General features: G+C 38.2%; 1 protein-coding gene across 1 annotated transcript; it reads right to left on the bottom strand.

The window, feature by feature from the left end:
• Positions 1-36786: 36786 nt before the first annotated feature.
• LOC110699622 (glucomannan 4-beta-mannosyltransferase 2-like) lies at positions 36787-45416 on the bottom strand. The gene is made up of 9 exons (XM_021877130.1): positions 44591-45416; positions 44043-44141; positions 43003-43255; positions 40227-40337; positions 39065-39201; positions 38642-38755; positions 38237-38436; positions 37928-38146; positions 36787-37540 (listed from the first exon to the last, which is right to left on the bottom strand). Exons 1-9 carry the CDS (start codon positions 44915-44917, stop codon positions 37387-37389), a joined length of 1614 nt encoding a protein of 537 aa, XP_021732822.1. The 5' UTR covers positions 44918-45416; the 3' UTR covers positions 36787-37386.
• Positions 45417-72089: the final 26673 nt, after the last annotated feature.

Below are 72089 nucleotides of genomic sequence, written 5' to 3' on the forward strand. Positions count from 1 at the left end.
TCGTTTGGGTTTTGAAAAGGGACTATAATGATTCCAAGTTTTAGGTTGACTATGTTTGACTTTGGTTTGACTTTACCCTCATTTGGTTGTCTTTTAAGTGTTGGTTTTATATTAAAATGGGTTTTAAAACAAGTCTTCCGTTGTGTGCCTTTAATAATTGTCTTAGTCGTTTTCACGGTGGCGGTAATGTCTTAGAATTTCCTATTTCGTATTTTAAAAAGGGAAAAACAGGTATTTTAAAGGAAAGAAATTTCTAGGGTGTTACAAAGTGGTATTTGGAAGCTTTGGTTAAGATTTTTATTACTTCTAAAGTCAAAAACATGTTTTAAAGTATTTTGTTTTAAACTTGGCCAAGTGATTATTTAAATGAGTAATTTTAAAAAGTTAGTTGTTTTATTTTACTTTACTTTATTTTTTGTAGAGAACCGAATTTTTTTTTTAAGTGAAAAGGTCGGAATTTTTTTTTTTTCATTTGTGAAATTTGAAATTTTTTATATGTGGGGTGTCTGAATTTTTTCTGTTTGGCAGAAAATATTTTGCCTTATTTAGGCTAATTTTTGAAAATATTCAAAATATTTTAGTTGTTCGTTTTGCAGGGAAGTGAAAGATTAAGGTATAAATTATGTGTTAAAAGTTTTTAATAGCATGATTGTGAGCTTGAGTAGGAAAGAATTTGGGGGACATAAGTTAGAATTATTCATATTCTTGTATGCATTAATATTTAGGTTTTGATATTTGATCATGTGAATTGATTGATGTGGAAGCATGTGATTAGAAATAAGTAAGATTGTTTGATTGAACATTTAACCTAAATTCATGCAAGAACTGTGTTACTTTGGGAAGGGAATTCTTTTCTAAACCTTTTGCTTTACAGGATGCCGACTTTCCTAACAAAAACTCTCAAATTGGAACACTAATTAAGAAAGACTATGAACATCCCTTTGACTATGTCAAGAAAATCCGCTTTTATTGTTCACAGTTGAGTGATGTCCTAGGAGACAAGTAGTATGATCTTCCTGATCATGTTTTAGCCATGATAACTCACTGTCTTCCTGATGAACCCCGATACCTTGTTGTCAAAACAAAGTTTTCTCATTTCTACTTGCCTGGGGACATTCCCAATTACTCCTAATATAAAGACTATTATAGACAGTGGTACCCTGACTACAAATACTTGATTTCTTACCTCATTCGAGTTGAGAAATATCACTGCGAACGCTTACATATTCCATATCCAAATTATATTATGATAACCTAGCAGAGAATAATTCCCCTTCCATAGCAACCAATCAGGAAACACTTCCCCATCACAAGGCTATCAAGCAGGAGCAAATGGAGGGCAAGAGGGAGGAGAACTAATTGAGGAGAGTAACCATACTCTTGATAGTTCCAATATGGAAATCTCGAATCCAAATCCACCCCCAACCCCAATCATCATTGACATTTCATCTCACGATGAGGAAGACGAAGAGTTTATTCTAATAGAACAAAATCCAAAGTCACCTGAACTAATGGAGGAGGAGGATGACTCTGAATTCGATCCTGGAAGCTACAAACAATCAAAGGACACGAAGGATGATGTTCGAAAGGACTAGATTTTTGTATTTCCACTTCTTTATAGAATTTCTAGTTTCATTTCCGCAATTATAGCTATTTTAATTCCAACAAAGTAATTAGTGGCATGGCTACAGTGAGTCAATTAACCTGTTGATTTGCATAGGTTATTCGAACTCATTTCATATTTATTTTCCAGTCATTTCCTTATTTAGCAATAAAATTTATATTCATTTCCTTGTCAAATGATTCATTTTACTACCAAATAACTCATTTCGCAAACAAATCATTCATTTCATATCACTACTCCAATGACCCATTCTTACTCAAATATTCCAATAATCCATTTCCAAACTTCGGGAAACCATGGGAATATTTTTGTATTTATTATTGTGATGCTTTATTAAATGAATGGTTGGTTAGCAATCAATAATGTGTTGATCAAGCTGCAAAAATTTGGTAGCTTGAAATAAATGTGTATGTACCTTTGGTTCAAGTTAGTAGGATGGGTGTCTAAGTTGAGAGCTGACCATGACCATAATTAATAAATACCTCTCGTTTAATTAAGGAGAAGGAAGTGGGAACAATAATGATGGAGGAGGTGAGCTCAGTGAAGTTGTAAGGCAGTTGTCAGTGGTCGCCCAACATTTAGTAAGGAACTCGACCAACAATGGGGATGCTCAGGGAGAGTTGTTCAAAAAGGTGGCATAAAGCAAGCCACCAACCTATCAAGGCGAGCCAGACCCAACTGTGTTAGAAAACTGGTTAAGGGAGTTTGAGAAGTTGTTTAGGGCAGTAGGATGCCCAGAAAATTCAAAAGTGGGCCATGCTACCTATTGCCTCAGGGGAGAAGCTGACCTTTGGTGGCAACACAATGAGGCTACCATTAAGGCACTATCTGGTTTCAACTAGACTATGTTTCAGGAAAAGTTTAGGGATAAGTTTTACCCCAGTTTCCTACAGAAATAGAAAGCTGAAGAATTTTCCAATCTAGCAATGGTAGATATGTCCGTAACTGAGTATTATACCAAGTTTATTGAGCTGCCAAGGTTTGCCAAGGAATCTGTTGCTAAAGAAAAGGCGAAGGCTAGGAAGTTTGAGAGTGTATCACTACTAGAAATAGGCCGTTTTCCGACAGAATCGTTCTGACGGACTTAAATTCCGTTGGAAAATTCGAATGTTCCTATGGAATTTCGTTCTGTCAGAAAAGTCCGTCGGAAAAGATAAGTTCTGACGGATTTTTTTTCCCTCGGAATTTATTGATTCCGACAGAATATTCCATCGAAAAATTTCTTCCTACGGGAATTTCCATCGGAAGCTATATATTCCGAGGGAAAAAAATCCGTCGGAACATAGTAATTTCCTACGAATTTTAAATCCGTAGGAAAATTCCGAGGGATTTTAATTCCGTCGGAATTTTTCCGACGGAATTTAAAGCCCTTCCGACGGATTTAAGACTTTAAAAAAAAAAAAGTTCTTCTTTTGTTTCAAATCAATCTAACTTTGATTAATTATTGTTTTTGGGTGTGTGTGATGATTTTATGATGTTTTAATAATGATTAATGTGTATATAATTTTCAGATTTAGTTTTTGAATTAAAGAGCCCAAAATTGGTAAACCCTATGTTTCTAAATTGATTTTTATCGATGGAATCTAATGGTGGCTGATTAAAACTATTGAAATTAATATTTTTAAACTAAATTACTGCAAGTTTAAGAGTTTTGATGATGCTGGAATTTTTATGTAGAGGCAAGAATTAAGTTTTCTTGAAAGTATTTTAGTTACCCATTAATTGGGAATAAATATAGATTGTTTAATTAATTTTTAGCATGTTTTAGAAGATTTAAAAGTGTTTTAAAGAGCGTATATATTGCTGGAAATTTATTATGAATAGGTATTAATGTCTCTTTGTAATTTTGGGTTATAGGAGACTTCCAAGTGAGTGATTTCGTGTAGTCTGGCGATTTTGAGATCATATTCGAGGTATGTTCGCGTACTCGGTAATTATTTAAGTGTGTAGAAGCATGCTAGGACTTATTTCATTAATTCCAAGTCAGTACTATGATAGGAATTGGTTTGAATTATTGGTTGGATTGATTTTGGTGATTGATTGGCAAAGCATGAATTATTTGAGGTGAATTATTGATAGGAATTAATTATGATAGCATGTTGAATATGGACCACACTTTTATTGTGGCATGATAAAGAGTATGTTTGATTAAACTAAATGTTTAATTTGGTTTTGGATTATGAAAAGGGAATTTTATTATGGTTCATATATTTTTATTGATGCTATAAGCATAGGAAAGAAGCTATTTAGTGTCTATGTACACGAGGATTAAATTATATTTTGGTTCCTAAGTGCACCTAAGGTGTTCTAAACATCGAGGGATAGGATTTGTGGTGCATTATGCGCTTAAGGTGTTATTTAACACCGAGTTAGTTTAAAAAGGGTTCAACATTAAATTAAATGTGGTCACTAATTATTCAAGAATTAAATTGGTATGTTTGGTTGCTTGAATGATTTATGATGATTGATTGTGTTGTGGATTGAGAGTCACCACCAAGTTTAATATATGTAAACAACATAAAGTAAAAGAGATTACGCTCCAAAACTCTTGGAACGTAGATACTTCGAGTATGAATGAATGCAGGGAGTTTTGGGGTTTTATATTAAACCATAGCTTCTACTGGGAGTACAGGACGTTGTACTTTCCTTTTTATTATTATGCGCAGGATTTCTGCCACTTACGAGTGGTTCTTTTATACTGGCACGGTTAGCTACCGTGTCAGTACCCCTTTATTGGGGCAGGTTAGGGGGAAACCCGTTCGATACGTAATCAAATTAAATAAGCAATGGAAATGTCTATTGAATGAAATGTGTGTTGTATGCTTGTAAACAGGTGTAACAAGGGAAGTCGTGTGATGCTAGGATGTATGCATGTTAGTGTGAATCGTTTAAGATTACGTACTCAACATTGCTGATTATGTGTATTGTATGTTTGTTGGCCTTATCTTTATACGATGACCCATTTCTAATGGCAAGTAGTGGGGACAAAGTAAAGAGTAGTATTTTAGGTGATGGGGCAATTTCATGATGGGCATGAGTGAAGAGCGAATCTTGTTTAGTTTCCATAAGAATATTATGTGTTTAATTTGCTTTAATTATTTTATATTTGCTTGTGAGACTAACGCAATGATTTTACTATTTGTTTGGGTTTTGAAAAGGGTCTACAATGGTTCCAAGTTGTAGATTGACTACGTTTGACTTTGGTTTGACTTTACTTTCGTTTGGTTGACTTTTAAGTGTTGGTTTTCACGGTGTGTGTCTTTGATTTTCCTTAGACGTTTTCACGGTGGCGGTAATGTCTTAGAATTGCCTATTTCATAATTTAAAAAGGACAAATCAGCTATTTTAAAGGAAAGGAATTTCTAGGGTGTTACAGGGAGAGATAAGAACCAGCAACAACAAGTTCCTATTGAGCAGCCACAAAATGCGGCTCCCCAAGGATTTTAGTGGACTACCACACCGAATTGGGCCCCAGATCAGCCATAGCAATGGGCTGCTGCACCTTTTTCTTACCCCCAGCAAGCCCAATTCTAACCTAGGCCTCTAAATCAGTCTCAGCGAGCTTCATACGTTGTGCAATATCCTCAACAATTTCGGGTCCAATATTCGGCTTATTAAGCCCCTATTTACGGGCCCCTCTGACTCCAACTATGTTGGGGAACTCTTTTACAATGATGTCTCTTCTGCAAGACAACTCATGGTATGTTGACTCCGGAGCGACGTCTCACATGACCAACAATCTAGGTACTCTCATGCCTTTGTTTAATTTGAGCACAAATAATCACATTTTAGTTGGTAATGGTCATCGGATTCCGATTACGGGTTACGATTACACCATCTTACCCTACCCTAAACCCCCATTAGCTCTTCATGGTGTTCTATTAGCTCCACAAATGTTTAAAAATCTTATCTATGTTCGTAAATTCACTTCTGATTATTCTGTGTCAATATAGTTTGACCCTTTTGGCTTTTCTGTGAAGGATCTACATACGGGGAGAGTAATAATGAGATGCAATAGTTTGAGGGATCTCTATCCTATCACCACCACTTCCACTCCATCCACTTGTCTTGCTACTACTCTCACTGCTTCTTTATCGCACCCTTGGCATGAACGTCTAGGTCACCCAAAATATCCAAATTTAAATGTTCTTAGGTCCAGGAACTTAATTTCTTGTAATAAGGAGCATAACTCCATCTTTTGTGTTTCTTATTAATTAGGAAAACATGTTCATTTGCCGTTTCGTTCTTCTAATAGTACTACTTCTACTGCTTTTGAGATTATTCTGTTGATTTGTGGGCATCTCCCATTCGTAGTAAATATGGTCTCAAATATTATTTTGTTCCTTATTTGGATGATTTTACCCATTTTGTGTGGACTATTCCTTTAAAATTCAAGTCTCAAGCTTTTCAGTCTTTCCTAAACTTTAGAGTATACGTATTGACACAATTTGAATGCCCTATTAAATCTTGTCAAAGTGACCACAGTCGCGAATTTGACAATGACCCTTTCAAACTTTTTTGGGCCACAAATGGCTTGGTTTTTCGATTTTCATGCCCACACACATCATCACAAAATGGGAAGGTCGAACGCATGATTCGAACACTGAACAATATTTCTCGTACTCTTCTAATTCATGCTTCAATCCCTCCTTCCTATTGGGTAGACTCCTTAGAAACGGCAACATACCTACTTAACATCATGCCTACCAAAACTCTTGTCAATGACATACCTGCTTTTGCTTTATTTCGCAAAGCACCTTCTTATGATCATTTACGAGTATTTGATTGCTTATGTTTTCCTAATCTATTGGCTACGACTCTTCACAAACTAGCTCCTAGGTCCACTCCTTGTGTCTTTTTGAATTTCCCAACCAATCATCGATAATATAAGTGCCTAGACCTCTCTACAAATAAGATCATTCTTTACCGGCACATTTCGAACACCTAGCATGTGTCGAGTCTCTGCTTACTCTTCTTAGAGGACACACCCCCTAGTCCTCGTCTTTCTCCTTTATGGAAGCAGCACACCACTCACTTACCTCATAACAATACGGCCCAACCAACTTGTGAGCAGTAAAGCACTAGCCCAGGCTGAACGACCCGCTCGCCCCCTACCAGCCCAGGCCTAACGACCCCACCTGCATCTTGCCATCTAAGGCCCAGTGCCCCACTCACCTGCTTCCCCTTGCCCACACCGCAGCTTGGCTGCGACACACCTTCACTACCCGCGGCCTAGCTGCGGACCCTTCTGTTCAGCCCTTCAAACAACACCCACGGACTATACACCCCACTTCACTTGTGAGGCTCAACCCCAACCAAACCAACTCTCCTACCCCTTCCTTTACCTTGAGTCACTCGCGGTAAACATGGCATTTTTAAACCAAACCCAAAACACCATCAAGCTAATATGACCATTAATTCTCACAAATCACCGCTCTCTAAGACATATAAAAGTTCTCTTAATGACCCTGATTGGAATTCGGCGATGCAAGATGAACATGATGCTCTTATTAAAATAGGGACTAGGGATATTATACCTAGGCCTACGGGGGTGAAAATTGTTAATTGCATGTGGTTGTTTAAATACAAATATAAGTCTAATGGTGACCTTGAAAGGCACAAAGCTCATCTTGTTTGTAATGGCAGGTCGCAAGAAGTTGGTGTGGATTGTGATGAGGCTTTCAGTTTGGTAGTTAAACCGACCACTATTCGTACTGTTCTCAGTTTAGATTTGGCTAAAAAATGGTCGATTTATCAAATAGATATCAATAATGCCTTTCTTCATGGTGATTTACAGGAAACTGTATATATGCATCAACCTCCAAGTTTTGTTGATCGGAGAGAACCCTCCTATGTATGTCAACTTCGTAAGGCTCTATATGGGTTGAGGCAAGCTCCTCAATCTTGGTACCAGCGCTTTGCGAAATTTTTTGTCAAATTGAGTTTTGTCATTGCTAAAAGTGACAACTCTCTTTTTACTTTTCAACAAGGTGATGATATGGCATATTTTCTTCTTTATGTTGATAACATTATATTAGCTACCTCTTCTGACAGGTTGCGTAAGGGAATCGTATCTCAGTTGAAAACTAAGTTTAATTTCCAATGTCTGATTTTGGCCCTCAGAGTTATTTTTTAGGGATTACGGTGAACCATACACTTTCTTATTTGCTACTTTCTCAGCAAAAGTATGCACAAGAGATTTTAGAGCGTGTAGGTATGGGCTCTTGTAAACCTACAGCTACTCCAGTTGACACTAAGTCCAAACTTCATGCAGATTCAGGACCACCTTTTCGGGATCCCAATTTGTACCGTAGTTTAGCAGGAGATCTTCAGTACCTTAATTTAACTAGGCATGATATTGCTTATGCGATGCAACAGGTGTGTCTTTTTATGCACGATCCCTAGGAATCTCACTATGATGTCTTGAAGCGCATTTTACGCTATGTTCAGAGTACCATTAATCATGGTTTACATTTATATTCGTCTACTCGATTGATTACTTATACTAACACTGATTGAGGGGGTTGTCCCGATACCCGTTGTAATACTCCGTATTTTTATAATATTTTTATTTATATAAATTATTTATTTTATAAGTTAAAATGATTCATTTCATTTTTAAAAGAAATTAATTATTTAAATATTATGTAAGCGTGCATAAAATGATATGGGTCATTAATTGAGGCAATGAAAGTGTTTTGAATTGGGTCATCTTTGTTTTAATAGTTGGATCAACTTGTTGGGGAATTGAGGACACTTAAAAGCCAACAAGTTGGCCCCAAAGGAAGAAGTCAAGGGGGAATAGGATTTAGTAATGGTAGTTTTGTAATTATGAGTTTTTGTTTTAAAAGGCGAGTATAAATACTTCAAAGCCTCAAGATTTTTTACTCTAAAATCATAATTGTGAGATTTCACAAAAAATTCCAAGGTTTTCTCTTTATTTTCTCTCTCCTCTTTCCCCTTATTTTTCCTCTCTTTTTCTTCTTCTTTTTCCTCTCCTTCCCCACGCCTTTCTCCCTCTTCTTCTTCCCTCACGCCGGCAGCCACCGGCGCCACCACCACCACTGGCGGCAACAGCAGCAGCCGGCAGCCCCGCCGGTCGCCCCTCCTTCTCTCTCCTCTTTTTCGATCTTGGTATTATTAAAAAAAAAAAAAAACTCTTTTCTCTTCCTAATTTTATTCTATTGTTTTTAATAATTTAAAGCATGATTTTGATTATGTTTTGGTATTGATTTTGGGTATTTGATGTTGTTAAATTATTTATATAATTTTCAAATTTTTATTCAATCAAAAACCCTAATTTACAAACCCTAGAATTTGGAAATTTAATGTTTATGGTTAGGGTTTAATCATAGGTTGTTGTTATTGTTGTTTGATTAATGATTTAAACATGTTTTTAATGTGTTTAAAGCCTCAAATGAATGCTGAAATTTATCTAAGCACACTACTTTTTAATTATTGAATTAAGGCTTGATTACCCATAAAAGGGGAAAAGGTTTTAATGATTTAAATATGATTTCTTAGTCTATTATTGATGTTTTATATTAAATAAGTATGTTGGAATTTTTTTAAGTCATAAAAATTAAGTCTTTTTAAAAGGATTTGAAGTAACCACTTAAAGAAAAGGTTTTATGGCTTTTATGTCATTAAATTGGGTTAATTAGTAAGGTTTAAAGAGTATTATAGTTGCTGGAAATTTGTGAGAATAGGGGATTAGTTATAGTTATGTATTCTTATTTGTCGGAAGCTTCGAGCTATGTAATTTCTAGCGTTTGTGGCCGAGTTTAGGCATTTTTCAAGGTACATATGTGCACAAGAATATTTGTGTATGCGTAGTATCATGCTAGGATTTGTAAAGTATGATTTAAGTGATGAATTAGTAGCATATTTGGTTGATTATATGCTTGGAATTGATGTTGGTTGAGCATGAATCTTTATGCAAGCATGTGAATATGTTATTTGAGGCATGATACAAGTTGAGTATGTATGAATCATGGTAGTATGTTTTATTTTCAAATATTGAGAAAGCATGTATTTAATAAGTAAGACTTATATATGAAATTAAGAGCTAAGTTAGAAATAATGAGCATGATTCATGAATTTAATTATTTCTCACCCACTTATAATTGGTGTTGAGTCAAGAAGTTAGTTTATTTATTTACTCACTCAAGCAAGTTAAGTTTGAGTCAAGGAACTTTAGTACTGCGTTTTATGCACCAAGGTAGTAATCGTGCAATTTTGTGCACAAAATTAGGCAAGGAATCTTAATTAAAATAAATAGTATGTGCTCACTTATTAATTCAAGAATGAATTGGAAGTTTGTATTGATATTGTGTTTGTTCTTGAATGATTGGTTTAAGTCATCACGAGTTAAATTGGTAAATCACGTAAAGTGTAAGAGGATACGCACCAAAACTCTTGGAATGTATATACCTTGAGTATGAACATGTCGGGGGAGTTATGGGGTTTTATATTTAACCATAGCTTCTACAGGGGTACAGGACGTTGTACTATTTATTAATGCGCTGGAATTCCGTCACCAAGTGTGACATAGTAGGTGCCAATTGGGGTAGCTCCCTGATTGGAAGCTCAATATTTTAATGGGCTAATTTCAAGGAAGGAAACCCGTTCGATGCGTAATCCAAAATTATTATTAATAATTAATATTACTAGTCGTGAGTCAAAAGTAAGTTGACTTGTGAATTGTGTAGCGAGCATGTTTTAATTATTTTATTTTGATGCTAGGATATTCATGTTAGTGTGATGCATATGTACTCGGTTTTGCTAATTTGTACTTTTGTGTTTGTGTTTGGCTTTCCTTTGGATTGTCCCTACTATGAGTCATTTATATGGTGAGTAGAGGGTTGAATAAAGAGGAAGTAACAGGTACTTAAAGCATAAAGAGCATGATGGGATAGAGTGCAAAGAGTTACTTGTTATGTTTCTTAGTTTTGATGGTTTTTAATTACTGGTTATTGTTTATGAACTAACAATATTATGTTTGTTTTTAATTGGTTTTATGAAAGGTGATGCTTGAATTGGTTCCAACTCTTGAATGTTTTATTTTACTTTTGGTTTTGAGGTTGTGAACTCAAGTTTTAAGTTCTGTTTTATTTTTTTTAAAGTTGGTTTTTGTTTTTAGACTTCCGCTGTGAGACTTTGAAAACTAGCCTTAGCCGTTATCACGTTGGTGGTAATATTTTGATTATTTCCTAAGAAGGGTTTTATTTAGAGTAAAAGGAGTATTTTAAAGGAAGGAAATTTCCAGTGTATTACACCCATCGCTCTACCTCAGGTTACTATTGCTTTCTTGGGGACAACTTCGTTTCCTGGACATCTAAGCGTCAACCTACTGTATCCTGTTCGAGTGTAGAAGCAGAATATCGAGGCGTCGCAAACGTTGTCTTTGAGGCTTGTTGGCTTCATAATCTCTTACATGAGCTACATTGTCCTCTTGTTCAGGCTACTATTGTTTATCGTAATAATGTCAGTGCTATCTACCTTTCTAGCAACCGGTTCAACACCAACGCATCAAACATGTGGAGATGGATATTCATTTTGTTCGAGAAAAGGTTGCATTGGGTCACGTTCGGGTTCTACATGTTCCTACTAGATATAAGTTTGCGGACATTTTCATAAAATGTCTTCCATGAGACTTATTTTTAGACTTTAGATCCAGTCTTAGCTTACGATCTTCTCCTGCTATAACTGCGGGGGTGTAATAGATATTATATTTATGATAATATTTGTCACAGATTAGGATAGATTTTGTGTATATTTTGTATCCTTATTGTACTAGATTTCCTAACGTGATTAGAACTAGCTTAGTATTGTAAACTCTAAATATATTGATCAATGGTACACACTCCAATTTGAGGATTTTTTCCGAAATCTAACATGAACTAACGAGAACCAAATCGATTAAAAACTGATTATTTGAAATTAAAAAAAATGAGCTAAACACTTTTTAGTTAACCAGAAACTAAACCAATCCATATAATGTTAAACCAGATAAGAAACCGAAACCCAATGACGAAACGAGCCGTTCGAATGTGATACAAAACCAAATCAAACCAAATATGGTTTAAACCATTTTTGACGCGAACCGTTTTTTACCTGAAATCGTATGAACCTAGTAAAAACTATTTAAATAAAACTGCATCAAATCATAACCTGTTTGAACCACCGCAAATTATTTAAACCGAACCGTTTACAAAACTGAAACTGTTTAAGCCAACCGTTGACAAATTACAAACCATATAAACCAAACCACTTACCAACATGTTACCAGCTTCCAAGTAATTAGACTCACTCAATATAATTGAAGTTAAGTTAAATGTTTATTATTCCTAAAAGACAAAAAAGTTTAAATGTTTATTATATTATAAATATTTATTATACAAATTAATTAAGGCCTAGAGGTCCCAAAGATAGGTAGAGCTTGATATCAAGTCTAATCTATGAGCAAAGCACACATTTGGGATTGGGGACTAAGGTTTTATGTTTTTTTTTAAACTTTGTGTTTGGGGTCTAAGTGGAATTTTCTGGCAAAAATCCCTTCACTAAGGTCCCGTTAACCCAAGGAAAAAACTACTCAGACCATTGATGAAAAACTTAGACCCTTTACTTCATTAAATTCATAAATTATACTGATATTTGCATGTTATTTCAGAATAAAAGTAGTCCGTGTTTATTACAACAGCTATTTGAATAGCTTTAAGTTAAACATTGTTTGATTTGCCAACAAATTTACAAAACAAGATTAGCACAAACACAGCCATGAACCAACATTTCGCGAACAAGACGCTGGAATGGGGGTTTACGAATCAAAAGCTCAGTGCTCTCTTGGTACTTGCAAATTTCACTGCATTAATAAAATTAGTGATGTTTTTTTTTTTTTTTTTGTAAGTAGTCAAATTAAAAATTAAAAAATCATCAACATTCAATCATTCATGCATTATTATTAAAATTAACAAAAAAAAATCAAAATTAAAAATTATAAAAAAACTATCTTAACACTAGAAGGAAGTGGTAGGAACTGATTTTCTTTTGCAGTCTTTGAAAAAACACAAAATATCGTATACGAGAATAAATCGATTAAAAATATTAGATAGATAAAATAAAAAAATAAAAAATAAAAAAGGAAAAATTGTAAATAATCACCCCTCAAATCATCATCTAAAATTGATTTTGTTTCGGGGTTTTCTGATGTCCTGCGAGAGAGTTACAATTCCGAGACTGGAACCGGATGCCTGTACCTGCAAAACAACGGAGACTCCTGGTGGTGGGAGCTCCGCCTCCAACGGTCAAGTTAGTACTTGATTAAGGAGTAAGTAATGCGAAAATTAAAGTGATTGGGTCTCTCTAGGTGAGAGTGTTTAATGTGAGTTTTTAGCGTAATCAGCCTGTAACTCTGTAATCAATGTGTCATCAATGTAATTAATGTGTAAGCCCCCTTAATGAGGATTAAGGGAGGTATTTATAACCTTGGGAAACGTGTCAATCCTAGGTTTAGGTTAACCTAGGGCTGATTGTCTTCCCTCGGAAGTTGGGCCTGGGTGGCCGGTTTCTCCATTAGGCATGGAGTATGTCACGTGTCATGACATAATAGGTCCAAGGTGGACGAATAAGCGTGTGCCACGTGGCAAGCCCTGACAGTTCCAACTGGGGGACACTTGGCAGGACCTGATTGGCCCACGTGGCGCATTCCGATTGGTGGGAGCAAAATCCCCTAATCATTTGCCCCTCACAGGTGGCACATGACTGGTCACGTGTTACCTGTGACAGGTGTCGCACTGTAACAGGCGACGACCTGCTACAGGTGTCAGTCGGCGAAAGGCCGAGAGATTTTCCCGCCCAAATTTTGAATTCTGAAAGTGACCCTTCGCCTTCTCACTTCGCCTATATAAGGGAGTGTTGACTTCAGTCATTTTCACACTTGAGAACTTTTTGAGAACATTCGGACCCCTGAACTTGCTCTGACATTTTGGACCCTTTCTGCCTACCGCCTGTTCTGACAAGCCGACTGCAAAGGATTTTCAGAACTTCATCAACCGTCACTCGTTCAGGTAACTGTCGGTTCTCTTATTCTTAATTTTCTTTTTATTCTTTTTTTTTGAAATGGCACCACGGAAGCACACGACACGACCTAGGTTAGTGATCAGCCGGTCACCGGGAACGGCTGAATCTAGGACTAGGAGTGCCGCCTGCCCTTTTCCGGACCCATCTTTGCCCTTTATACAAAGTCCGACTGTATCTGTGTCTATGCAGAGCAGGATGGCCAGAACAAAAAAGACTGCTAGGATCTCAAATTCAGACGGCTCCTCCCACAGGGTGCCGATTAGTGAAACATCTGACCAGGCGCCAGATGTGGAAGTGAAACAAGGCGGCCTGAAAGCCGGAAATTCTGAGGGAGGAGTCATAGTGACCCCTTCCCATTTTACAGTTAACAATTCTGCTCCTTTTCAAGGAGAGGAGGCGGGCCCCTCCGGGAGAGGGGAGGAGTCGTCCTCTTCGGACTCGTCAGAGGGCGATTCCGAGTCTAACTCTTCTGGCCATGCTTCTCTGGACACAGAAGAGAAAAACAGTCGCCTGCAAGAGGCGAGGCTTTCTCACGCAGTTGAGAAGGGGGACAATTGGGCGGAGCCATCCGCCTCTTACCGAGAGCAAAATACCCCCTACTACTGCACGGTACCTCGGGGCCGGATCACAGCCATGCAAGAGAAAGTGGAGAGCTTTATCGCAAACCATACAATGGGCCCCGGCTTTTTAGTGTTTGTGCCGGATCCAGAAGACACAGTCGTCTGGCCGGCTGGTACCAGTTATGATAGCGCCTGCTTTGGCTGCTACGAGGCGGCCATCAAGGCTGGGCTGCGCTTCCCATTACATCCGGCTGTTCAGCGGATCTTGGATGGGTATGAGTTGGGGTTATGGCAGTTAGCCCCGAACTCCTGGGTCAACGTACTCGGCTATGTGGCCGGGTGCGAACTGCACGGGGTGGAGCCGAGCTTCGAGGCTTTCGCCCACATGAACTACCTCAGCCGGACCCCTAAGGCAGGCGGTACCGGTTGGTATCAATTGACGAGCCACAGGGGCTACCTCATGGCGAGAGGTAAAGCAAACAAATGGAAGGACTGGCGGTGCACCTTCTTCATCATTGAGAGTTCAGACACAGAGCTGAACAAGCGCCTCAACAGGTGGAACAGGAATCCGCCCCTTCTTGCAGGCGGCCGCAGCATGCCGCCTGTTCCCCCCAAGGCTAAGAAAGAGATCCTTGATAAAGGACTCTTTAAAGTAGATTCGAAGGTGAACTCTACTTCAGGGGTACGAGAGCAAGTACCCCTGCACTGCGTCCCGAGCTTCAAATGGCTCTACGACGAGTACTTTTTGGCCGCCTGTGGCCTCAGCAGTCGGTGCTCAAGAGGTAGCCGGCCTGTCGAATACTTTGTTGTTCCATATATTTCTTGTTATGACTTTTATTAACTTTGCTATTTGTTTTTGCAGCGGACGCCATGAACAAAATTACCGCCTCCAAGACTGCGGCGGCCATGTTGCGGGCCTCCATCATGCAACAAGCTTCAACCGACTCCCCCAAGAAGGGGGCACCCTTGGTGGGCTTGGAACCTTTCACCCTTTTTTTGGAGTTGTGTTTATGCATATACTGACTTTTTTCTTCTTTTTTAGACGGGCGCTCCAAGAGCTTCTTCTTCACAACAGTCGGACCCCAAGGCCCGGAGGACGACTGTTGCGAGCTCTCCTGGTTCTGCCAGGAAACATGCGGCGGCTGAGAAACAGCCGGCCACTTCTTCTAAAACTCCAGCTGGGCCGCCTAGAAGTATGAAATTGTCCTTGTAAATTTTAGACTTGCTCTCTTTTTTACTAGGTCTAATCCGTTTGTTTATGCTTGATGCAGCCGGCCCTCAAGAGCCTGACTTGGTAGAGGTGGCCAAGTCTATGATCAGGGTCGTTCCTCCAGCTGAAAGGGAGGCGGTCAGGGGTGTCGGCACCCTTGACCTAGACGGGATTGCAGGGGTCCTTGCTGAGGTATACTTAGCATATTTTTGAGTATTTGAATTCCAGGTCGCCTGTTTTCTTTTTGTTTGGAAACTGACGCCTGTTCCTTTTTACTTAGGCCCTGCTCCGAGTGAACGGCCTTCGCAAGCCGCTTGACCGGAAGAACAAAGAGGTAAAGGCTGCAAAAGCTATGGCCGCCTCTGACTGTGATAAGGCAATGTTTCAAATTGCCCAAAATGAAGTTCTGACCATTGATATTCTTTATTATCAGGCGCAGGCTACCGCCGCTATTCGGGCTCAGTTAGAGGCGGCCTAGAAGAGGAATGGCGAGCTGGAGGCGACCATCACCAATCTCAAGGCCGAGCTGAAACCTCTTCGCCTAAAGATGTACTCATACGAAGCCTTGGAGAAATCCTTGGCCAACGTAAAGGAACGCCTGGTGACCCAGGAGAAAAGTCTTACTCAGGATCTCTCGGAAAAGGCCGAGCAAGAAAAGAAAGAGCTGGTCCGAGAGATGATGGAAGACTGCTCAAATCCAGCGCATGACTTGGGGCCGCCTCTTCCCCAATGCCGACTTTGCCTCATGGGAAAAAACGTACCGCCAGTGTTCTGATACATATAATCAAGAGATCCTGGCGGCTGCTGAGGAAGAGGCGTTGGAGAAAGCGTTGGAGGAGGAGGAGCCGGTAGTGGCGCTTGTGCCGCTTGGGGGTAATGCATAAAAGAAGAATGCAGCTGAAGCCGAGTCCAGCAAGAAGAGTGCTGACCAGGCGGCAGCTGCTAATATTGAAGATCTGCCCCCTTCTTTAGCTTTATGTATTCTTTCCACGGCCTGCGTGCCGTTTGTTTTGTATTTACCTGGCCAGGGGGGTGGGGCTCTGAATATTTTTCCGGTCTTTTATGACCGGCTTCTTTTTAATGAATTTTTGTTTTGCTTCAAATTTGTCTAAGTATTGAATATTCTGATCCAATTGTACACTATACCGACTGTTTTACATGGCTGATAGTTGCAGACAGGTACGGATAGTTAGTCACGCCGCCTATGCCCCTGGACGACTGGTTGTCTGTTTCCAGGATAGACGATCAGTCGGCCATTTATCCAATCGGTATTCGAACCATTTTAAAGACTGGATCCCCTTTAGGCAGGCGGTCCTGTCATTTGTAAAATTAACCAAGTAGGAAAGTGGTTTGACCAAGTAAACATGATTGTTACCTAGTCGCCAAGGAACTGAGTAGTAGAGGTATCAAGCGGCGGGTACCGGTTGTTTCCCTTTATTCGCCAATGTTTGTTGGCTTTTAACTCATAATTTGTTAACCTAGCAGGAATAGTGGTTGAGAGCCCCTGTTTGCTAAAAACAGGCGGACGACTCATACCTTTTAGGCTCCATACTAAGTTTGAGGGAGTGACCATAAGTTAACATAGGAGTTACTTAGTCTCCGTCACACTCTAGATTGAGTAGTAGAGGTACCAGGCGGCGGAGGCCGGCTGATCCCCTTGATTCGCCAATGTTTGTTGGCTATTAACTCAAGAGGTTACCTAGTAGGAATAGGGGTTTGAGTGCCCCTGTTTGCCAAAAAATAGGCGGTCCACTCAAACCTTTTAGGTTCCATACCAAGTTTGAGGGAGTGACTATGAGTTAACGTTGGAGTTACTCAGTCGCCGTCACTCTTGCTTGAGAAGTAGAGGTACCAGGCGGCGGAGGCCGGCTAGACCCCTTGATTCGCCAATGTTTGTTGGCTATTAACTCAAGAGGTACCCCCTGCATTTATCCCAAGTAATACAGGCGGTCATCTGACTCAGATGTCAACTGCTACCACTGGTTTGGTTAGTGATAGAGTTATCCTTGTCTCAAAAACGGCTACGTGGTTGCCCTTGGGGACAGTCGTATAGGTGCCGTGTAATTAGTTTATAGAGAAATGTTCCACCCAAAAGGGAGTTGCTCTCTGCGACGAATTTCATCCGGAGGGATGCCGCCGGACGCCTGCTATGATGTTGGGACAGGTCGTATTAGTTTTGAAGATTGGATCAGTTGGCTTGGCGCCTAGTCTGATCATTCAGCCTGTGGCCTTGGTTAGTTCTTGGTGAACGTAAGTACTAAGTAAGAGGAGGGTAGCCGCCTGTTTAGGCACAGGGTCGGCCAGGCCCTAATCTGTTTTAGCTAAGTATAAGGGGGTGGCTGTGTGTTTGGAACCAGTCGGCCCTCTTCTATGGAGAGTAGCCGACTATATGTCCAGACGGCATGCCCCTATGGTGAAATAATACAATGTAGAGTAGCCGACTGTAAAGGTACAGGCGGCATGCCCCTCTGAAGATAGAGTGAAATACTCAATGGAGAGTAGCCGACTGTAAAGGTACAGACGGCATGCCCCTCGGAAAAGAGTAGAATACTCAATGGAGAGTAGCCGACTGTAAAGGTACAGACGGTATGCCCCTCTTAAATAAGAATAAAAATTTAAACTTTGAGAGTAGCCGACTGTTTGTCAGTAGGCGTGCCCCTCTTAGTACCAAATTGAATAGTAAGTATGCAAACTTTTATTAAGTAGCTCTTGACTATTTACATCATTCAAAAGAAATATTTCTTAAGATTATCTACATTCCAAGTTCGAGGCAACGGTTGTCCGTCTGGTGTTTCCAGACGGTAGGTACCGTCCCTGACTTCCTCACAGATTCGGTAGGGTCCTTCCCAGTTGGGAGTTAGTTTGCCAAACTCATTAGCCCTACCAACTGTTTCCATTTTTCTAAGTACAAAGTCCCCTACTTTGAGTGGACGCCTGTGTACTTTTTGTTGTATGATCTAGTCATTCTCAGGCGGTAGATTTCATGGCGCAAGACAGCATTGCCCCTCCTTTCAGGAAGTGAGTCTAATGCCAGGCGCATGGCTTCCCAGTTTGCCTCTTCGTCATATAGCATTACTCGAAGAGTCGGCTCGTAGTGTTCTATTGGAAGAACAGCTTCCGCACCATAAGTTAGGAGGAATGGAGTTTCTCCAGTCGCCCCTTTTTCAGTCGTCCTAATGGCCCAGAGAACATGTGGTAATTCATTCGCCCATAGGCCGCCTGCTCGTTCAATCTTTTTCTTGAGACCGTCTGAGATGAGTTTATTAAAGGCTTCTACCTGGCCGTTTGCTTGTGGACGGCCGACAGATGCAAAGTAGTTTGCAATTCCTTGGTCACCCAACCAGCTTATGAGAACAGGCGTCTCAAATTGGGGACCATTATCAAAAACCATAGACATGGGAACCCCGAACCGAGTGATGACATTTTTCCAAATGAATGAAATTACATCCTTCGTCTTGATTCCCTTTACAGCTTCCGCCTCTACCCATTTAGTGAAGTAGTCGACGGCAACAAGTACGTACCTCCTTCCGCCTGTAGCAGGCGTATATGGACCCAGAATGTCCATGCCCCACTTAGCAAACGGTAGTGGGCTATGAATGGTAGTGAGGTCAGTAGCCGGACGGTGAATTAGTTTGCCAAACCTTTGGCACTTGTCACATTTTTTCACCATCTCCATTGCATTTGCTTCTAAAGTAGGCCAAAAGTAGCCCTGCCGCCTTGCCCGTTGAGCAAGCGTCCTACCGCCTATATGAGAAGCACAGTAACCAGAGTGAAGATCGTCTAGTATCTCTCGTCCCTTTTCTGGAGTAACACACTTTAATAAGGGTTGAAGGTACCCCTTTTTGTGAAGTTCTCCCTTTATTATTTCAAAACTGGTGGCTCGTTTTTTCAGTGCTGCCGCCTGTTGATTATCATCCGGCAGTGTACCGTTTGTCAGATATGCCCTGATTGGATCCATCCAGGTTGAGCTTCTGTCTAGGATTCCAATAGGGTCTTCCTCGATGCTTCTCTTCTCCATTACTTCCCAAAAAACAGTTCGAGGAGTATCAGAGGAGGCGGATGATGCTAATTTTGACAGTGCATCCGCCTGGTTGTTTTCTGATCTCGACACTTGGATCAGATGGAAATCCTCAAGGGAGCCGACTGCTTGTCGGACCGCCTGTAAATACTTGATCATGGCCGGATGGGTTGCTTCGTATTCGCCATTGTACTGACTCACTATCAATTGTGAATCGGAACAGGCGTCTATCTTTCTTGCCCCTTCCGCCTTGCACATGCGGATTCCGGCTAGTAAAGCTTCATATTCTGCTTCATTGTTTGAGACCTGAAAACTGAAGCGTAAAGCATACTCGTACCTGTCGCCCTCTGGCGACTGACATATGACGCCTGCTCCACAACCATTTGAAGTAGAGCTTCCGTCCACATATACCTTCCAGACTTGGTCTGGAACTTAAGAGTCAGGAGGACGAGTCATCTCAACAATAAAGTCAGCAAAGGCTTGCCCCTTCACTGCTTTTCTAGGCTCGAAAGTAACTTCGAGGCTCTGTATTTCTATGGCCCATTTGATCATTCGGCCTGACGACTCCATGATGGTCAGTGGCCGCTTGATAGGTTGGTCTGTATACACGACGACTGCATGTGCCAAAAAGTAGGGCTTCAATTTTTTAAACAGCCATGAAGAGTGCAAGACCAAATTTCTCCACTAGGGGATACCTCAACTCGGCATTTTTCAGTACGTGACTGACAAAGTAGACCGGGAGCTGACAGTCGTCTCTTTCAGCAAGGAGAACAGCGCTTAACGCATGATCAGAGACGGCCAGGTACATGTAGAGTACTTCTTTGGGCAAAGGGCTGACCAGCCTCGGCAAGGAATGCAAGTGAACTTTCAATTTCTGGAAGGCGGCCTCAGCATCCGGCCCCCATTCAAACCTTTCCTTTTTCTTAATTGCCTGGAAAAAGTATAGGCATTTGTCGCCTGATCGGCTTAGAAATCTTCCCAAGGCCGCCAGACAACCAGTTAACTTCTGAACCTCTCGGATGGTACGAGGCGACTGCATGTCGATGACCGCCTGCACCTTCTCAGGGTTCGCCTCTATTCCTCTCTAATTGATAAGGAATCCGAGAAATTTCCCAGACTCAACTCCAAAGACACATTTCTTGGGATTGAGCATGACATGGTGCCGCCTGAGTGTGGCGAAAGTTTCTCGGAGGTCCGATAGATGATCTTTCTGAAGCTTAGTCTTGACAATCATATCATCAATGTATTCCTCGACGTTTCTCCCAATCTAATCAAAGAACACAGTGTTTATCATTCGCTGGAAGGTAGCCGGGGCATTCTTAAGACCAAACGGCATGACCGTGTAACAGTATAATCCCTGATCAGTGACGAAGGCCGTCTTCTCCTGATCTTTCTTCCATAAAGGAATTTGATGGAAACCAGAGTAGGCGTCCATAAAGCTCATCAAAGCATGGCCGGCTGTTGAGTCGACCAGGTTATCAATTTTAGGCAGAGGGTAACTGTCTTTGGGGCACGCCTTGTTTAAGTCTGTGTAGTCTACACACATTCGCCAGGTGCCATTCGGCTTTTTAACAAGCACCACATTTGCAACCCAGTCTGGGAAGTAACATTGCCGAATGAACCCTGCATCAAGTAATTTTTTTACTTCGGCGGCTGCCGCCTGACTTCTTTCTTCGCCATGGTTCCGTTTCTTCTGCCGTACCGGCTTCTTTTCTGGATCCACGACCAGTTTATGTACCGCCAGATCAGGACTAATTCCTGGAATTTCATGGACTTCGAATGCAAAGATGTCCTTGTATTCTTTCAATAGTTTGTGAAAGTCGTCACCAAGGTCTCTCAGAGCAGTCGTCCCAACTTTGACTGTTCGCTCAGGACGTGAGTCGTCTAAGATCAAGTCCGTATGCTCACCAGCCGGCTGAGGGAGGAATTCATCCGACCGCTCCTCTGCCAATGATTGCTATTTTTTGTCTTTTCTTGCGGCACCTGTCTGGGATGCCTTTCTCTTCTTGCCGCCTGCTTCTTGAACAGGCGCACTCTCCTTGACTTTGTCAAGGTCTGTTTTCCCACCAGTCGACCCAGTGGCCATAACAGTGGGCTTGACATCCGAGAGATAGCACTCTCGGGCCATCCTCTAATCTCCCCTTAGGGAGCCGACTGTTCCATTATCCCTCTCAAACTTGAGCAACATAAGAGATGAGATTATAACAACCTTGGAATTATTCAGGGTTGGTCGTCCCAGAATCATGTTGTAGGCCGAGAGTTCTTCTACTACCAGGAACCGGACTACCATGTGTCGTCCTTCCCCTTTTTCGCCCAGGCGGATGGGTAAATCCACTCGTCCCAGTGGGTGGACGACTCCTCCTCCAAACCCTACTAAAGGGTGGGAGGCGGATGTATGCAATCATTCTGATATTTTAGTTTCGACAGACATTTGCTACTGATGAGATCTGAGGAGCTTCCGGTATCTATGAGGATTCGGCCAACACTCTGGTTGGCCACTTTACATTCAATAACGATAGGGTCGTCATGCGGCCCTCTTACCCCTCCTAGATCTTCTTCAGTGATGACAATCTCAGAGAATGAATATTTGGACGGTCGTTCTTGGTGAACGGAATTTACATCTAAACGCCTGATATTGGCTTTGTTGCCCCTAATAGTGGGGCCGCCTCCTGAGAAGCCGCCTGCAACGGTGTAGACGACTGCATCATCTGTATCAGAGCTGTCGGCCTGTTGATTCTTTTTGGCCGACTGCTTTTTTGAGGAAGTGTTCCCCGTAGATTTCTTGACATAAATATCAAGATCACCTTGCTCAGCCAGGCGGTCCAGATACCGCAGGAGACTGATGCAATCATTGGTGTGATGACCAAAATCTTCATGATAAGCACAAAATTTATCTTGGTTCCGGTTGTTTGCAGAACCCTTCATGGGGACCGGCTTCTCAATTGAGATCCGTCCCTTGATTTCTTTTAGGACAAACTGGTTATCCTTGTTAAACGCATACTTTGGGGAGTATGGTTTGAATTCTTTTTTCTTTTTCTGGGCCGGCTGTTTAGAGGAATCAGCCGCCCAGACCTCTTTTCTTTTCTCGTCTTTGTTGGACGACTGCTTCTGTCGGCTTTCTTTTTTGTCGGACCTTTTACCGTCCGACTGTCTTCCCGTACCACAAAGATCAGTCGCCTGTATATAGGCTTCCGCTTCAATCAAGGCCTCTTGAAGAGTCGCCACCCTCTTTCGGACCAAGTCAAATTTGAAGGTCGACCCGTCCTTGAGACCTCTGAAAAAAAGTCAGTATAGGCTACCTCATCCGGTAACCCTTGAATCTGTATTCTCATCAGGTTAAAACGCCTGATGTAAGAACGAAGCCCCTCCTTCTCGCCCTGCTGAATTGTTCCTAAATCAAGGGTCGTCTTCTTTGCAGGGATGTTCATGGCGAAGTTGGAAGTGAATAAGTAAGCAAGCGTCCTGAAGCTATTTACACAACCAGTCGGCAGGTTGCCGAACCATTGTTGTGTGATTCCTTTGAGAGTCGCTGGGAAACACTTGCACCAAGTGGGATCATCCAACCCTTGAAGGTACATCAGGTTGGTGAATGCCATCAGATGGTCTTCTGGGTTAGTAGTGCCGTCATAGGCGCCTACTAATACATTTTTCACTTTGGCCGGCTGAGCGGCTTCAGTAATTTCCTTGGAGAAAGCCGACGGCTGTTCACCAAGTCTAAGCAACCGTAACTGCCAGTCCATAGGTTGGACATTTTTTGCTGCAGGTCCACCAAACGGAGGTGGCTGTAAAAAATACTGTTGTTGCGGCACAAACGGTAAGTTTGGTACCGCCTGGTCGCTATGAAAGCCGGACTGACGGGAGGTGCCGCCTGACTGACTCTCATGATAAGACTGCGTATGCCTCATTGAGGTATTTCGCAGACTGTCTTGGAAGTTTGAAGTAGAGGCCGACTCTGACAATCGGTCACTCTTCTTCTGCTCTAGCAGTAGCCAAGCGTCTGTGTATGATTTCCTCGACCCGTCCGCCTGAATATGACGAACAGGTTTCCTATTTCCTGGAGTAAGAAAACGGTATTTTGTGAAATCAAAGGCAGTCGGCTCCCGCTTTCTAGATTTAGGATGAGGAGTCGCCTCTCGCCCTTGAACTGGCTTCCTCTTCAGTGAAGTGGAGGGTTTCTTAGCCGACTGCTCCTTGTCCAGAGCAGGCGGCTTCTGTTTGATCAACTCTTGAATTTCTCCCTTGAAGTCCCTCATGAAGGTCATGAGTTCGTTCCTTGTAATGGGAGCAGATCCATCAGTCGGCTGCTGCCGAACAGGCGGTGCGCCTGCTGGCTCACTTCCAGTTTGAAGATGTTCCCGTTCCCTCCTTTCGGTATGACGGGTACGTCGGGCCCTTAGGGTCCCGTCTGAAGCTGTGTGAGCCTCAACTTCAAATTCACTCTCAGTATCGTGGTCCGACTGAACTTGAGGGTCGTCTAGGGGACGCCTCTCTTCAGGAGTTGGTACAGACTTGGATGCCATCTCAGAAGTACTCTCCCCACAGATGGCGCCAAATGTTTCGGGGTTTTCTGATGTCCTGCGGGAGAGTTACAATTCCGAGACTGGAACCGGACGCCTGTACCTGCAAAACAACGGAGACTCCTGGTGGTGGGAGCTCCGCCTCCAACGGTCAAGTTAGTACTTGATTAAGGAGTAATTAATGCGGAAATTAAAGTGATTGGGTCTCTCTAGGTGAGAGTGTTTAATGTGAGTTTTTAGCGTAATCAGCCTGTAACTCTTTAATCAATGTGTAATCAATGTAATTAATGTGTAATCCCCCTTAATGAGGATTAAGAGAGGTATTTATAACCTTGGGAAACGTGCCAATCCTAGGTTTAGGTTAACCTAGGGCTGATTGGGCTTCCCTCGGAAGTTGGGCCTGGGTGGCCGGTTTCTCCATTAGGCATGGAGTATGTCACGTGTCATGACATAATAGGTCCAAGGTGGACGAATAAGCGTGTGCCACGTGGCAAGCCCTGACAGTTCCAACTGGGGGACACTTGGCAGGACCTTATTGGCCCACGTGGCGCATTCCGATTGGTGGGAGCAAAATCCCCTAATTAGATTTTACCACCCTTTTTTTGTTTATTTTAAATAACCACCCCTTAAAGTAAAAAAAAAAAATTAGAAATCACCACCCCTATGATCAAGTAAAATCGAATTTACATGATTGTATATATATGAACAAATCATAAGATTATATTCGAATTCACCAAAATATAATAGAGAATTAGAGGAAGAGAGAGGTGTGTTTGGATTGAAGGAAATGGAGGGAAAGGAAGGAAAGGGAAATGGAGAGATGTGATATCTTTCATTTGGATAACAACTGGGGGAAAAAAGGGAATTGGAGGGGAGAAATGGAGGGATTAAATTGTAGGAAAATGATCCCTCCAACAATGGAGAGATTTGCAAGGAAAACTCACAATTCTTCCCTCCTCTCCTCTTCTCCTCCCTCCCCTTCTTTTCCTTCCTCTTTCTTTATCCAAACACACTATTAGGGTTGATGAAACAAAGAAAAGATGAACAATTACAAGGGCGTTGAGGGAAAGCGCCCAAAAGGGAGACAATGCACGTAGAGAGGCCATCCGTCAAAACTTGACACTCCTCTATTCATATAAGGCTTTGTTTACTTTACCTTATTTTTTACGTACTAAAATTTACTGAATTGAAATTATTTTTAGAAAAAATTGTTAGAAACTACCCACCTAATAGGTCATTTTGTCAACAACTACTCGCTTAAAATTTTTATCAAAAAAACTTTCCTCTAAATTTAAAATGTTTGAGTAGCACTATTCATTTTAGTTTTCCGGCAACAAAATCCGACAAGGGTGGGCGAATTTTATTTTTTCCCTCCAAAACTGGAATGGCTTTATAAGATCAACATCCTCCAAATTTGGGAATGGTACTTCAATATTTGTAATTCTATTTCCAAATATCTTTCCTTTGCGCATCTCTACAGCACTAAATTTTCCCTTCATACTCGTAACGTTGACAAATATTGTAGCCGTCGATTGTTTTTTCTTTAGTTGTCCTTGGTTTTTTTTCAAATTGGGGTTTCTTTTATCGTAATTTAACTTAGGGACCCTTTTAAAACCTATTTAATAACATATTTTATGATAAAGTATATTTTTATTATGTTAATAAGAAAACTATAGTCAAACCTAACACTTAAATAGTGAAAAAAAGTCCAATATCTCATGTATTATGGGACAGAAGGAGTATTTAAAAAGCCTTTTTTTTTTAATGTTATCTAAAAAGCTATTTTATTTGATGTAGTAGTTACAAAATCTTTACATCCATTGCTTATTTGTACTTGTAACAATTTAATTTTTACACACTATAAATTTGACATTAAATTATAGTTTATACCAAAGACAAACATTATTATTATTATTATTATTATGTAACTGTTAAATTATTTTGTACATATACTTTTAAATTAGGCCAAATTAGAAAATAACACCTGCTAAAGACCCCGATTTTGATAATAACACCTGTTGAAAAAAAAGTTTTATTATAACACCTACAAAAATCCCAAAATTTTGGTTTCACCACCCACTAACGGACTTTTGGATGGAAACCGTTAGTGGGGCCCGCCATGTACACGTGTCAATAAGGTATTGGTTTTAAAAAATGATAAATAAAAATAAAAAGTAAATTTAAAAGAAAAACCCCTAAACCCTAACCCAGCCACCAGAGCCACCACCGGCGGCCGTCACTCCACCGCCGGAGACCCCCACTACCGCCAGAAACCCTTCCTTCACCGGCGGAATCACCGGCCATCACCCCCACCGACATTAGTCCCCCCACAAATCCCCTTCCCCCTTCCCTCTCCCCGACAAAATCACCCCCACCCACCACAGCCCCCCCGCGAAAACCACCTAGCCCCTTCGCCCCCTCGCCGAAAACCACCCCTGGAATTACCCCTCACCTTCAAACCGGCCGAAATCGACCTTAGAAGCCCCAGATCTTTCAATTTTGCGGTGGAGGCGAACGAAATTGGTTGTTTAGGGGAATGCCGGTATTAGGGGAGGAGGTTTGGGGGTTGTCGGTGCTAGGGAGGGGGTTTAGGGCGGTGCTGGTGTTAGGGGAGGGGATATCGGGCGGTGCCGGCGTTAGGGAAGGGGTTGTCGGTGTTAGGGGAGGAGGTTTCTGGGGCTGGCTGGGTGTTAGGAGGGTTCCGGCGGCTGGCTTGGCTGGGGCAGGTGGTGCCGGTGGTGGGGCGGATTAGGTTAGGGGGTTAGGTTTTTTTTTGTTTTTTTTTTTTAATTTTTTTTATACCAATACACAGCTGACACGTGTACATAGCGGGCCCCACTAACGGTTTCCATCCAAATGTCCGTTAGTGGGTGGTGAAACCAAAATTTTGGGATTTTTGTTGGTGTTATAATAAAACTTTTTTTTCAACAGGTGTTATTATCAAAATCTGGGTCTTTAACAGGTGTTATTTTCTAATTTGGCCTTTAAATTATTACTTTTTTTTTTTGCAATGTTTTATAATTTCTATGTAATTTATTTGAAAACTGTGTCCCACACTCCCACATTATAAATTAAATTGTACTACATTTTTTTTTTCATTTGTTGTCATGAGGGATAGTTCTGAGCATGTGAAGGGTGGTCGATCGTTCAGAGCTCCTAAGTGAAATTACGATAAAAGGAACCCCAATTTTAAAATTTACTTATACAAAATAAAGAGAAAACTTGTTGATCAATCATTTAATCTTCCATTTTATCAAAAAATTTATAATTTAGTCAAAAAAAAATTGTTGATAAAAATCATAAGGAGTTTTTATATTCGTACAAAAATAATTTTAGGGCCCAATTTAACAAAAATGCATCGGACCATTTTCATTTTTAGCATTTGTAGCCCCGCCTCTGGTTGTCACATTTAAATTTAAAACTATTCATATACACAATCTCTTTGACCTTTTTTTTTTATATATAGAATGAAAAATAATTATTTAACCCTTGTTACATTCATCTGAATATATATTTTCAAAATATATATCAATAATTAAAGATATCAGTGATTGAATATATACGGACATTATTTATCTATCACACGTTATAAACAAAAAATATAATAGAATGATAGAGTGATAGAGATAAAAAAAAAAACTACCATAACATAATAAAGAGAAACGGGGATGAGCGTTAGCGAAGACATCGTTGATGAAAGCAAAGAAGGTTAAAAAATCAACAGGAATTTCCAGCTCCATAAAACCAAGAACGTAGAGTGTTACCACCTCACTCAAAAAGTATTCAGTAGTTGGACTTACTGGCTCATCCAACTCTAAGTTCTCGTTCTTAACTTTGGTATTAACCCTCAATTTTGAATAATCCATTTTTCGTATAACTTTTTTTTTTAAGTATGCAATAAACTACAACACTTATTTAATTTTATGGAAAAATTGATTCTAATAATCCCACTTTTAGTCAGTTCGCTGTTAATAATCCTACCTTTAAATTATTATTTAATAATCCCACTTTTATAGGGGATTTTCATCCATTGATCCCTTATGACCGGTAACTTGTACATTGGATAAACTTTTTTTTTTTTAATTTAAGTGACATGTGGCAGTAAATAATTGGTCAAAATATTATTAATAAAAAGAAAACTAAAAAAAAAAAACCCTAATATTTTTTTATCCCCAACGACCACCTAACCCCCCCAACCTCCAGTAGCCCCTCCTCGGCTTTTCCCCATCCCCATTGCCGGAACTCCCGTTTCTACCGCCGGAACACCCATTTTCACCCCCTCCCAGCAAAAACCGACCCAGCTCCCCCTAAAATCACCCCAATTTTCAATAAAAAAGTAAATAAATAAATAAACCTTCAAGAGCAGTTAGAGGGGGTTTTCGATGGAGTTTCGGGGGTGTATGGGGGTTTTCGGTGGAGTTTCGGGGGTTTATGGCGGTTTTTGGCGGAGTATTGGGGTTTATGGCGGTTTTCGGCGGAGATTTGGGGGTATTTGGCTGTGGTGGTTTCAAGTGTGGGTTTGGGTCAGGGGTTGATTTCGGTGGTGGATTTGATCGGTGGGGTGGTTTTTTATTCCGACCGGCCGTTTTCGGGGGTTTATGGTGGAGGTCAGCCGGTATTCTGTGGGGCTAGGGTAAGGGATAAGGTTTCCCGGTGGGTGGAGGGGTGGCTTTTTTTTTTTTTACTTATTTTTTTAGTTTTTAATTTTTAAAAGTTTTTTAAAAAAACCAATTACAAAACGAAGTGTGGCATTTTTACCTATCAAAACCGGTTACCAACAAGTTAGGGACCAATAGAAGAAGATCCCCTATAAAGGTGGGATTATTAAATAATATTCCAAAGGTGGAATTATTAACAGTGAACCAGCTAAAGGTGAGATTATTAGAATCAATTTTTCCTAATTTTATATTTTTTAGAAAGGTTTAACAAATGATCTCTATTTATAGATATTTAAAATGCTAAAGTACGTAATAAGTAGCAAACCTTGGATTGTTGACAAGTACGTACGATATGATATGATATAGACTATCCTGTAAAAAACAAAATGAATGTAAGTTTTAATAAACGTTTTTGGAATGGTACGGTCCTTTATTATTAAATGAGAATTCATGGTTAATTGAATGAAATTAATTATTTGATCGTCTTTGTGTTAGGAATTTTCCTATGCCGGATGATCCATGACAAGAATGCGTCATGACCTACGTTACTAGTTGATTAATCAATGTAACAAGTCTCAAATCCGATTAACGATCACCATATAGATGCCATCATTTACGGGTCGTACTTGACAATGATTTCTAAGAACCTCTCCATCATAGAATAAAAGATTTCTTATGTTCTTCCAATTTTAGAACCGGAATTGAAATTGGTTCAATCAGGTCTTAAAATTTAGGACTTGGAATTGGAACCACCAGGTATCGGTTTCGGTTCCAGGTACCCACTTATACATATAATCGTTAAAATATAATATAAATTATAATACTTATTTTAGTCTATTTTCATTTTTAGCGTTTAACACTTTTATTTATATATGCATTAAGTTATTTTATTTATGTTAAGTATTAACAATATATTTTTTAATTTACTAACTAGATACATTTAACATAATTTTATTTTTAAAACTTATTTAGTGTAACATATGTTGGGTAACCGGGTACCCAACCGGTCCTGAGTCCAAAAAATCGAGAATTGGAATTGGAACCGGTTGCTTAATTAATTACCCGGAATTGGAACCACCGGGTCCAATTCCGGTTCCGGACCCGTTGGTTACTAACCGGTTCCAGTTCTTATTCCGATACCCGGAATTTTTGCTCACCCCTACTTTCAACATCAAGTATCACCGAACCCCCAAACTATTTCCTTCGTTCTGTTTAAGTTGATATACATGATACATTTTGCCTATTGATGATATTTACAAATTATATTAGATTAGATTTTGTGATATTAGTTTTGACAAAACATTGTCATGTGGAGTCTTATTTAATTTGAATTACCTGATATATATTAATATTTACTATTTAAAATTTATTTACTTATTGATAATTTAAGATATTAGTCATTAAACTTGTATGGCAAACATGATATAGCAAGTACCTCACTTTAACCTCTAGAACATTATGAAGTTTCCCCACAAACTCTCTATAATGTCACCAACGTAAACCTTTTTTTAGAATGAGAACATTGTAAAACTAAGAAATTCTGATCTTGTGATCACTTATACTCATGAATGGTACCTTATGTTAAATTAAACTTGGTTCCAAATTAAATGACATTGCTAATTAATGTTTATTCATTAGACGACTAATTAATTTCAATAATTTCAATGCATATCTTTGTCAGCAATTATAAATTTTAATATTTTATAATTAAATATTGAGATGATTAAAACAAGATTTGTGTTAGTATATACTTCATATAATTTACTTATGGATAACTATGGTAGAAATTTCTTTTTTAAAATAATTTTTTTTCTATGCTTCGGTGTTCACCCTTTGCCTTAGATCTCCATCCGGTTGCATGTGCCTTGAAATTACAGGTATTTAAATGAGTAATTAAGTTATATGTTCGCTTGATCTGGGATTTGATTCCTGTCATATCAAAGGCTTGTTTACGAGAACCTTGGCATTTAAGGGATTGAGTGATCTTTTATCTACCAAATCCAACCTTTGCAAGGCATGCGCAATTAATAGTTATCCGAGAAATATGGAAGGTTAAATGAATTACATGAGGTTGAAAGGATTTTAGATTGTGCCTCCGTTTTCAAATCTATGAAACATTGGGGAGTTCAAAGGTTAAGCCAAAATTTATATTTGTTTATGTTAAGGAGTTTGTGATATGGAGGTCACTGCAGATTTGTTGCCCAATGTGATATGGAGGTCACTCCTTTTGGTGGCTCAAAGCACCAAGCAGTTCCCTCTCAAAAGGTCTTGTGTGCTTCTCAATCAACCATAATTGATGCTTCAAATTAAATCACGTTTCTCATGACTCCAACATTTCTCGTTAGTCTGATGGAAGAGGCCGCTTCTGAGGGATTTGTAGGAAGTCTATAGGAACCGAAATTCCAATTTTTAGCTTTGCCATCAAGCTAAGAGGGGTTTCGACTTGCTTGAATTACCAACAAAGGACTATTTCCCAATTTCTTCCTTAGACGCTAGGTAAAGTATGTTATGATAGGTTTTCTATAGGTTGCAAGATGGATTGTGTAGGCTCAAAGCGTCATCCGGCTTTGTCTCTTGATTTGGAGTACAACAAGTTGGCCCGTATGAAGCTTGCTCGCATTTGTCCTTCTTGGGTCTTTGTCACTTAATGTAGTTGTCCTTGTCTTGTGTGTTTTTGGTTGTAATTTTGTTTTTTCGTTTAATTTAATGAACTTCGATCTTGTAAAAAAAATAAAATTTATTATGATCAAAATTTCTCCAATTTAAACAATCAAATAGGATCAGGTTAAATTAACTCCAGTGATTTAGAGTATAGTTTGGATTTTATTAGATATTATTGTCCGAAAACCGAGTATGTATGTCTTCGTTTGGTTGGTATGGAAAGACATGCATAGGAAATATTCCATGTCAAGTTTTATTCATAATTAAAGAAAAAAAAAATTAGTTTCATGTTTAAGAAAATCAAAAGTTTAAGTATTACTTTGCATTAATTATGGTGGGTGGTGGATATATAGACATATAGTAGTTGACGTAAAAATGAGTTTGATGAATTGTGTCTAGATTGAAGCTTAGCACACCACTAAATCTTTACTTGCTAGTTTGGCTGCTGCCATGCAATTTAATGATCACGTTTATAGTAATTTCCACGTCTCAACTTCTATATACTTCATGAACTGGCAACTAGAATTAGGAGGAGAAAATTGAGCCATTAAAGTTGTTCCCTCGAGGTTTTAGTAGTTGCGAGTAATTTAAAAAGAAAGAATACGAATTATTAGACAAGAGTACGAACAAACAAATAATTGAATAAATAACTCGAGACAAATTTACATTGAGTGTAGCCACTATAATCTTTTGATACAAAACTATTCAATTTTACTACGTATTTAAATAAAACAAAAAAGCATTTTTAATAATGAAATAAAAGCTTAAGTGCCACGTGACACTATTCTTAATTAATTGAGTCTTCAAATATAAAAGTAATGTTTTAACCACTAAGCCATTGTCTTATAGAAAAAAATGAATAACTAACCTTGATATTTTTTGTAAACATATGTTTACAAAATAAAATGGCCTTGTAGAAAAAATAAATAAAAAAAAAACCTCTTTTTCACATTATGTGCAACAATAGAGTATTTGTTTTTGTAAGATATAAAATTCAACTGAAAAAGAAGAGTAAATTTAGATGAGGGCTTCAGATCAAAGAGGAGAAGCTTTGTAAGAGGGCATGAAATCACAAGAAGAAAGAGGAGAGAAATTGTGAATTGTAATTTTGGGTTTTGGGTTTCAAAATGAAAGTAACGTCAAACCATTATCGTCAATTGAATGCCATTTGATAACACCCTTAAGGGACAATTGGATAGTTAGTATACAAAAACAATTTTCCCTTCTATATATATAACTATTACTATAATAACAATCGTTGATATCATGTTTTCCACTAAGTGCACACATGTCAAGTTATGGTAGAAACTTTTCCCTCCTAAAATATATGTGATGTCATCAATTTTTTTAATTGATAAAATTAAGCTATTTCACTAATACTCCAATTTTTAATTTTAATTTTTTTTTTTAAAAAAATGCATGTGTAACTTTTTTTTTCCCTTTGTAATTAGAAAATTTAGTATTTATTAATATGTAAATTTAGTCCAATAATTTCGCAATTGAGACAATATAACAATTATTATTAGTCACAATCGTCCATCGTACGAGACTAATCTAATAGATAATAAACTTACTCTCTCTCTCCTTTTTTTTTTAATTAAGTATTATACATTTACACTTATCAAATAAGGCGTATTTATTTTCAAAAGTGTTACACTTTTTTTTGGAAATAAAACTGCATTTTAGGCCACATTCACTTCACCTTAATTTTACTGAATTGAATTTTATTTATTTATTTATTTTAACAGAAATGAAACTATTTTTGCCAAACTTATATTATTTTTATCGAATGAAATTAATTTATTGAACTGATATTATTTTTACTGAATTGAAATTAACACTACTAGAAATAGGCCGATTTACGACGGACTAGTTCCGACGAACATGTTTTTCCGTCGTAAATTCCGACGGATTTTAATTCCGTCGGAAATTTACGACGGATTTCCTATGGAATACAAATCCGTTGGAATTTATGGGCTTTCCGACGGAATATTCCGTCGGAAACTTAATATTTCGACGGAAATCAAAACCGTCGGAAATTTCCGACGGATTATTCCGTCGAAACATTATGTTTCCGACGGAAATAAAATCCATCAGAAATTTCTGACGGAATATTCCGTCAGAAAATTACTTTTCCGATGGAATTTTCCGTCGGAATATAATTAAATAATAATAAAAAAAAACAAACCTAAAAACCCTAGAAAACCCGGTTCCCCCTCCACTAACATTTCTAATTTCTCTCTCCTCTCCTCTCCACCTCTCTTCTCTTTCTCTTTCCTCTTTCCTTCTCTTTCTCCTTCCTCGCCCCTTTCTCTCTCTTCTCCTTCTTTCTCTTTCTCCTTCCTCGCCCCTTTCTATCTCTTCTCCTTCCTTCTCTTTCTCCTTCCTCGCCCCTTCTCCTTTCTCCTTCCTCTATACGCCCCTTCACCTTCCTCTATAAAGTATTTTGTGATGACGGCGTTTTTCGGCGGATGGTGTGACGGCGAGTGGTGTGACAGTATGAATGGGATTTTTGGTCAAATTTGACCATAAAAAAGTCTAGATCTAGACTTTTTCATGGTCAAATTTGGCCTTAATAAACCAAATTCGATTTCAATTCGGGTTTTAAGGTATGTTTTTTTGTTATTAATTTTTTTTTTGTTTGATTTTTTGTACGAATTTGGTTTGATTTTTTTGTTGATTTTTTGTACGAATTTGGTTTGATTTTTTTGTTGATTTTTTGTACGAATTCTCCTTCCTTACCCCTTTTTTTTGTTGATTTTTTTGTTTGATTTTTTCTACGAATTTGGTTAGGGTTAGGGTGGTGGGTGGGTTTTTCGGATTATAATTAGGGTGGTGGGCGGGTTTTTCGGGTTAGGGTGAGGGTGGTGGGTGGGGGCAGGGGGTATGGTTGGAAAACGGGTTTGGTGAGAAAAGGGGTTGGACGTGGTGGTGGCAGTTTAGGGTGGTTTGGGTTGGTGGTGTTGAAAAGGGTTTTTGGGTGGCTGAAGGTGGTGGTGCTGGATTTTTTTTTTTAATTTTTTTTATGTTGTTTCCGACGAAAGTTTCCATTGGATTTTTTAATTTTTTTTATGCTGGATTTCCGTCGGAAGTTTCCAACGGATTTTTACCCCGTCGGAAATTTCCGACGAACTTTTCCGGTGGCCGGAGCTCCTATTCCGACGAAAAAATTCCGTCGGAAAACACTGTTCCGACGGAATTTCCAACGGAAAAGGTTGTTTTTCCTACAAATTTTTTTACGACAACCTATTCCGACGGAATTTCCGTCGAAACGGGTTTTCCGACGGATTTCAGGGTGTTTCAGACAGAATTTCTCCGTCGGAAATGGCCTGTTTTCTAGTAGTGTAATTTTACTTATTCTTTATTGAACTGAAATTATTTCTGCTGAATTGAACTTATTTTTACTGAATTGAAATTATTTTTATATAACTGAAATTATTTTTACTAAACGTTATATTTTTATGGCGAAGTGAATAGAGCCTTATTGTTTTATTTTTCTCCTCTCATGATCCCTGCCATTACTTTTTTGTTTTATTATTTCTTTCTTCTCACATTCATTCCTTTAAATAAACTATTAACCGACCAGTTTCTTTCTTTTACAATTTATTAATACTCCAACTATCCCATTTACCTTTTATTTAATTTAAGTAAAAAAACTTTATGTGCCGGTCAAAGTGTAACACTTAAAATAACAAGGGAGTTTGAAGGTTAGGAATTGGGAAGCCCACTTGTCTTATTGTACATTTACCCGTTCATTTATATTTGTTATCCTTGCTACTTCCCTTTTTCCTTTGAACTTTCAATTGAAAATAGTATAGTAGAGGGGGGTGTTCCATGTGCCCGGAAGTACATTACATATAAATAAAAGAACACTGAGACAAATTTAGGGTGTGTTCTATTCACCTGATTTTCACTGATCTGAACTTATTAGAACTTATTTTAGTTGTAATTTGTACTTGGGTAACCCTTATCAAAACTTATTAAACCTGAACTGAACTTATTTGAACTTAACTAAATTTATTAAACCTAAAATAAGTGAAAATAAGGGGAATAGAACAGACCCTAATTTTCCTTTATTTTTAATTTTTTTGAAGAAATTTATATGTAATGTCCTTTATTTTATATATATACAACGTTCATTTCACCCCTTCATTCTCTCTCTCTTTAATACTCTCTTTCTATCATCTCCCTCTAGCTTCTTCTTTTATTTTATTTCTTGACTTTTATAGCTTTTATGTGCTTAATTCATCACTCACAAACACATTTTTACTAAATTTAACACCCTAAAATCCGAATTTCACAACCAAATTTTTGGATTTTTCATGACTTGAAGAGAATTTTGGGGTTTTTTTTTTAATTTTTTTATTTTAAATTTGGCTAAATAACATGCAATTGAGTGTTCTACTTACTTGATTTCCACTATTAATTCACTTTACAAGGGTATACTATTCATTTGAGGTATGATTTCTCTTTCTTTGTTCATCTTTATTCTAATTAATGAATATGAAACCCTAGGTTGTGCTCCAATGGTAAACTCTTTTTGCTTGTCCTTTTTTACCTATATTTTGTGTTTTGTGAATCTCCGATCAACAGCTTAGTACCTTATTTGCAACAAATGAAACTTCAGTACCTTAATTGCTACTTTTATCAAAGTTTAGTACCTTGTAGTGCTATTAACTCTTATAAGTAGGGCTGTGCACCGGTCCAAAACCAGATCGGAATGAACCGGAACCCGAAATCGCTTGTTTTAGCAAACCGAGGAAAGGACCGTAATCAACCGGTCCAGGTTCCGGTCTAGACCTGTTTATTCCGGTCAGTCCGATCCGGTTTTAGACAGGTTATATTCTTTTCTTTTCTTTTTTTTTGCATTTTAATATCTTTATATATACATCATTTTTTAACGTTTTGTTTTTGTTTGCGTGCTTTCCTATTTTGCACCTAAAATTTATAAATTACAAGTTTTGTACTTAAATTTTATTGAAATTTGAACATTAAATGTAAAATTTTCACCCAAAATATTAAAAAATACATTTTCCGGTCCAAACTGGAATATTCCTATTTTTACCCGAACCGGACCAAAAATCCGAAGTCACCAATTTGTGAGGACCAGAGACCGACCCGAAATCCAACGGTTCGGTCCAATTCCGGTCCTTGTCCGATTTCCGGTCTCGGTCCTTTTTTGCCCACCCCTACTTGTAAGTGTACCCATGGCTTAAAATAACTTTAATCTATTCGCAAATATAGCTTTTAATACTCTTAGGTGTACCAATGAACAAGAAGAAAGTTGCCATACATTAGTACTTTAGTTAGTTCATATTTCGTAGTTACTGTGGTAGAGAATTAGAATGGCCATGCAATAAATTCACACACATAAACAACAAATGAAGCAATCTTAGATACGATATGTTTTTCAATGAACCAAATTTAACAAAGGTTGATTTCCAAAAATCTGCAAAATTGACAGATAAAGGGGATATATTGCCTAAAAAAAGTGCTAGATTACAACCATTTTGAGTGAATTAATAACTGAATGAACTATACTGACATTTATCAATATATTGCTCCAAATCTTGTAGAACTTTTTGTAGTACCCTATAACTTAGACAATACTATACTAGTCTTATTGTTTTTGACCATACAACTCCTTAACAAAACTAACAATTAAGATAAACAAACATACAATAACTAAAATACTTGTGATCCCAAAGAAATTCCAAACATCTTCCAGCCAAAAAAAAAAAAAAACAATCATTCATCTGTTTCTCTATTCCTTCTATGCTCTTCTTCCTGCTCGTTGTGCTTCTGCTTTCTGAATGCTATGTCCCGATTCAAAGAAAAATGATCCTATATATATATTTCTGGATTATTACAGCAACCCATTCAAGTCGTGCAATAAGATAGACACTTGCAATAACAATTTGTCGAATGCAATAAACACGACTGTTTATGCACAATCAAAACGAACATCCAAGGTTTACAGGAAAGCGACATGAAATTTGTGCAAATGTGGTATTTGATTAGATCATGGAGTGACACTTCTTAAAGGATTGAACAAGACTATACGAAGGTGCCGACATAGCCAAAGCCAACAATGAAGAAGGTGATACTTTGGAGGAAGAAGTAGACGTAGTAGCTCCACTTGCCATATAGAAAATCATACCATCCGATGGAGAAGAGGAATACTCCAACTATCAACTCCAAGAAGTTCATTCTGTCAAAATTGTTTACATCCATCAAGAGCATGTTAGCATTGATTCTTGATTAGGAAACTGACAGAAGCAATGAAATATAGACATGTGGTTTATAGACATATTTAAGGAATCGAATTGATTTACCATAATCATGAGTTAGTAGGTAGTATTTTACATTTTCCGCTCTCTATATCATTATAAGTTTTTCATGGAATTTTTAGAGAAGAGTGTAAATAAGGGCCAGGGTAGTATGAAAAGGCTCAAAGTTTAATGTACTAAATTTATTAGATGTCTATGTTTTGAGGTTACCTAATGAACATGTGTGAACCGTGTTACTAAGGGACGAAAGGAATAGTTTTTAGCTAATCAATTGGCTTGCAAAAAAAAAACAAAGAATGTCCTTTTACCTGTCTAGGATCTTGGATCGCGCTTTCCTTACTGCAGCTTTTACCCCGGCTGATTTCTCTTTGGCATTCCCCTTGTTTTTCTGAGAATCTCCGAGCTTCTCAGTGACAACCCATTCGTTTGCCCTGCCTGCTTCAAAGAGGCCAATGAGTGTGGCCTTAGTCCGATGCAAGGACATCACATTCTCAAACAAGATCCAGTAAAACAGTAGGTGAATTGACCTGCAATTTATGTTGCACAGCGGATTGTAAGTGAAAGATCAAAGATAACGGAAGTCGTTGACAGAAATTAATGTTGAGCTAGTACTAGACCTTGGAGTTCCAACAGAGTTGAGGATGGTGATAACTGAAGGGATATAAACTGATCCCCAAATCGGGACTTCGACTTCAGGAATGAGTATTGTCAAAGGAAGAATAATACAGTAGAAGAAAAAGGTGACCATATGAGCTGTGATCTTTCTCACTAAGAAAAAGCTGTAGATTGTGTACACTTTCTTCCAGAATCTCACATTCTGCAAAACCAAATTTTCCATAAATAAACCAAATTATCAAAGAATTAAAACTATGATCAAGGTTGAAAAAATCACAAGGTAAAATTTTTTCTTTTTATAAGCCCCGCTTCAATTTTTCTTTTAGTTACTTCATACTGGCAGTTCAAATATTGTTTTACGCGAAACAATTTATATATAATGAATGCACAACTGATTGAATACTGACCTTATTTCTGACAATCTCCATGACCATTTTTCTGAAGAGATTAGCAGGGCCACAAGACCATCGATGTTGTTGAAAGCGGAAAGCCTTGAAGGTACTTGGCAATTCACTTTTAACCTGATTTTAATTATAGGGAGGAAAATTAGGCAAGATTTAGGATAATGTTCTTTCAAGATTGAACCTCGACTTACCTAAACAACTAAAATAAGAAAATTCTTTTTAACATGATGTTCAACAAGTAAAATAACACCACATAAATGACCACATTCACATCATTTTTATAATGTTACACTATTGTATTGGCCATCTAATTCATGTTCATCGAATTTTCACCCTTGTTTTGATTCCATATTAGTTTCAAGTTTATAATTTATAAATGCACATATAGGGCTTGTTTGGTTCATAATATAATTCAGTAAACTATACCTGAAGATCACCGAGATAAACAAATTTCCATCCACGAAGACTAGCTCGAACAGCAAGATCCATGTCCTCAACTGTTGTTCGGTCCTTCCACCCTCCTGCCTCATCAATGGCAGCTATCCTCCATACACCAGCAGTCCCTGCATTTTTGGAAAGAAGCAGGGTTAATAGATGTCAATTTTGTGCATAAATATGTTGCGCCTATTAACTCCTCATTTACAGAATTGATTTCATTTCCTGCATTAAAATCCTTCTATTAATACAGAGTATATGTATGATATTCATATTTTAAATTTAACCCAATCAATATTTCTGTCAAGGTTTATAATTGTCATCAAACTTTTTTAAAAATGATTCATTCTTGTCAGAATGCCCATCCTTGCTGGCTTGAACACTTGTATTATGCAAAAACATCATACTCAAGTGTCATCAAAATTTTCAATAAGCTTTTCTCAAAAAATATATTTTTAATAAGCAATTATAATTAGACTTAGGTAAGAACATTTTTAACATTTCACCCCTTTTAGACTGCCAAGGCACTTAGGCAATTAGCCTCCGGACTCATAAGCAACAAGATCAATCATATGGGGCATTGCTATTAGTCCTGAGCAAATGGAAATTTTAAATTTTCATACTATCTGATTGGTTCGTTAATAATGCTACTGGAAAAAATATCCAATAATCCAATTTCAAAATATCCGAAATTAAAGGTAGATACTTCATACTCCGCAGTCCATATGATACATAGGAGGCCTTGGTCATTCTTTTAATATAACATATTGTTTTTTCCTGCCTCTATTATACGACTGAGTATCAAACACTACTACATACTCTAATCCAATTAAAATTATGTCCTTGTTGAGTACTAAAACAAACAATCAAAGGCTGTTAATTATGCTGCTACATTACTTTAAACTAATTGTCCACTTCCTCTTGAATACTCAAATTCGATATTAACAATACCTGTAAATATTTAATTTTATTATTATTTTTCTATATTTTACTACAAGTATGATAAGTTAGCCTATGATTGCGAGAATTTGATATTCTGGGTGAAACGTGTCACGTGACGTATCATAAATGAGGCAGTATATAGCAGTTCCTGAATTGTGTCAGGTGTAAAAAATGGCTAAGTAATGGGATAAACAAGAAAGTTGGAAATTACCATTGAATCCAAAGAAGGCATGAGTTGAAGACCCCACTTCCTGTTCCACCTTAAAATGGTAGTCTAGTGACATCTCTTGCATCCTCGTCATTAGGCATTCGTTCGCGTTCACTGTAAATCAACCATGTTCAATTGGGTTAGTATAACCATTACGAAGTCCACAAGTTACTTGCATTAAAAAAATTAACAGTAGTTAGACAATTAACAAGAAGTGAAATGCCATCACACCCACACATGTATGCATTAGTCTAGTAATTGTTTGTTAACGCAACTCACACATGAAGACGTGAGCATCCACTACTCTAAAATGGTAATAGAGTTCGTTCATTTTATATTATCCACTTTTTTCTTATTATTATATTTAAATATCAATGAATTATTACTTGTAAAATTAATAAATCGCTGATAAAGTTTCAGCAAATCCACTACTCTATAATAACTACCACACTCAAAAGTGTACATATTATAAAGTTAACATATATAGTGACATTTATATTTACATAGTTAAGCCTAACACATGATGATAAAAATTCGAATTACATGGCATAAGATTCTAAGGAAAAAACACCAAATCCACTGCAATTATTGAAACCTAATTGTGATTTATTAAAATGGTGGAACACCATTACTTTAGGATAGGTAGTGTCGGCGGAGACAGAGTGGGGTCTACCAAATTTGGCTGTTATTAATCAGAGTGAGTGAGAAAGTGTCAGTAAGCAAGTAATAGCTCAGCAAATAGATGCTATTTTACCACGTGCTTGTGGGGTTGCCCAACTGCTCTACCACTCTAGATTTCATTACCTCATTTTTTTTTATCCCTTCGTTGACCAACTACCCCTCTTCTTTTATCCGTACTGTATAGGTGTAATTCTTAAAGGTAAATTTGTTGCCCAAAAAATTAATTTTTATAAATGTATTAATTGAGAAAATTGGTTTTAAAAAAATACTATATGAGAAAATTACATACTCGTAACAATTGGTGTTATTAAAGTTTGATTTATGCGGAGAATTGGGTTGGCCATTGGCCAAGAACTTGCTTTTTTACAAAAGGATTAAACAACCCTTGTGCGAGCGAAAAGCAATGTCAGAGTGACACATTAGTAGAGTGACTCACACTAGTAGTGAATAAATTCTTAATATGAGAGATATTATCACTTATGATTATTTTTTCAAAGTTATTTTGAGAAAAAATTATTAAAATTTAGTATGAAACGGAGTTATAATAACTTATACAGCACATTATACTCGTATAACTTATTTTAGTTTCATTCCATCTCATACGAGCCGACAAAAAAAAATAGCAAAGGTGGGAGAAAGGTTATGTAGGCATAACATAGTAACATGGATTGTTATGCTAAAAGACAAACCTTGCCCCAGAAATTTAGGTTTGATCACAATTTACAACAAAAATAACAGAAATGAGAAGATAAGAAGAGAAGAGCAAGGTAATGGAGAGTGGTGGCATTTAAATCTTAAATTAATCAAGCTTTAGAGTGAAGAAAAAGAAAGAGGGCACTTAAATTATACCTTTAATCAGAATCAATTAGTAGCACTACATGCATTAAAAGTTGTGAAATAATGACCATTATGTTCAAGAGATTGTTTATAAAATCTATACATTGGAGATAGAGAAGCAACAAAAAGATTTGAGCATATTACAGCTTGGCCCCTTGGGAACATTTAGATTCTTATTAGTCCTCGACCTCTTTTTTTTTCAATTATTGTGCTCTTATTAGTTGTAATTTCATAGTATTACTGTCATTTTCTTATTTAACTACTACGTTCTCCACGATTCACTAGTTCTAACTCGATTCTTCAATATTCAACGTTGTCTCACAGATAATACTATATTCACTTGACTTATTAGATCAACAAATAGTACTCTTGTTGCTTAAGTTGATTGTTGTTTTGTCGGTGGCTAAACAGACTAGCTCAAAACTTGGTTCAATTAACATCTTTTTCTTTGTATTTTTGTTCTACTCCTATCACAATCATTCTCGTATTAATTTTATTCAAGTCCACACGATTAACTATTATTCGTACTTGTTTGCAAAGAAAATTACATTAGGTGCTCCTCCGTACGAGTGCTAATTAAACAATAAGTCATAAGTCTATGGTTGATAACAATGTATGGCAATAAAACAAATTGAGGACCAACATCAAACCCGTTAGAGAAGAAATTTCCCGTGATTGGTGGGCACCTCCATTGAGAAGGAAACTCCTAGTATTTTCTCGTGTAATAAACCAAACAATTTCATTTTACATTTTTGTTCTTTTTTCCCTTTTATTTTTTTCTTTTTGTATGCTATTCTTTCCCAAAGTGTAAACTTTACCCCCACCACATCCCTATGTTCTCAAACAATGTAAAATTACACAAAAATTGAAAAGATTGGTGGAATTTTCCAAAAGCATATAAAAGTTAATAAAAGACAGAAAAATAATAAAAATATGCATTTTTTTTAGCAAAGAAGTTAACAGTCCACCGACAGTTTCTCGTTATAGAGAAAAAATAAGGTAGATGGTCACTAATCGTAATTATTTGTGCGGGGGTATAAGACTATACTAGTCTAGACGTATAATATAGTAATAATATTCACTATTTTATTCGTGTGTGTCAATATGTCACATCCTCAACGCACATTTATAGATATGAACATATTGACATTACGAAATTTTTTAAATAATCGAGTTTAACACTTGGACAAGAATACAAGTCACGTATCAATACCAGACACTATTAGGTAATGTACAAGTAAGTTAGAATCTATGTACTTACCAAATCTCCACCGTCCTTGAACAAGAGCTAATTCAGGGTTGTACATCAGGAATGGAATTGCTCGTCGGAGATAATCGGGCTCTGGCCGAAAATCAGCATCGAAAATTGCAACGTACTCGCAATGCTTGACATAGTCCCTCTTTAACCCTTCCTTAAGAGCACCAGCTTTGTAACCGACACGATTTTCTCTAATTTGGTACACTATATTAAGCCCTTTGCTAGCCCATCTTTGGCATTCTAATTCCACCATATCCTGTAAATAAAAAATTCATAATGTCTCAAATTTAGCAACATAATGCAACAACTTTAGTGGAGTGCAAAAATGTAATTCAATAACTTCAATAAAAATTTGTGGATTATTATAGTGAAATGATTACAACTAAAAAAAGCAGCAAATTATATCGAATTTTATTGATTAAATCACATTTTACTTTTCCCGTACAACAAAAGGAAAAAATGTCATGTCATAGAAACGGCATCTAGGCACAGAGATTAGGCCTAATTTAGTTAACCTCTAAAAGTTAGTTTATTAGTACATTCTAAATTTCTAATGAAATTGACAAATTGCATACCTTTCAACTAAAGAATTATGGGTACGGTAATTACCGGATTTAAAAAAAAAATCGTCTTAATATCTAAGAAAATTAAGTTATGATTAAAGAGGGTAATTCAAGTTGAAAACACGAATCTATAATCTTACTAAATTAGGAATGATAAAATTAATGCGAAAGAGAAAGTAACACTTTAGTTGCTATTAATAATTAAGTACAAACCTGTATCAATCATGGTTTATGACAATTAAATTAAATATTTGGCATTAACACATTATCTTACTCATCTACCAAACATTTTATTTTAATTAAAAATGTAACAATGACTAATAAATCACCGATAACATTAAATGAAAAAGGGAAAATGATGTAATAGACATCACCTATTAAAGGAAAAAACAGAATTCAGTTGTACTCCTAGTACACTAATAAAGTGACTATTGTACTAGACTAGGCATTAAATTACCAAATTGCCCAAATCATTTTTACCTTGATAACCGGGTCAGTTGAGTCATCAAGTACTTGGATCACCATTCGATCAGCCGGCCATGAAAGGTTACAAGCTGCACCAATTGACACTTTGTACACCTACACAAAATTACCAAGTCCATACATTAAATTAATTTATGTATTAACTAAACATAATTAATTAATTAATTAACTAAAATTAAGAAAAAGTGGCAGCTTTTCTTTAATTACACAACTATCAAAACCAAATCAACCAAGTGGCACTAACAGCGCACCAAGTCAAGGCAACATCTACCATGATTTGTGTGAACCTAAAAGAAAAAGTCTACCATGATGCATAAAATCTCCCCTTAGATTTTTTTTTTTTTTTTTTTTTTTTTTTTTTTTTTTTTACAATAATGTTGATATAAAAATCACCTCTAGGACGTCACCAACTGAGCTATTGCTAACTTTTATTGTGCCTCCCACAATGGCATCGATATAGACGGAATTGGATCCCGAATTTCAGACATTACCAACTGAACTATTGTAAAAACATTAGAAAAAGAAAGGGAATGAAAGATTTATACCTCTCTTTCATTGAACATAGGGATTTGAATAAGAACATGAGGGAACTTATTTGAGCCGCCAGTTTCAATATCATCAATAGAATCAGGTAAAGCTTCCCATTTATAACGTTTATCAGGCTTCTTCCAAAACAACTTAACCAATACAATTACAACACCCATATAAAGCCTTTCCATAAACAACATTAAAGACATTGCTAAACAAATAATAACACCAAGTTTAAGCATTGGTACAATTAATGGTGCTTTTATTGTTTCCCACATTAATCCTAATTGAAATGATAAATCTCCCCTTGCTTGTAACAGCTGATCTTGGATTAAATCCGCCATTTTTACCCCAAAAACAGGGGATTTTGGGGTAAATAAAAAAGGGTTTTTTGGGTTCAAAACAGGGGATTTGGGGCTAAAAAAACAGGGGAGTTTACAAAAAACAGAGTAATTTCTTGAGAAATTGACAATGTGGGTGAAATGGGGTTTTTGAGAGGATGACTTTGGGGTTTTTTTTTTATTATTTATATGTTTTGGGGAATTTTATTTATGTATAAATCTCTTCTTTCTTCTGAGTTTTGTGCCAAACAATACTTGCTGTTTTCTTTCTAGCAAGGTATAAGAGAACAGAAAGTATTGTGGCACTAGACTAGAGAGAGAAAGAAGAGAGAGAAAGAGAGAAGTAGGAGAGAGGTGGGTGGTGGGAAGTGAGAGTAGAGCAAGTGATGATGAGAGAGAGTTTGTATAGATGTTTTATAGTCAATTTTTGTTTGGGTTTTTGGTTAATTGCTTACTTTCCAATCTCTATTTTCTTTTAATTTGCCTTTTTCTTTTTCTTTTCTCTTTTTTCTTTTTTTTTCTTTTTTTAATTTTTTTATATATTTATTTAGGGAGGGGGGTAAGGGACTAAGGGTGCATTTTGCTTGCTTGATGACTACTCTGTATTATTTGGTGGCATTAGTTAAATATAGATTTATTTTTTTTCAGGTATAAATCCGTTTTAATCAATAAAAATTAGTTTTAACCAATGAAAATTACTTAATTAGCTGTATTAAGTGGGGAAAATAGTAAAACAGCGAAATCAGTTGTAATTAGTAAATATCATATTCCATGTTTAGAATTTAGTTTCAGTTGCGAAAAAATAGTTTTTATCAATAAGCGTAAGTAGAGAAATTCATTTTTGTCATTAAAAATAAAAGTTACAGGTTAAAGTTGTTTTAGTTTATTGGTAAAAATCAAGTCATGAGAATAAGATTTTGTCATTTTTGTGTGTCATGGAGACAAATAATGTACTCTGTACCTAAATTTTGAAAAAAAAATTTATTGCGTTTAAATATAATGTGTCTTAAGGAATGAAACAATGTATTTGTAAGAGAACAAAATGTAGTACTCTCATACATGAGTGATGTAACATAAAATTCCTTACTTGTCTCTTTAAGCATTTAAGTCACTAAAGTATTTCCATGTACAACTTTTGGTTATTTAAAAGAATTATACATGATGGTAAAAAAGGACAGCTCAACCTGCCTTCATCTTAACAGTTGTATAAAAAAGGAGAGATTATAGCTTGGTAAAGTATATGGACATACGGTGAAGAGTAACCACGTTGTTTGTGTTTGAGATTTTTGCTTATTGCGTGTTTAGCTTAAAAAAAAAAAAAAAAAAAAAAAAAAAAAAAAAAAAAAAAAGAAGGTATCAACCTAGTTAGAGAGAAAGTAATATGACACATACAAAGCTCCCTTATTATTTAAGTGTCTTTATTTGACTTTTTACACTATTCATATAATCCATTTTGATTAATAACGGTAGTGATTTATATATATGAAAAATAAGTCATATGGACACTCGCTGGAATCATCACAATGTATATATAGTTTGCAAATAACAACTTTTCTTGATTTACATTTATTGATAATTAAAGATATTATTGGCTAAATTTTTGCATCGACATTTATACCAGCAAAAGTGGGACACTTACAATAAATCAGAGGGATTTACGTCGTCAATATATGTCAGAATCACGAATGAAATAGTGATTGATCTTGAACACATGATAATCTTCGAAATTGCGCTTATTAGAGAGGCCACCACCACCCACTGCTCTCTCTAACCAGGCTATATTATTTGTGAATAAGATAGGGTGGCTAATGGGTTACCATTGTAAACCTGACGGAAGGCTCATCAAATGATCGTGTAAGAACACTTTTTTTCTCTACTTTCGTGAGCAGGTTGTGTCGACTTGTATATTTTAAATTAATTAATAAGACCTAATAATTAATGGGTCGGGGCTTGATGGAATAGCACATTTACCTAATACATATATTGAATCTTGGGAATCGTGGACAAACCCACGTCACTCTTAAAAGATTGACACGAGAGCGACATGACACAAATGCCATGCACTTGACCGCTATTATCTCATTTAAGACATGGTCGATTAAGGGAAGACGTCCGACGATCCAACACATGATTGTACACGACCCGATTTATGGCTAGCGTGCTTTTATAGCCGCACCTAGTTAGAGGAAGAACAATCCGATTTTTTAACACAATGTTGGCATGTTAATATTCTTTGTGGATGTGAGTAAACTTATTTGGTAAATTCTTATTAAGTGATCAGATATCCAATAATTAGAAATCAAATTCTGTAGTACTTGCACTTCATAATGAGTTATTGAGATGACATAGAATTACTCCTAACTAGTCAGCAACAGCCTTTGTTCTTTTTCTATAAAACCCGTAATTTTCTGCATGGCCTTGGTTTCAATCAGAAGGTGGCAACAAACCAGTACGGCGTTACATCATCTGATCCACATAATAAAATAAAATAAACTGGTCCGATTTCTTGGTTAAGAAATTTAACGATCTTTGGTCCGGGCGGAACCCCTAAAAATCAATTTTGGACCAGACTGGTTTAATTTTTTGGTTTAAAATTGTGAATAAAACTTCTATACATGTTTAATGTAGTATTTACCTTTAATATGTTATAAATAATTTTAATTATGAGCTATTTTATGTTAGACGTTTAAAATAGGCATTTGAAAATTATTTTTCTTATATTTAATTTTTCTATTTTTATATTGTAATAAAAATTATTTAAAAAAAATAGGAATATGATAAATATAGCCCTAAGTGCTTTGTATAAGAAGCTAAAATAGGCATTGATCAATGCGTGATTTTGTTGTGCATTTCCAACTTAATTCCACTTTAGGAAGTATAGTTAATGTTTATATATAATCCTAAGGGTTACATATATCATTACCCTAATAAAAATATAGAAAAAAAATTCTAAAATCGGTACAAACTGTTCTGATTGGATTTTGGACTGGTTTTATTAGTCCAGTTCAAGTTCGGTCCAAGAAAAATTGTTTCGGTCTCTCAGTATACTCAATTTTAAAATATAGGTTTTCGATTTGATTCGATGTGTTTTATACTCAATTTGAGACCATCAAAAAATGAATTAGATCAAATTCTTACTGCATATCTTTAACTATCTTATGATTATATTTATACATTCAACTCAGATTGTCTAATTTAGACTCGAGAGTGTATACTCTGTTTTGTATTATATCTAACTTAGATTCAAGAGTATATAATATACAATACAGAGTAATATAATTCAAAACAACAATGCATTAATTCATTATATCGTTTTAAGCCATACACTGGTTCCTTGACCTTCTTCTATTAAAGTCGATCTCAAGTCAAATAACTACCAAATCAACTGTCAAACAGTCAAAGTACTCAAGTTAGTTTGTGCTCAACCTTGACAATAATCCGTACTCCTAGATCATAGCATAAAATTGAGGCAACACTTCCCAAATTCCAATCAAGCCATATCAATGTGGGCAGAACTCAGAAGTGATACGTCTATTTAACATCTCCACTATATCTTCCTTTTGGCTCATAATTTATAATATTATCAAAATAAGCCTTTTTCTTTATTTTTTACTTAATTTATGGCGTAATTCAAGCTTAGAGATTATTGTGCTCAATATTTGCAACTAGTGCTCACTAATTTTGTCTTTTTGTCACCCAAAATATGGAAAAATTAGCCGGAAATTAAACAAAAGTAAGAAATTCTGACAAATTATCGACGACTTCTACCTCTCAAAATTGACCAAATTAAAAAAAGACGACATTTTGGTCAGCTTTCCTTTTCCCTGCTTTTCTTTGTGACGTTTCTTTGGTCGGAAATGCTTGACATGGTACATGTACTTATGTACATCAATTTCATATACCTACCCAGTTTAACTAAAACTCGGTTTAACTACTTGTATAGTGGGTTAAAAACTAAAAATAGGTCGGATAAAGTTCATCCTATTAAGTCAAAGAAAAATGATTTCAGAAGTTGGTTCAATTATATACCGAGTAACTATGTAAACAATGTAAAAACACATCTAGCTGTAAAAAGTAAGTCACTCTTTAGATTTCTTTCAACTTTTAGTTACTCACCAATCACGTAAGTTACTGGACTTTTAGGATATTAGGATATTACAATTCTTGTATTGCTAGAGTATTGAGCTTATCAAGTATGGCTTGAACCAGGTAGAAATATGTTGAGTATTGATATCTTGTATCTTGCCTAAACTTTGTCTAATCATATTGTTGTATCCATTTGTGTGTGTGTGATTTGTTTGGTTCCAATAAATTTAAGGTCAATGCCCGTGTTAAGGATAGCCACAATTAGGACTTGGCAAAAAAAAAAAAAAAAAACAATGTAAATCTATCAAGTCGGACCGATAAACCACTCTCAAAACTATGATTTGAGCATGGTTTTTACATGCCTAAGCCTTGCTTTGATCATTTTTTTATTGTGCCTTTACAGGCTGAATTATGCGCAAAAAATGTGGTCCTTGCATGGCACACGATCAATCACAATTTTTGGCGGCGAGGCATGTAGAATTGTAGATTAGACTATCTTGCAAAAATAGTGCCACATCTAATCCCGCGCCTATACGTCCCACTTTTTATTTATTTTTTTGGCCCAAAATATAGCCAATCTTACTCCGTCCATAATTAATTAATTAATTTACTAGGAGTTATTGAATCAAAAGAAAAATAAAAAATCACCTTAACTAATTGAATCCAAAACTTGGATTAGGGTTTAACATTTTTGATATGTGACTAAATGCGATTCAAAAGAATATTAACATAGAGGGCTTTTTTGGTGAATTAATCTTACTTCTAAAAAGAATTCTAGTATGGTATGATAAAGAGGACTCAATAATTGAACACTTTCACAAGTAGTAAAATTTGTATTAGTAAGCTATAAGCTAATTCTAGCTAAGATGTATCTAATTTTTGTTCTTCTGATACTTGTGCATTAATTTTTTTTTTAAATTGTATCAATTCCTAGTTTATGATAATAATCCCACATTGTAATAATCAACCCTAGTATTTGTAATACTCAATCAATTTTTAATTCATCGATCGGAACTAGAATTTCGTACAATGTACAGTGTAAGTGTAAGTTTCCCTGCTAAATTAAACTTCCATCATATGGCCTTTTGCTACTTGTTAAATAATAATTTACTTATTTAATTAACTATCATCAATAATTTTTAACAATTTTTTTAACAGATGCATCCAAATCTATCACTAATTACTAATAAAAAGAATCAATAAGTAATGTAATTAAAAACAGCACATAACCAGCTACCATAAGATACTAATGGAATCTACCCATAACATGGCAAGTCTTAATTAAGTGCATGATATGATAAATTGATAATAATATTAAGTCACAGTTGCAAGTGTGTTAATTATTTGTTTTATATTTTCTCTCTCTTAATGTATCACATGATAAGATGGTAGAAAGAGTAATGTGCACTACTTAAAAACAAAAGCACATATTATAATAAATATGACTCAATTATTATTATTATTATTATTATTATTATTATTATTATTATTATTATTATTAGCATGTATATTTATAATTATATATATATGTACTCCGTATAATAATAGAGTATGTAGTAGATCATGAGTGAGCAAGTGACATATATAGGCAGAATCGTTGCGGCCTAAATCTGGTGATCCACAATTTCAATCAATTGTAGAAGAATTAGAGTGTGATCACATGAGAAACAGCGTGCCCTCACTCATGAAATTAAAAAGGTTCTTCTTTCCTATACTGCTGGCTCATGTGGAGCCTACTTATGCTTCGATAGTTTTACGCCTGTATTTCCTTCGTTTATTTTTAGTTGTTTCATTTTAATTTGTTGTAATCTATACTTTTGGTCTTTTATATCTTTATATGTAATTGTTAAAAATATAAAAATCAATAAATCGAACAAACCGAATGAGATCTAGCATAACGTCGGCTATGCAATTTTAATTTGATATGATCTGTTTTTTAATATTGTTATTTTAAATAAATAATGAATTGAGACGTTTTTAGACTTGTATTATGTGTACTTTATATATAGTATGATTTTTTTTTTCACTATTATAGAATTAAACATATTAAGGGTTAAGTCTAGTGAAAGTAAATTCTGATCTGTTTCGTTTAACAAATTTGTACCCATATGATTTAATTTGATCTAATAAAAAAGTGAATGAATAGCGTCAAAAATTAAAGTGGAAAAATTACAAAATTAGACAAAATATATTTTTCAAAAATAAATACATTATACACAATAATTTGTCACTTTTTAATACAGTACTATGAAAAATAATAGGTGCATCTCAAATAAATCGGGGCTTTTAATTTAGTTCTTTTACTTATTTTCTTGAATTTGGTTTTCCAATTAAATCTCATTATTTAAAAAGCAAACATTAGCTTATTTGGTAAAGCTCTTTCTGCTTAGATTGTCAAGGTCTGGAGTTTGAATCTTGTCAAATTATGGTATCTGAAGGTGGTGATTTCTTAACTTCTCCAACTCCTAAGTACCTGACTTGCATATATTGAATTGAACTAATAAAAAATTCAAAAGCGTTTAAGTCTAGTCAAAATCATTCTACTTATCCAAATTAAATATAATTTTTTTTTTATAAAGGTCCTGTTCTTTAGAGCAGTTCTACTATGCTCTGCTCTGCTACCTCAATCTACTCTACTGACACCTGTTCTTCTCTGCTATGGTTTGTTCTACTAAAATATGCTCAATCAAAATTTGTTCTGCTGAAATGTTTTCTAATAAGGCCTAATTATTAGAAAATCAATTATTGCATATTTATGCAACATGTATATGCTAGACTCCTAGATCTTATCAATCAATGTTGATGGCGAAGTCCTATTGGTAGTTGATTAGGGGATTTTTCCCCACCAATCACCATCTGACAAGTGGACCAATCAGGTTCCGCCATATGTCCGTCACATGGGCCAATAGGAGCCTGCCACGTGTCAAGCAATGATCCGTCCACTCTGGACCAATTACGACACGACACGTGTCCTTCCCATGACACCTGGGATAACCGGTCACCTAGGGCCAACTTCCGTGGGAAGCCCAATCAGCCCAAGGTTAACCTAAACCTAGATTGGCACGTTTCCCGAGGTTATAAATACCTCCCTTAATCCTCATTAAGGTAGATTACGCAGATTACACACATTAAACTCTCTCACCTAGAGAGACCCAATCACTTTAATTTCCGCATTAATTACTCCTTAATCAAGTACTAACTTGACCGTCGGAGGCGGATCTCCAATCATCCGGAGCATCCGTTTGTTTTGCAGGTACAGGCGTCCGGTTCCAGTCTCGGAATTGTAACTCTCCCGCAGGACATCAGAAAACCCCGAAACATCTTGGCGCCGTCTGTGGGGAGAGTACTTCTGAGATGGCATCCACGTTTGTACCGGCTCCTGAAGAGAGACGTCCCCTGGACGACCCTCTAGTTCAGTCAGACCACGATACTGAGAATGAATTTGAAGTTGAAGCTCACACAGCTTCAGACGGGACCCTAAGGGCCCGACGTACCCGTCATACCGAAAGGAGGGAACGGGAAAATCTTCAAACTGGAAGAGAGCCAGCAGGCGCACCGCCTGTTCGGCAGCAGCCGACTGATGGGTCTGCTCCCATCACAAGGAACGAACTCATGACCTTCATGAGGGACTTCAAGGGAGAAATTCAAGAGTTGATCAACAAGAAGCCGCCTGCTCTGGACAAGGAGCAGTCGGCTAAGAAACCCTCCACTTCACTGAAGAGGAAGCCAGTTCAAGGGCGAGAGGCGACCCCTCATCCTAAATCTAGGAAGTGGGAGCCACTTGCCCTTGATTTCACGAAATACCGTTTTCCTACTCCAGGAAATAGGAAACCTGTTCGTCATATTCAGGCGGACGGGTCGAGGAAAACATACACAGACGCTCGGCTACTGCTAGAGCAGAAGAAAAGTGACCGATTGTCAGAGTCGGCCTCTACTTCAAACTTCCAAGACAGTTTGCGAAATACCTCGATGAGGCATACTCAGTCGTATCATGAGAGTCAGTCAGGCGGCACCTCCCGTCAGTCCGGCTTTCATAGCGACCAGGCGGTACCAAACTTACCGTTTGTACCGCAACAACAGTATTTTTTACAGCCACCTCTGTTTGGTGGACATGCAGCAAAAAATGTCCAACCTATGGACTGGCAGCTACGGTTGCTTAGACTTGGTGAACAGCCGTCGGCCTTCTCCAAGGAAATTACTGAAGCCGCTCAGCCGGTCAAAGTGAAAAATGTATTAGTAGGCGCCTATGACGGCACTACTAACCCAGAAGACCATCTGATGGCATTCACCAACCTGATGTACCTTCAAGGGTTGGATGATCCCACTTGGTGCAAGTGTTTCCCAGCGACTCTCAAAGGAATCGCACAACAATGGTTCGGCAACCTGCCGACTGGTTGTGTAAATAACTTCAAGACGCTTGCTTACTTATTCACCTCCAACTTCGCCATGAACATCCCTACGAAGAAGACGACCCTTGATTTAGGAACAATTCAGCAGGGCGAGAAGGAGGGGCTTCGTTCTTACATCAGGCGGTTTAACCTGATGAGAATACAGATTCAAGGGTTACCGGATGAAGTAGCCTATACTGACTTTTTCAGAGGTCTCAAAGACGGGTCGACCTTCAAATTTGATTTGGTCCGAAAGAGGGTGGCGACTCTTCAAGAGGCCTTGATTGAAGCGGAAGCTTATATACAGGCGACTGATCTTTGTAGTACGGTAAAGCAGTCAGACGGGAGAAGGTCCGACAAAAGAGAAGGACGACAGACACAGTCGTCAAACAAAGACGAGAAGAGAAAAGAGGTCTGGGCGGCTGATTCCTCTAAACAGCCGGCCCAGAAAAAGAAAAAAGAATTCAAACCATACTCCCCAAAGTATGCGTTTAACAAGGATAGCCAATTTATCCTAAAGGAAATCAAGGGACGGATCTCAATTAAGAAGCCGGTCCCCATGAAGGGTTCTGCAAACAACCGGAACCAAGAAAAATTCTGTGATTATCATGAAGATGTTGGTCATCACACCAATGAATACATCAGTCTCATGCGGTATCTGGACCGCCTGGCTGAGCAAGGTGATCTTGACACTTATGTCAAGAAATCTACGGGGAACACTTCCTCGAAAAAGCAGTCGGCCAAAAAGAATCAACAGGCCAACAGTTCCGATACAGATGATGCAGTCGTCTACACCATTGCAGGCGGCTTCTCAGGAGGCGGCCCCACTATTAGGGGCAACAAAGACAATATCAGACGGTTAGATGTAAATTCCGTTCACCAAGAACAGCCCTCCAAATATTCATTTCCTGAGATTGTCATCACTGAAGAAGATCTAGGAGGGGTAAGAGAGCCGCATGACGACCCTATCGTTATTGAATGTAAAGTGGCCAACCAGAGAGTTGGCCGAATCCTCATAGATACCGGAAGCTCCTCAGATCTCATCAGTAGCAAATGTCTGTTGAAACTAAAATATCAGACTGATTGCATACATCCGGCATCCCACCCTTTAGTAGGGTTTGGAGGAGGAGTCGTCCACCCAGTGGGACGAGTGGATTTACCCATCCGCCTGGGCGAAAAAGGGGAAGGACGACACATGGTAGTCCGGTTCTTGGTAGTAGAAGAACTCTCGGCCTACAACATGATTCTGGGACGACCAACCATGAATAATTCCAAGGCTGTTATAATCCCATCTCTTATGTTGCTCAAGTTTGAGAGGGATAATGGAACAGTCGGGTCCCCAAGGGGAGATCAGAGGATGGCCCGTGAGTGCTATCTCTCGGATGTCAAGCCCACTGTTATGGCCACTGGGTCGAGCGTTGGAAAAATAGACCTTGACAATGTCAAGGAGAGTGCGCCTGTTCAAGAAGCAGGCGGAAAGAAGAGAAAGGCATCCCAGACAGGGGCCGCAAGAAAAGACAGAAAATAGCAATCATTGGCAGAGGAGCGGTCGGATGAATTCCGCCCTCAGCCAGCTGGTGAGCATACGGACCTGATCTTAGATGACTCGCGTCCTGACAGAACAATCAAGGTTGGGACGACTGCTCTAAGGGACCTGGGTGACGACTTTCACAAACTATTGAAAGAATACAAGGACATTTTTGCATTCGAAGTCCATGAAATGCCAGGCATTAGTCCTGATCTGGCAGTACATAAACTGGTCGTGGATCCGAAAAAGAAGCCGGTACGGCAGAAGAAGCGGAATCATGGCGAAGAAAGAAGTCAGGCGGCAGCCGCCGAAGTTAAAAAATTACTTGATGCAGGGTTCATTCGGCAATGTTACTTCCCAGACTGGGTTGCAAATGTGGTGCTTGTTAAAAAGCCGAATGGCACCTGGCGAATGTGTGTAGACTACACAGACTTAAACAAGGCGTGCCCCAAAGACAGTTACCCTCTGCCTAAAATTGATAACCTGGTCGACTCAACAGCCGGCCATGCTTTGATGAGCTTTATGGACGCCTACTCTGGTTTCCATCAAATTCCTTTATGGGAGAAAGATCAGGAGAAGACGGCATTCGTCACTGATCAGGGGTTATACTGTTACACGGTCATGTCGTTTGGTCTTAAGAATGTCCCGGCCACTTTCCAGCGAATGATAAACACTGTGTTCTTTGATCAGATTGGGAGAAATGTCGAGGCATATATTGATGATATGATTGTCAAGTCTAAACTTCAGAAAGATCATCTGTCGGACCTCCGAGAAACTTTCGCCACACTCAGGCGGCACCATGTCATGCTCAATCCCAAGAAATGTGTCTTTGGAGTTGAGTCTGGGAAATTTCTCGGATTCCTTATCAATCAGAGAGGAATAGAGGCAAACCCTGAGAAGGTGCAGGCGGTCATCGACATGCAGTCGCCTCGTACCATCCGAGAGGTTCAGAAGTTAACAGGTTGTCTGGCGGCCTTGGGAAGATTTCTAAGCCGATTAGGCGACAAATGCCTATACTTTTTCCAGGCAATTAAGAAAAAGGCAAGGTTTGAATGGGGGCCGAATGCTGAGGCGGCCTTCCAGAAATTGAAAGTTCACTTGCATTCCTTGCCGAGGCTGGTCAGCCCTTTGCCCAAAGAAGTACTCTACATGTACTTGACCGTCTCTGATCATGCGTTAAGCGCTGTTCTCCTTGCTGAAAGAGACGGTTGTCAGCTCCCGGTCTATTTTGTCAGTCACGTACTGAAAAATGCCGAGTTGAGGTATCCCTTAGTGGAGAAATTTGGTCTTGCACTCTTCATGGCTGTTAAAAAATTGAAGCCCTACTTTTTGGCACATGTAGTCGTCGTGTATACAGACCAACCTATCAAGCGACCACTGACCATCATGGAGTCGTCAGGCCGAATGATCAAATGGGCCATAGAAATACAGAGCCTCGAAGTTACCTTCGAGCCTAGAAAAGCAGTGAAGGGGCAAGCCTTTGCTGACTTTATTGTTGAGATGACTCGTCCTCCTGACTCTCAAGTTCCAGACCAAGTCTGGAAGGTATATGTGGATGGAAGCTCTACTTCAAATGGTTGTGGAGCAGGCGTCATATGTCAGTCGCCAGAGGGCGACAGGTACGAGTATGCTCTACGCTTCAGTTTTCAAGCCTCAAACAATGAGGCAGAATATGAAGCTTTACTAGCCGGAATCCGCATGTGCAAGGCGGCAGGGGCAAGAAAAATAGACGCTTGTTCCGATTCACAATTGATAGTGAGTCAGTACAATGGCGAATACGAAGCAACCCATCCGGCCATGATCAAGTATTTACAGGCGGTACGACAGGCGGTCGGATCCCTTGAAGATTTTCGTCTGACCCAAGTGCCGAGATCAAAAAACAACCAGGCGGATGCACTTTCAAAATTAGCATCATCCGCCTCCTGTGATACTCCTCGAACTGTTTTTTGGGAAGTAATGGAGAGGAGAAGCATTGAGGAAGAACCTATTGGAATCTTAGACAGAAGCTCAACCTGGATGGATCCAATCAGGGCATATCTGAAAAAGGGTACCCTGCCGGATGATCATCAACAGGCGGCAGCACTGAAAAAACGAGCAACCAGTTTTGAAATAATAAAGGGAGAACTTCACAAAAGGGGGTACCTTCAACCCTTCTTAAAGTGTGTTTCTCCAGAAAAGGGACGAGAGATACTAGACGATCTTCACTCTGGTTACTGTGCTTCCCATATAGGCGGTAGGACGCTTGCTCAACGGGCAAGGCGGCAGGGCTACTTTTGGCCTACTTTAGAAGCAGATGCAATGGAGATGGTGAAAAAATGTGACAAGTGCTAAAGGTTTGGCAAGCTAATTCACCGTCCGGCTACTGACCTCACTACCATTCATAGCCCACTACCGTTTGCTAAGTGGGGCATGGATATTCTGGGTCCATATACGCCTTCTACAGGCGGAAGGAGGTACATACTTGTTGCCGTCGACTACTTCACTAAATGGGTAGAGGCGGAGGCTGTAAAGGGAATCAAGACGAAGGATGTAATTTCATTCATTTGGAAAAATGTCATCACTCGGTTCGGGGTTCCCATGTCTATGGTTTTTGATAATGGTCCCCAATTTGAGACGCCTGGTCCCCAATTTGAGACGCCTGTTCTCAAAAGTTGGTTGGGTGACCAAGGAATTGTACACTACTTTGCATCAGTCGGCCATCCACAAGCAAACGGTCAGGTAGAAGCTTTCAATAAAATCATCTCAGACGGTCTCAAGAAAAAGATTGAACGAGCAGGCGGCCTATGGGCGGATGAATTACCACATGTTCTCTGGGCCATTAGGACGACTGAAAAAGGGGCAACTGGAGAAACTCCATTCCTCCTAACTTATGGTGCAGAAGCTGTTCTTCCAATAGAACACTACGAGCCGACTCTTCGAGTAATGCTATATGACGAAGAGGCAATCTGGGAAGCCATACGCCTGGCATTAGACTCACTTCCTGAAAGGAGGGGCAATGCTGTCTTGCGCCATGAAATTTACCGTCTGAGAATGACTAGATCATACAACAAAAAAGTACACAGGTGTCCACTCAAAGTGGGGGACTTTGTACTTAGAAAAATGGAAGCAGTTGGAAGGGCTAATGAGTCTGGCAAACTAACTCCCAACTGGGAAGGACCCTACCGAATCTGTGAAGAGGTCAGGGACGGTACCTACCGTCTGGAAACACCAGACGGCCAACCGTTGCCTCGAACTTGGAATGCAGATAATCTTAAGAAATATTTCTTTTGAATGATATAAATAGTCAAGGGCTACTTAATAAAAGTTTGCATACTTAATATTCAATTTTGTACTAAGAGGGGCACGCCTACTAACAAACAGTCGGCTACTCTCCATACTCAGTTTTCATTTTTACTTAAGAGGGACATGCCTACTGACAAACAGTCGGCTACTCTCCATGTTTAATTTTTATTCTTACTTAAGAGGGGCAGGCCACCTATACATTTACAGTCGGCTACTCTCCATTGAGTATTTTACTCTATCTTCAGAGGGGCATGCCGCATGTACCTTTACAGTCGGCTACTCTCCATTGAATATTTTACTCTATCACCATAGGGGCATGCTGTCTGGATATATAGTCGGCTACTCTCCATAGAAGAGGGTCGACTGGTTCCAAAGCACACAACCACCCCCCTTATACTTAGATAAAAATGATCAGGGCCTGGCCGACCTTGTGCCTAAACAGGCGGCTACCCTCCTCTTACTTAGCACCTACGTTCACTAAGAACTAACCAATTCCACAAGCCAAATGATCAGTCCAGGCGCCAAGCCAACTGATCCAATCTTTAAACTAATTCGACCTGTCCCAACATCATAGCAGGCGTCCGGCGGCATCCCTCCGGATGAAATTCGTCGCAGAGAGCAGCTCCCTTTTGGGTGGAACATTGCTCTATAAACTAATTACACGGCACCTATACGACTGTCCCCAAGGGCAACCACGTAGCCGTTTTTGAGACAAGGATAACTCTATCACTAACCAAACCAGTGGTAGCAATTGGCATCTGAGTTAGATGACCGCCTGTATTACTTGGGATAAATGCAGGGGGTACCTCTTGAGTTAATAGCCAACAAACATTGGCGAATAAAAAGGTTCAGCCGGCCTCCGCCGCCTGGTACCTTTACTACTCAAGCAGGAGTGACGACGACTGAGTAACACCAAAGTTAACTCATAGTCACTCTCTCAAACTTAGTATGGAGCCTAAAAGGTATGAGTCGTCCGCCTGTTTTTAGCAAACAGGGGCTCTCAACCACTACTCCTGCTAGGTTAACAACCTATGAGTTAAAAGCCAACAAACATTGGCGAATAAAGGGGAACAACCGGTACCCACCGCTTGATACCTCTACTACTCAGTTACTTGGCGACTAGGTAACAATCATGTTTACTTGGTCACTCCTTAAAAATTTAGTATGAAACTAAAAAGGTGTTCAAACAGCACCTGTTCACACTAGATTAAATATGGCGGGAAACAGTCGGCCTAGACGGCCTAAAGTCTCTAGCCTAAAAGCATGACAAGTAGGAAACAACTTTCCTACTTGGTTAAATTTTACAAATGACATGACCGCCTGCCTAAAGGGGATCCAGTCTATAAAATGGTTCGAATACCGATTGGATAAATGGCCGACTGATCGTCTAGCCTGGAAACAGACAACCAGTCGTCCAGGGGCATAGGCGGCGTGACTAACTATCCGTACCTGTTTGCAACTATCGGCCATGTAAAACAGTCGGTATAGTGTACAATTGGATATTAGAATATTCAATACTTAAAAGGAAGCCGGTCATTAAAGACCGGCAAAATATTCAGAGCCCCGGCCCCCTGGCCGGGTAAATACAAACAAACGACACGCAGGCCGTGGAAAGAAGACATAAAGCTTAAGAAGGGGGCAGATCTTCAATATTAGCAGCTGCCGCCTGGTCAGCACTCTTCTTGCTGGACTCGGCTTCAGCTGCATCCTTCTTTGATGCATTACCCCCAAGCGGCACAAGCGCCACTACCGGCTGCTCCTCCTCCTCCAACGCCTCTTCCTCAGCAGCCGCCAGGATCTCTTGATTATATCTATCAGAACACTGGTGGTACGTTTTTTCCCATGAGGCAAAGTCGGCATTGGGGAAGAGGCGGCCCCAAGTCATGCGCTGGATTTGAGCAGAGTCTTCCATCATCTCCCGGACCAGCTCTTTCTTTTCTTGCTCGGCCATTTCCGAGAGCTCCTGAGTAAAACTCTTCTCCTGGGTCACCAGGGGTACCTTTACGCTCGCCAAGGATTTCTCCAAGGTTTCGTATGAGGACATCTTTTGGCGAAGAGGTCTCAGCTCGGCCTTGAGGTTGTTGATGGTCGCCTCCAGCTCGCTATTCCTCTTCTGGGCCGCCTCTAACTGAGCCCGGATAGCGGCGGTAGCCTGCGCCTGATAATAAAGAATATCAATGGTCAGAACTTCATTTTGGGCAATTTGAAACATTGCCTTATCACAGTCAGAGGCGGCCATAGCTTTTGCAGCCTTTACCTCTTTGTTCTTCCGGTCAAGCGGCTTGCGAAGGCCGTTCACCCGGAGCAGGGCCTAAGTAAAAAGGGGAACAGGCGTCAGTTTCCAAACAAAAAAGAAAACAGGCGTCTTGGAATTCAAATACTCAAAAATATGCTAAGTATACCTCAGCAAGGACCCCTGCAATCCCGTCTAGGTCAAGGGTGCCGACACCCCTGACCGCCTCCCTTTCAGCTGGAGGAACGGCCTTGATCATAGACTTGGCCACCTTGACCAAGTCAGGCTCCTGAGGGCCGACTGCATCAAGCATAAACAAACGGATTAGACCTAGTAAAGAAGGGAGCAAGTCTAAAATTTACAAGGATAATTTCATACTTCTAGGTGGCCCAGTTGGAGTTTTAGAAGAAGTGGCCGGCTGTGGCTCGTTAATTGATACCAGCCGGTACCGCCTGCCTTAGGGGTCCGGCTGAGGTAGTTCATGTGGGCGAAAGCCTCGAAGTTCGGCTCCACCCCGTGCAGTTCGCACCCTGCCACATAGCCGAGTACGTTGACCCAGGAGTTCGGGGCTAACTGCCATAACCCCAACTCATACCCATCCAAGATCCGCTGAACAGCCGGATGTAGTGGGAAGCGCAGCCCAGCCTTGATGGCCGCCTCGTAGCAGCCAAAGCAGGCGCCATCATAACTGGTACCAGCCGGCCAGACGACTGTGTCTTCTGGATCCGGCACGAACACTAAAAAGCCAGGGCCCATTGTGTGGTTTGCGATAAAGATCTCCACTTTCTCTTGCATGGCTGTGATCCGGCCCCGAGGTACCGTGCAGTAGTAGGGGGTATTTTGCTCTCGGTGAGAGGCGGATGGCTCCGCCCAATCGTCCCCCTTCTCAACTGCGTGAGAAAGCCTTGCATCTTGCAGGCGACTGTTTTTCTCTTCTGTGTCCAGAGAAGCATGGCCAGAAGAGCTAGACTCGGAATCGTCCTCTGACGAGTCCAAAGAGGACGACTCCTCCCCTCTCCCGGAGGGGCCCGCCTCCTCTCCTTTAAAAGGAGCAGGAGAGAATGTAGAATTGTCAACTGTAAAATGGGAAGGGGTCACTTTGACTCCTCCCTCAGAACTGCCGGCTTTCAAGCCGCTTTGTTTCACTTCCACATCTGGCGCCTGGTCAGATGTTTCACTAATCGGCACCCTGTGGGAGGAGCCGTCTGAGTTTGAGATCCTGGCAGTCTTTTTTGTTCTGGCCATCATGCTCTGCTTAGACACAGATACAGTCGAACTTGGTATAAAGGGAAAAGATGGGTCTAGAAAAGGGCAGGCGACACTCCTAGTCCTAGATTCAGCCGTCCCCGGTGACCGGCTGATCACTAACCTAGGTCGTGTCGTGTGCTTCCGTGGTGCCATTTCAAAAAAGAATAAAGTAAAGAGGAAATTAAGAGTAAGAGAACCGACGGTTACCTGAACGAGTGACGATTGATGAAGTTCTGAAAATCCTTTGCAGTCGGCTTGTCAGAGCAGGCGGTAGGCAGAAAGGGTCCAAAATGTCAGAGCAAGTTCAGGGGTCCGAATGTTCTCTCACAAAGTTTTCAAGTGTGAAAATGACCGAAGTCAACACTCCTTTATATAGGCGAAGTGAGAAGGCGAAGGGTCACTTCCAGAATTCAAAATTTTGGCGGGAGAATCTCTCGGCCTCTCGCCGAGTGACACCTATAGCAGGCCGTCGCCTGTTACAGGGCGATACCTGTCACAGGTAACACGTGACCAGTCACGTGCCACCTGTGAGGGGCAAATGATTAGGGGATTTTTCCCCACCAATCACCATCTAACAAGTGGACCAATCAGGTTCCGCCATGTGTCCGTCACATGGGCCAATAGGAGCCTGCCACGTGTCAAGCAATGATCCGTCCACTCTGGACCAATTACGACACGACACGTGTCCTTCCCATGACACCTGGGATAACCGGTCACCTAGGGCCAACTTCCGTGGGAAGCCCAATCAGCCCAAGGTTAACCTAAACCTAGATTGGCACGTTTCCCGAGGTTATAAATACCTCCCTTAATCCTCATTAAGGGAGATTACGCAGATTACACACATTAAACTCTCTCACCTAGAGAGACCCAATCACTTTAATTTCCGCATTAATTACTCCTTAATCAAGTACTAACTTGACCGTCGGAGGCGGATCTCCAATCATCCAGAGCATCCGTTTGTTTTGCAGGTACAGGCGTCCGGTTCCAGTCTCGGAATTGTAACTCTCCCGCAGGACATCAGAAAACCCCAAAACAGTAGTAATCCAGAGTTGCGGACCCAACCTATTGGCGTTTTGTCGAATTTTCCATGAAAGACATGATTGAACTTCACAACTTTCTGAGGTTAGATGTTTGTATACACTCGTCTACTCTAATCTGTAATGTTGCCCTACAAAAAAAAGATCCAAATACTAGGCAATTTCCTCTCCAAAAACCAAAACAAAAGAATAAAATAAAATAAAATTACTATTCCAATTTAAATAAATTATTATATTAGTAAAAATTATACTTCCTCTGTTTTTTAGTTGACACCATTTTATTATCACGCTTGCCAACACATTTTTTTAATAATTAATATCTCTAATTCTCAACATTATAAAATTATAAAAAGTAGATATTAATAAAATATACATTGACATGATTCAAACAAGATCCCACGTGTCTATGTTTTATCGTATTTATAAATCACAAAAGCGAGTCAAAGTGTAGTGTGTAAATAGTGTAAAGGTCAAACAGTGTCAACTAAAAAAAAAGGAGAAAATACTACATACTATCATTATTGTTGATTATTCCATGAAATCAATGAAGAATGGTGAATGTTGGCTTCAAATGCACAATGCATGTCCCTCAATTTACAAATGATTATGAATTAATTGAAGTTGGAGTTAAAATTTTATCATAATAAAAGGGAATTCTATATGGTAGCCCTCAAGATCCAAAAATTCTACATGGTGGAAGGGCAAATTTTTTCTTCCACAAAGTATTTCCCTAGTTTGGATTATTACATAAAGTGACCTCATAGGCTTATTTTACGGCTAACCCATCATTAAAAACCTAATTACTAACTTACCCCTTAGTTAAATTATTAACCCACTCCTTAACTAACACCACACCACAGCCCCACCACCTAAGTCAGCTAACCCGACTCTTCTCTCTCCTCAACCTCTCCATCGTCATTACCGACAACTTCCAAGATTTGCACCTCCAAATCCTCACCACTCTTTCTTCTCTCACCTCTGATTACATTTGGCAACACGAACCTTTCTCCTTTTCTCAATTCGTTTTTGGAATTCTGATGGTGAGTTTAATTTCTTTTAATTGAAGTCGCCTTTCATATCATCTTCCTAATTTCTAATAATTGTGTTTTATTCGAAAAATTAAAGTTCTTATTATTCTGAAAAAGAGGGTTTTTGAGGTGGTGATGTGGGTTTTGGCTGCTGTGGGCTTCAAGTCGAGCGAGCTATCGCTCGTTCGTCAGTAAGCTATCGCTCGAGGTTGCTGAGCTTGCGGACTGTGAGCGAGTATGCGAGCTAGCTTGCGAGCTCTCGCTCACTCGCTGCTGCTCTTGCGGTGTTTGTGAGCGAGTATGCGAGCTATAGCTCGCGTCTTAGCTACGATCTCTTGCTAGTCCTTTGACAAAACTCTTGCAACAAGTTTCTTTCCCCAAACCAACTCAATACACTCTAAAGTCTCAACTATTGAATTCAATTGAATTAAACTTTGCAACAAAAATGTAACCAACAATCATATATAAAGGAACAATGTCAAATTATGTTGTGATATTCTACTTCAAATAAGACTACTTAAACTAATTGTACTTCAAAGCTAAATATTAGTCTTCTTGCATTGATCTTCAAACTGGTTGTGAAGAAGATGAATGTTCTTTCCTCTTTTTGCTACCCGTACCAAATGATTCTTGTGACTGCTTATTTGTTGGAGTAGGTTGTGATGCAGCTTCATGTTCGTTCCTTTTCCTGTTGTCACATTCTGTACTAGTTCCAACTTCATTATTCGCTTCCACATTTTTCTTTTGAGCTGCTTTTTCCTTCGCAGTCAATCCACCCTTACACGTTTTTATGTTGTGGCCAAATTCCTTGCAATTACTGCATTTGATTGTTGTTGATCTTTTGCCCTTTTCTTTCTCACCATCTTCCTTCTTCCTATTTCTTGATGGCCTTCCAACTCCCCTCCTTAGTGGTGGTGGAAATATGATGGGCATGTCAATATCAGGCCAATTCTCGTGGTCAGGTATTAAGTTGATTTTTTGAGAATAGGTTTGCTTGTACACTGCACCATAGTACCAAGTGCTATTATACTTGTAAAGGTCTTCGTTAGCATACAAAATTGCCCTTAGCGCATGTTTGCAAGGCAATCCTGAAATTTTCCATGCTCCACAAATGCAAGTTTTTTTGTTCAGGCTAACAGGTAGCATTGACTTCCCATCCTTATTTCATACTTCCCTGGACTACTCTCATAAGCCTTACACATTCTAGAATCCAACACAAGCTTTTGAATGCTTCTGACAATATTTGGGCAAGGTTCATTGTCACTCCAGTTTGCACAGTTTTGTCTCCTTCTTGACATTCTTACCACACACACCCTCCTAATTCCTTTGAAAACAAACCATTACAATTGATACAAAAGAATGTAAGTATATGAACAAAGATTCAATAAACGGACCTTCTAACAAAGTTAACACTGGCCTGCATCTGTGAACTCCTAAGGTGGCATTAAAACTTTCCAAAAAGTTTGTCTTATTTTCTTCAGAGCATATCTTTGGATCAAACTTGTATCTAGACCACCTTGATTGATCACCAAGCTTGGATAACCACACTAAAGCCAAATGATTTGTCTTTTGTAACTTTTCCATTGCTTTCTTGAATGTGAAAGGGCTAGTTGTACTACATACTCTCTAGAACAATGAATACATCAAGGTCCAAGGGAATACACTTTTTCAGTTCTTTGACAAGTGTTTACAACAATACCTTCTCCCTGCTTCTGGCCATAAACCAGTGAGGGTAGCATCAATACCCTGTAAGAAAGCCACAATACAATAAATAACTAATAAACATAAATGTAAGAAATATTTTAACGTAAATGAGAGTAGGGAATGCACCTTTTGTCTATTAGAGATAATACACCAATCATCACCCTTGTTGGATTTTTTCAAAATGTTCTTCAGGTGCCAAAATATTTTTTTTTCCATGTTTCCTCATTTTCTCCACTTACTATAGCCCAAGCAAAAGGGAAGAGATCATTGTTGGCAACAATTGCCACTGTAGATAATAAAACTTCACCATAGTTGCCTTTTGCCACTGTAGATAATAAAACTCCACCATAGTTGCCTTTAAGATTAGCTCCATCAACTCCAATAAGACTTCTACAACCTGCACACACTCCTTCAATTGTTCCTTTGAAGGAAATGAAAATGGTTGAGAAGTGAAGAGGCCTCTCGGGATTTAGTCCCACCTTCCAACTGCAGAATGCTGCTGATTCAGGGTTTGTCATCTTGACCATCTCAGCATACTTTGGCATATAACCATAAGATTCATCATGACCACCATTTATTTGCCTCAATGCAATTGCCCTCATCTTGTACAATGTGCTTGTTGCCATTGTAACTCCATACCTTTGCCATAGAATTACATTCAAAGCTTTTCCAGATATATCATTACTAGCCCTTATATCATCCATCAATTTGTCAGTTGCCTAAGCTACATTCACTAAGGGATTTTTATCATCCAAGCCCCTACATGTGTGCTCTGGGTTAGTAATGCTTTTGATGGCCCATATTTTGTCATCGGGAAGTCTGCTACTATGTAATCTCCAACGGCAATGGAAATCTTAGCAAGTTACTGTCAATCTTTTAGGTGTTGATCTCTCAACAACAATTCCAAACCCACACTGTATACAATATTCTCTCAAAACACCCTTGAAATGTTATTTGTCACTAAATATCATCCAAGGCTTCAACACAATGTTACCCTATTCCCCTCCTTGGTAAAACACACCATTCTTATTCATTTTCTTCAAATATGATTCATCATTGTCAACATCATTTTGCCAAAACTCATTTTCATATGGGTCATAATTGTCATCAATACATCCCAAATTTACATCTAACTCACTATCTTCACCTTTATCTGAATGCAAAGGATCACCCACTTCATCTTCACTTTCTACGGGATCAACAACATTTTTCTTTAACTTTTTGACAGAAATTGCACTACCTTCAGCAATTTTAACCCCTACATCAACAGTTCCATCCCTTGCATCCAAATCATCAAGACCAACATCAATTGTTTGTGGAACTATTTTCTGAATGACAGTTGTGGTTTTGGGTATTTTTTTTTGAGAAAAAGGGTTGAAGTGTTTAAGTTCTTTGATTGTGAAGCACTGACATTGCATGTGTTGAACAACTGGTGCATTTGAGAAAGATGTGATTTGAGAAATAATAGGAATATCAAAAGGGGTTGCAATTGTATCGTTTGTCTTTTCCCTCCTAGGTGTTAGTTTCTTAGGCTTCTTCTCGTCTTTTCCCCTAGGGTTCTCATTGTAATAATTTTGGACATCTAACCATGTCTCCTCAATGTCAAGGCAAACTCTGTCATTATCGTATAGCAGTAATTGAGCACCATTACCATCACAATTCTCATTTGGTGTAATGCTACTCTCCCCAAGCTATAGGCCCAGGTGGAGTCTTCCCATCCATCAATGAACCTTTCAATTGTCTGGCTGATTTTACACATTCACTAAGTTACTCTGTCGCACCAACATAAATGTATATAACCTTATATGTACTCATTCTTTCCAACATAGTCATCAAGTCTTTATCAGTATGAATTTTAACAATGTTCTGCTTATAAGAGTAATGGAAAATAGGAATTTTAGGCATTTCAACTTCTTCTTCCTAAATGCATCCTCATATTCATTTATCAAATCAATCCACATGACTTTGTCAACATCGTCAATCATCAAATCAACCTCTTTACCCATAAATTGGAATCTTAACACAATTTCATCCATTCTGCAATTGATTGAACAACATTACAAATTTAGACTATAATTACACTACTTTAAGTTTACATTCAAAACATATAGATCATGCATTTTCTAAATCAATAACAATTAAAAAAACCCAAATTTCTACAATTTATCACGCATCAACATGAATTGAAATCACATTTAAGCATACTTTGAGAGCATAACAACCATTTAAGCAAAAACAGAGTATAAATAATTGCCCTAATTTTCTCTAATCAACAATTACACATAATTGCCATGAAAACATCAATGGAGCACAAACATAAAAGAAAAAATAACTTCATAGCAATGTAATAAAATTGAATTTTGCATATATAATAAAAGTGTACTAACCTGAATTGCACTCTTAATGGATGAATACTTCAGAATTTTGCGCAAAAAAAAAAAAAAAAAAAAAAAAAAAAAAAAAAAAAAACCAAACTAACCCAATTGCATGCCTCAAGGAACAAACCCTAAAATTTTGCCCACAAATTCGAAAATTCAAAGAGAAAGATGGAGATGAACGCAGAATTGAGAAAGAGGAATAAAGATGCTTGGCATACAGAGGAAGTAGAAGAAACGTTATTGTGAAGTACTGAAGTTAATGAAAGAGGGGTAGAAGATTTTTAATTAATTATTTAACCAAGTGGCAGATTAGTATTTAGGTATTCAATAGTGGGTTAGCCACAATATAATTTAATTAGGTCACTAAGTGTATTGTTAAGAAGTTGGGTGTCAATGGAACAAACACTTTGCCTTGCCACCATGTAGAATACTTGAATTTTGAGGGCTACCATATAGAATTTCCCTAATAATTTTCCAAGTCATAAGCCATATAAGAAACAAGAAATATATGATGACAATTTTATGAGGAATTGCACGCAGTTGAAAGTTTTCAGCCCAAATGTTTGGGCGAACATTTAGGAGTGCCGGAAGTTTTCAAATTTCGATTTTTCATCCTGATTTTGTTTCTTATTTTTCGGCAATGCTCATGAATATCTTTTTTATTTTTTATTTTTTAAACAATGCTCATGAATATCTTGACCCTAGCTAACTGCCTAACTGTACTATAAACACACGCTTAATTTAATAGGCCTAACTTTCTTAGTTTGGAAATAACACTAATTCTATTAACCGTGTGTAACTTTCGAATTAACCGTGTGTAACTTTCGAATTAACATACTTAATCTCACGGATAATATAGATAATCAGAAGCTTGAATGTTTCAGAACCAGTACAAAGGAACCAATTCATATCAAATTGGCTACTCAATAATATAATTAAAATAATTAATATGTTTAGCAATATATTACCATTATTATTTGGATAGAAATAATTAATGATGATAAGTCAATAAAACTTATTTGTAATTTAGGGTCTTATAAATATTTAAGGAAAATTTGATTCTAATAGTCCCACCTTTAACCGGTTCGCTACTAATAATCCCATCTTTTGATTATTATCTAATAATCCCACATTTGGGGGGGTATTCTCTTCTAATGGTCCCTTATGACCAGTAACTTGTTGTTTGGGTAAGTTTTTTTTTTTTTTTTTTTTTAAAAAAAAAAATTCCTTGGCCACTAGGAGGTAAGAAAAAAAAAATTCTTGGCCACCAGGAGGTAAGAAAAAATATTAATTTTTTTTTATTTTTGTTTTCAAAACGATAAGGAAGAAGGAAAGGGAGAAAAAAAATTACTTTTTTAATTTTTTTTTAAAAGAAATATAAAAAAATATTTTTTTTAAAAAAAAAATAAAAAATAAAAAAATCCTGGCCACGAGGTGGTAAGGAAAAAAATTAATTTTTTTTATTTTGTTTTCAAACTGGTAAGGAAGAAGGAAAGGGAAAAAAAATTACTTTTAAAATTTTTTTTTTAAAAAGAAATATAAACAAAAATATATATTTTTTAAAAGAAATATAAAAGAATATAATTTTTTAAAAAAAAAAATCCTTGGCCACCAGGAGGTAAGAAAAAAAAAAATTTGTTTTCAAAATGATAAGGAAGAAGGAAAGGGAAAAAAAATTACTTTTTAAATTTTTTCTTAAAAGAAATATAAAAATATATTTCGACGAATCACAAAGTGACACGTGGCATATTAACCCATTACACCGGTCACCAACAGGTTAGGGACCATTAGAAGAGAATGCCCCCTAAAGATGGGATTATTAGATAATAATCAAAAGGTGGGATTATTAGCAGCAAACCGGCCAAAGGTGGATTATTAGAATCAAATTTTTCAATATTTAATAGAGTTTTGATCAAATTTGCACTAATAGTCGTCTTATTCTCCTCCGATTTTAATTAGTGTTTATTAATAGCTATTAATCGCATTGAATTTTATCAAAGATCAAATAAACTTAATATGCGTGCCAAAAATATCCTTTTGTTATATTTCAATTCGTGAATTATAGTTAATATGATTTGTAGTAGATGACATTTCTATTATAAAATTTATAATATGTACTTCATTCATTTCTTGAGACATGTAAGTTTTTGACTTTTGCATTAGTCACATATTAAGTTTGACTTTAAATCTAAACTAATACTTGTATATAGATATTTAATACTTCCTCTGTTTTTTTTTAATTAGTTGACTCAATTCTTTAGTCACGTTTGTCAATGCACAAATTCAACCTTTAATATCTTTAATTATCGATTACCAAAAATTATAAAATGCTCGTTGGTATTTTGAAAATATACATCGTGACGAATCTAACAAGACCCCACGTGACTATATTTTTCATTACGTAAAAATCACAAAACACGGTCAAAGGAAAGTGTGTGAATAGTGCTAAAGTCAAAACGTGTCAAAAAAAAAAAAAAACGGAGGTAGTATTAAAATAAATATTGTTAGATTAGTTACAAAATATATTATCCAAATATTTTTATTCTCTAATACTTGTTAAATACGGGTCGTCTGGGCCGCACCCGCAAATCAAGAGAGAGTCCACTTCACAAGAGCAAATTAAAGGAGGTTCCATCCCAAAATCATATGGTAATATAGAGGAGTAACCCCTTAGCCTTATAAAGTATTTAACTCTCTCTTCTTTTCTTAATGTGGGACACTTACAAATGCAAAAGTCAAATTGTTACATGTATTTAGATACAGAAAAAGTATATGCACATAGTTCAACATTATATCTTAAGGAGTATGGAGTAGTATACAATAAGTATATTGTAGCATAAGACGGTTTAAATTACAATTATATTTGTAATAACATTCTAGTAATAATATACCGGAATAATGATAATGAGATGTGCTAGTTTGGTCGACCAACCAAGCCAGTCGAGCAAGACAATGTTTACTTTTGGTGCGAACAATGCTTCAATTTGTGAATGCATAAAGTAAACCTGTGCTTCTCATTGTGGTCATTATACACAACATAATTTGGAAAGATATTTCGTGAAAATGATGATACATTAAACATTGACTGCTGTATAATAGAAACCTATATCCACTGTTAGTATAAATTGATTAATGAAGTTCCAAAATTCAAATCATGCAATGAATCATCATCACCGACAATACACTAACATAATCCACATTGACGACTACATGCACAATATTATACTCCCTTTGTATTTTAATTTATTACTTGCTCCATTTGCACTTTTTACATTATTCATTTGACTTACTTTGACTAATGTTTATAAATTATACTTCTTCTGTTTTGTATTAGTTGACACATTTTATTTAGGCACGTTTGCCAACACATACTTTTAAATGTAAATATCATTAATTGCGTATGAGCAAAAATTATAAAATTTTCGGATTTTTCATGAAATACCACTGAGGTTTTTTCGAAAATTCACCATATACCACACAAAATTTTTTAATACACCAAATACCACTGAGTTTTTGGTAAATGTCACAACATACCATTTCCGTTAACGGTGTTAGTCATTAACGTTAATTATGCCACGTGACAGCTTGTAATTGGTGATTATTAATGTTATTTATTTAATTAACTAACTTTAAAAAAAATTAAAGTAAAATTAATAGAAAAAAAGGGGGGAAAAAAACCAAGCCAACACCAGCCCACAACCACTGGTGGTGGCACTCCCCTCCCTGGCCCTCTTTGAACCACCCCCTCCCTAACCCCAGCTCCCGAAACCTCCCCTAAAACCGCTCCACCTCCACAAAACCGGCTCTCTCCACCCTCGAAACCATATGTAACACTAACCTCCCTCGCCTCCCTCCACCCCCGAAACCATATACTGAAATCGTCCCCCTCGCCTCCCTCCACCCCTGAAACCACCTGTAGCACTTTAGAGAGGATTTTAGGGGTTTCGGCAGCCGAAAATAGGAAGGGGAAGGGTTTCGTGGGATGGTGGGTTGGCTGGAAATAGTCGAAAAGGGATGGGGAAGGGGGTTTTGGGTGAAGTGGCTGGAATCGAAAAGGGGAGGGCAAGGGGGTTTTGGGTGGATGGCCGGAATCGAAAAGGGGAGGGGAAGGGGGTTTTGGGTGGGTGGCCGGAATCGAAAAGGGGAGGGGAAGGGGGTTTTGGGTGGGGTGGCCGGAATTCGAAAAGGATGGGGAAGAGGGTTTTGGGTGGGGTGGCCAGAATCGAAAAGGGGAGGGAAGGGGTGGAGGGCCGCCAGCCTCCG

The sequence above is a fragment of the Chenopodium quinoa genome, unplaced genomic scaffold (assembly GCF_001683475.1).
Source record: "Chenopodium quinoa cultivar QQ74 unplaced genomic scaffold, ASM168347v1, whole genome shotgun sequence".
Taxonomy (NCBI): Eukaryota; Viridiplantae; Streptophyta; class Magnoliopsida; order Caryophyllales; family Amaranthaceae; genus Chenopodium; species Chenopodium quinoa.

Coding starts and splice junctions, on each gene's coding strand:
- LOC110699622 (XM_021877130.1), bottom strand. CDS start 44,917: ATGGCGGATTTAATCCAAGATCAGCTGTTACAAGCAAGGGGAGATTTA. Junction 38,756..39,064: donor TTTATCTCGGTGATCTTCAG/GTATAGTTTACT, acceptor AATTAAAATCAG/GTTAAAAGTGAATTGCCAAG. Junction 38,147..38,236: donor AACTCTGTTGGAACTCCAAG/GTCTAGTACTAG, acceptor CATAAATTGCAG/GTCAATTCACCTACTGTTTT.